The 72,089-nt window shown below is 44.5% G+C and overlaps 1 protein-coding gene across 1 annotated transcript; it reads right to left on the reverse strand.

Moving 5' to 3' along the window:
- Positions 1-2,777: 2,777 nt before the first annotated feature.
- LOC112903678 (keratin, type I cytoskeletal 9-like) lies at positions 2,778-30,778 on the reverse strand. The gene is made up of 5 exons (XM_025972904.1): positions 30,536-30,778; positions 30,066-30,209; positions 3,282-3,455; positions 2,933-3,203; positions 2,778-2,788 (listed from the first exon to the last, which is right to left on the reverse strand). Exons 1-5 carry the CDS (start codon positions 30,776-30,778, stop codon positions 2,778-2,780), a joined length of 843 nt encoding a protein of 280 aa, XP_025828689.1.
- Between the last annotated feature and the right edge of the window lie 41,311 nt (positions 30,779-72,089).

Raw genomic sequence — 72,089 nt, forward strand, 5'->3', positions numbered from 1 at the left:
TTGTAGAGTAAATAAAGTAGGGTTTATGTCCGGGGCTTGCCTTCTTGAGCAGGGTTGAGAGTAGAAGGATCGAGGTTTTCCGAACTCTGGTTCGGATCTTCAGTTAGATCCTCGACGGTGTCTCCGGGATTTCCAGGAATTTCCTCGGCTTGATCCGCGATCAGCTCGTAGTCACCGTCAACGAGGGTAATCGGTTCTACATGATATGCAAGGCAAATATCACTAAGAAATGTGCATTCTTTTATTTGAGTCACATCAAAGATTATGCTTTCAAAGATTAACACTTTGAAAAAGGCCAAAACAAGGAAAATTTTAGCCTAAATTTATAATTGATGCTTAACTTAACCACATCATTGATTTAATTCAAGATAAACATCAAAGCATATATTAGAGTTAAATTCAAATTTGAATTTAAACTTTTAAGTAAAGAAGGTTATAAAATTTGGAACACTTAAAAAGAAATAGATCACCTCCTAATTTATAACTAAAGGATCTAATTAGTTAAAGTTAAAAGGTATGTTTAGCTGATACTAATTTAAAATAATTTAAAAGGATTTAAATTGTAGTATAAACTTGGTTTTGAATGTTTTGCATCATTTTAGATATCATGTATAGAAATTACATATCACAATTACAAACAATCAAAACAACATGTAAGAATTAATGATATTACATTTCCTTGTTTCAAATCTAAATTAGATTCAAAAATATTTGGTTTCATATCAAATCCTTTTAACAAAAGAAGTAGAGTTCATAATCTAGTTTCCAACAAAACAAGTTTTGCTAATTTTGGAATTTCCTATGATTTGTTATGTATTTTACAAGACAGCACATGCATCTCACATGAAATAATAGACGTCTAAAGGGGGGGGGTCTCGGTAATTTTGCACTGGAACCCCTGGAACAAAAGATCTATTTGCAAAAAGGGCCTTGCCCGACCCTGCGACGGCCGGCACGTCGGGCACGACGGCGTTCCCGCCGGCGGCGAGGATTCCGGCCAAGGGGAGGGGGGTCTAACACCACCTACAAGATCTCGAGAGAGCACAAGACAAGGAAACGCCGGACTGGTAGCAGGAGGACAGAGCGGCCGACGAACAGGGGCGGCGGCCGTGGCGGCGCATCGCCGTTCCCGGCGATGGGACGGCGAACACGGGCCAAGAAGGGGCGCACGAGCACTAGTGGACCACCGGGGAACTATTTGTCTACCTGGACGGGTCGGAGGCCAAGCGAGGAAAGCTGTCGACGACGAGCTCAAATCGGGCGGCGCCGGTGAGCAATGGCTCGGGGCGAGCAAGATTCCGGCAGAGGGGCGGTCGGGGTTGATCTAGCTCGGGCTGAGGAGCAAGAGGAGAGGGTGGGGAGTCTACTGGTGAAAGGAATTGGATCGGGATGAAGTAAGCACTACGAATTTTGGCAAAGAGTGCACGGCGGCGAGCTCGGTTTCTGGTGACCGTGGGGAAGAACACAGGGCAAACCAATCGGGGAAGAGGGGGGGTGTGGTTCGGTTGGTAGTAGCATTAGCTTGCAGAGGAGAGGGAGACGCCTAGGGAAAGAAAGAACTACAGCCGGGCTCCGGATTGCGGCGGCGAGGTGGCGGCCGGCATGCACCCGATGGCACCGTGGCGCCTGCGCAGGAGGACACCGGAGCAGGGGCTACTGCGGTGGGCAAAGGGTAGGCTGACGCGTGGAGAGGGGCAGCATGAGGTGGACGGCGGTGACTGCAAGACGGCGGCCAGGGGAGGCGCTCTGTCGCCGGCGTCTGTGCGGGAGCAGAGGAGCAGAAGGGGTGCAGAGGAAGAAGAAAGGAAAAAGAAATCCAGGGACTCGTTTGCAAATTTTAAAAGTTACAGGGGCCCTACAGAAAAGTACTTTTCCCCACTAATCTAGGGGTTTTCTGAGAAAAAGTCCAACATGAAAATTGTAGAGTTTTTCAAGCTCTACACTTTTGCTTTAAAGCTCAGATTCAGAAACTTAAAGTTTGCCACATTACTAAATGAATTTTGAATCAAGGTAAAATTAATTTACCCCTGTCCTTACCAAACCAAGTTTTAACCAAATTTTTGACATATTTGCAATATTCTTAGGATGTCATGATGACAAATAATTTTAATTTAATTTTTTTAGTTAATTTTTTTTACAGATAGGTCCTTAAGTAAACATAAAAGTTACTTTTACTTCTCAACTTTTACATAAAGGACCCTATCTCCTGTATTTGTTTACACATAAGCCCTTACCCTTACTCAAGGGCTTATATAGCCATATCAATGCACACACTTTAAACACAAAAGACTTATAACACATGAAAATTTTCAGATACGCCCTTAACATCTATGTCTATTACATCCAGGGTTTAATTTGTATGAATCTTATTACCTGGATGTCACAGTGTCCGCGCCCAACTCTGCCTGTGGTGTTGGCCCTCCGCAAGATGCTTCTGCTAGCGTGTCACTCTGAGCCCGAGCTGGATCCCACGTGGGTCACGCTTTGGTGTATTACCATAGCTATTTTATTACTAGTTATCGTCTGTATCGAGTGCCCGCCTCCTCGGAGGTTTGTACGGTAATGTACCATCTGATGTAATAAATGTGTATCAGCCTCCTGGGACTGATTTGTATATCACATTTAAGTCACCTCGGATGAGGGGACGCTTCAGTAACCTTATTTGATCCTGTGTATCGGTGGTTTATCGGGACGTTACCCGACAGGCCAAGGGGTTATACCGTTTGAAGCACGTTGAAGCCCTCGGGAATGGACTCGCGTACTTGAGCCAGTATAATTCAGGTTGGTTCTGCCACAAATTCGGAATAAGGATTATGTACTAAAACATAGAAAAAATATACTAACCCATCTCCATTCGGTGTGATCACGCACTTTTCTTCTTCTCGTGGAGGTTTAGGCGGCAGAATCCAACCAATCTTCGACCGCCGCCTACGTGTCCGACCCTGCCCTCCAGATCCTCCAGCTTCTGACCCTCCAGCCCCAGCCCCAGCCTCTCCAGCTCCTGCCCCTTCATCACCAGCTACTGTCCCCGCATCACCAGCACTAGTCTCTCCAGCTCTTGACCCTCCAACTCTTGACCCTTGACCTGCCGACCCTCCACCTGCAGATCCTTCAGACCATCTATCCCAACCACCTAAGTCATTCTCCCGGCCCACCTCATCCGACTCCTTGCTACTTGTCTCCTCGTCCATCTCCTCTTCACTCTACAAAATACATAAAATATTTCAGTAATTATATTGAATCTCAAAATTAGAATAAACATATAAACATTACATATATACCTCATCTCTCTGGAACGCAATCTGCCCCTGCATCTCTGGACGTAAGTGTTCCAGCAATTGTCTACGCCTTGAAGCTCTCACAGAAGTGCCCGCAAACAGATCGTCATCTTGTCTCTTTGATAGCTTAGTGCTTTTCACGAAACTCTTTGCTAGGTTTTTATCCTTTTTGACATCCTGTTAAAAAAAGAAGTTAGTACATCAATACAAGTATAATTAATAGTACATATAAAATAAAGGAAACATAAGGTATTTACTTATCAATCATATTGAAAATTAGGATCAAGTTGTTTTGTACGCTTCGAAGGACGCCAAGTAACTTTTTTCTTCCTTGGCACTCGTTTTCTTTTTGGAGGAACTACTACATCATTTTGATCTCCCACTAATGCATCTGACAACAACTCTGTATCTATGTTGAAAGAGCTCGGGAGTTCATCTTCTTGATAAATTTCTTCAAACCCTTCTTGCAAATTTCTTTGATAATACACCTGATCGTCAGCGATGTGTATCCGTTCACGAGGATTGACCTTGTACACTACCCACCAGTCTTTTGGATCCCTGCATGGGTACAACATATAATACACCTGATCGACTTGGTGAGCGAGCACAAATTCGTTGCACGCACGTGTTCTGTTCTCATGTCGTACTTCTACCATACCGAATTGATTTTCTCGAGTGCCGTGATAGGGATCAAACCAATCACATTGGAAGAACACTACTTGAAGATTGTTCGGTCCCGTGAAGTCGTAAACAAGTATGTCCTTAACAATTCCATAATAATTAATCCTCCTTTCTTGATCATCCTTTGTCGTACAAACAACTCCAGTATTTGTTGTGGCTACTAAAGGATGAGTAGATTCAAATTTTGTCGAACGAAACCAAAACCCATTGATATCATACCGACCATAGCTTCTAACAGTTACTATACCAAGTGACATCTGACATAAATCCTTGTGTATGTGGGGCATTCTGTCGCACTGTCAATTATATGACTCAATTAGATATTTGAAACATAGTAAGAAAATATCACAGAAAATTATAAATTCTTACATAATCCCAGAACCAATTAAGAAAATTTGGCTTCCCATCTCTACCATATCGAAGCATGTTTTCATGTTGCTTCGAAGAAAATTTACGCCTAGATGACCAAGTTTGCAATTCAAATTCCCTGTTTGTCAAGTAAACGGATGAGATATCGGCCACGATAACTAACAACATAAATTAAGTAAAAAATTAATCTTACTTGAAATATGGAGCCATCTCATCAATATTAGCGTACATGTAGAGCAAAGCAGACAAATTTTGCTCATGATCAGGGTCACATCTTGTAGAGGCTCCAACGGTCTTTCCCTTGCACTCGAAAATTGAAAGATCACTGCATCGAACTTCTTCATCTACATGGTAACGCAACTTAGGTGCATTCACATTGTGTTCCTCTGCAAAGTATACACTTGTGAAGGATGATATCTCTTTGTACTGAAATTCTTCCGCAATGCATCCTTCAACTCTTCCTTTATTGCCAACCATTGCACTAAGCTTTTTTAACGCTCTTTCAATATGATACATCCACCTATACTGGACCGGACCAGCTATCTTAGCTTCATATGGAAGGTGGACAAGTAGATGTTGCATTGGATTGAAAAAGCCTGGAGGAAAAACTTTTTCCAACTTGCATAAAAGTATCTCTTTCTACAACTTCTCCATCATCTCTTTCTTGATTTCTTTAGCACAAAGTTGCAGATAGAAGTAGCTTAAATCAGCCAACACTTTCCACACATCATCATGTACAAATCCGCGAAACATAACAGGAAGAAGTCTCTCCATAATTATATGGTAATCATGACTCTTCAACCCATTTATTTTTCCGGTCTTCAAATTCACAGCCCTCCTAAAACCTGCCGCATAACCATCGGGGAACTTCAAATTCTTCAACCACTTCATTACCTCTTTTTTCTGTTTGGATTTCAGACAAAAAGCAGCCCGTGGCTTACCACCACTTTTAGTCAACTCTAGGGACGGTCGATTACAAATCTGTGCCAAGTCCTTTCTGGCCTTTACATTGTCTTTCGTTCTATCAGTGAATCCATGCACGTACTTATAATGCTTTCACCAACATTACATTTCTGGTGCATCAAATCGATATTGTGCATTAGAATCAGCGATTTGACATAAGGAAGGTCCCATAATCCACATATATGAGTCCAGTTGTGCTCAGTTCCAAAACCAACATATCCATTTCCATCTGTATTCATCTTTAAATCTTTCAACATAGCTAGAATCTCTATTCCACTCATACGCTTCGGTGGCCCCTTCATGACAATAGTATCCTTCCTGAAAGCGTTCCTCTGAAATCTGAATGGATGATTCTCTGGCAAAAAGCGTGTGTGGCAATCAAAGTAACATATCTTACCACCGAACTCAAGGCGGAAACAGTCTGTATCTTTACCACAGATCGGACAGGTTAAAAGTCCGTGACAGCTCCAGCCAGCAAATATACCATATGCCGGGAAATCATGGATCAACCATAGAAATGCAGCTCGAAGGGTAAATCTTTGTTCCTTGTAACAGTCATATGCCTCAACACCTTGCCACAACTTATCTAGATCATCAATTAAAGGTTGCATCATCACATGAAGTCGTGTTCCAGGATGTTCCGGACCAAGAATTACAAGACACAAGAACATATAATCATATTTCATGCAAAGATGTGGTGGAAGGTTGTACGGAATAGCAAATACCGACCAACAAGAATATGATGATGAAGTCATATTAAAAGGTGAGAAACCATCTATCGCCAAACCAAGCCGAACATTTCTCGCATCACTAGCAAAATTTGGATCAAAATCATCTAAAGCTTTCCATGCATCAGTATCAGACGGGTGCACAATCAACTCTGGGTTTGCACGCACCCTCTCTTTGTGCCATCTCATGTGCTTAGCAGTATTCTTTGATAAAAATAATCGCTTCAACCGAGGCATAAGAGGCATGTAGCGAAGTTGCTTTTGTGCTATCTCTGTAGTCACCTTTTCACCATTTTCATTTACAACCTCCACGAACCTCGATTCTTGACACTTTTGACACTTCTTCAAATCTATATCATTTTTCCAAAAAAGCATACAGTTATTTGGACAAACATCAATCTTTTTGTAGTCCATACCAAGCCCAGACAACAATTTCCTTGACTGGTAGACATCTTTAGGCATCTTGTCATTTGCCGGAAGTATATCACCAATCAAATTCAAGATCATATTGTAACAATTGTGAGATAATGTGAATTTGGACTTAATAGCCATGAGTCGAGTCACGAAAGCAAGGACAGTCACTTTTGTGTGCTCATGCAACGGCTCTTCTGAAGCTTTATGGAGCTCGAAAAAATTTTTATCCTCCGACGTGGGTGGATCCTCAGTCTCGGATGGGAGCTCCATATCTTCCCCTAAATCACGAAGCATCTCATCCATTCTATCATACTCTCCATTATCATTACTTAGAACTTGTGGTGATGTCGCCACTTCTAATGGTATTGGGACTTCTGGTGCATTCTGAGGACGTAAAGCTTCACCGTGATACACCCACACCTCATAGTTAGGCATAAAACCATACTTTTATCAGATGTGAGGACAAAACTTTCCTAGTCTGACAATGGCAAATACGACAACGGCTACATGGGCATCTCACATCATTTCCATTCTTTGAGATAGCAAAAGCACGCTTAACAAATTCCTCCGTATTAGCTATCCATTTATCTGACAAATTAGGCCAACCTTCGTACATCCATCGTCGATCCTCACCCATACTTTAAGTTAAATAATTGTAAAGTTAGAATATAGTTATCTTGAGCGATTAATTTTAAATTAGATATATCATAATTATAAAGCGGCGGGGACGGGCAGCGGCGCGGCCGAGCGGCGGCGGGAACGGGCGGCGGTGCGGCCTGGGAGGCGGCAGGGACGGGCGGCAGCGCGGCACGGACGGCGGCGAGGACGGGCGGCGGCGGGAACAGGCGGCAGGGACGGGCGGCGGCGCAGCACGGACGGCGGCATGGACGGGCGGCGGCGCGGCCGGGGCCCGGGGCGAAGGACGGGGGGCGGCGCGGACGGGGCCCGGGGCGGACGGCGGCGCGGACGGGCGGCGGCACGGGAGGCCGTGCGGCCGCTCGGCCCGGGGGCAGAGGCGGCGGTGCGGACGGGGCCCGGGGCGGACGGCGGCGCGGCCGGTCGGCGGTGGGGACAGGCGGCGGCGCGGCGGGCGGGGCGAGCTGGGGCCGGCAGCGGCGCGGCGGCCGGAGATCGCGAGAGATTTGGGGGAAAATAGATAGACTGGAGATAACGCGAGCCCGGCCGGGGGGGTAACGGCGGGCCACTCAACTTCCGACGGCCCGCCCTAGGATGTCGGAAGTTACTTAACTTCGGACGGCTCTATCTATGGCCGTCGGAATTTAAATAACTTCCGACGGCTCTCTATCCGGCCGTCGAAAGTTTATTTTGGCCGTCGGAAGTTTGCTGTTTTCCTGTAGTGCTTATGGCCTAGCCGTTGATGTCAGCTGATATGGACGGTTGCATGTAGCCCCGCCCCTGCTGCAACACATGGGCAATCTCATTCGAGGCCATGGTGAGCTGCATCAACGCCGGCATGCCGCGGGGAGGGTGCTGCAGGCGGCCGAGCGCAGAGGATGCGGAGAGAGGGAGGGCTGTCAGTCGGCCGGCCTGACAGATGGGCAGGGAGAGGCGGGCCATGGAGCGCGGAGAGAGGCGGGCGGACGAGGAGAGACGGAGGGAGGGAGTTGTGCGAGGGAGAGAAGTGCGGCTGGGCGGCGGGGAGAAGTGCGCCGAGGAGTAACGAGGAGGATGCAGAGAGAGAGAGCGAGGGCCTTTGGCCTTTTGGCTGGATGGGGAGATGGAGGAGCTAACGGAGGAAGGGGTGGGCAGGTGCATGTAACGAGCTGGCGGATATGGAAGGTGAGAAAAATTAGTTTTTGGTAGAATTATTTTCTAATTATCAATTTTTATGGGTCTGCACCCTATCTTAACTTATCGAAACTGGATAGGTGGGTCCAATACGAGAGGTACGGTAGGCCCAATCTAGACAAAAAGTATTTTCGAAAGTTTTGGTTCTTTATATTTAAAAAATATATTGAGTCGATTTAGTTGCAGTCAATAAGAAGAATAAAGAATTACTGCATTTCGTAACTGATTTTATATTTTTATATTTTTTATTACTATATTTAGATCTTCTTTATATCTTGTTTATTTAATTAATCCATGATATCTATTAGCGCGAACTCCAATTTGATCGCCTTCCATACTTCACAAGTTGTAGCTAGTTCAGGACACCATTTGCAAGCTGTTTTAATAATTTCATTACCTTCACGAGCAAGATCGCGCCGTTCGTTACGAGCTTATACATAGGATCCTAAAGCCACACGACTAGTTGTTGCATCAGGTGCATTTCTCAAAGGATGTCATAAAGTTCCTCTACCTAATTGACTGTGAGATGATGGACGAACCTTATATATAATGTTTTACATGTTCATTATTTCTATAAAAGAAGCTTTTATTGATATGAAGACAATTATATACATCTATCGTAACATCACTCTCAGCCTCCACATAACAAGACTAAAGTGGCGTTTGGATCCACCAAAGACTTATAATCTACTAAGAATAATCATTACTCAATCCAAACAACTAGGATGTAGAAAGGAATCACAATAATCGTGCAAATGCGTCCAACCTTGCTATTTGAAGATTATGAGTCGGGAGTGTTGCAGAACTGTCGGTGTTTTACCGCCACGCCCACCGAGGGATACCCCCGAGGTGATGAGTTTGTAGGTAGGGTGTCGCTGAGATCAGGAACTTGAAGGTGCAAGGAACATAAAGTTTAGACAGGTTTGGACCACCGAGAGCTTAATACCCTACATCCTGTATAGTTTGTATTGCCTTTGGTGGTGATCGGGTAATCTCCTGTTTGGAAGGGGTCCCTGTCCACCCTTATATAGTCTGGGGGGATAGTTTTACATGGAGGTTATAGTCGGGTACAAGCCCAGGAGTCCTACCTGAGTACTTTTCGGGTAGTTTCCTACTATGTCCGACTAATTTTACTACTGTATGAGTAGTACTATTACACTACGAGTAGTTACAACAGATGTAGGGCGTAGGCCATGTCCCATCCCTTATCCTAGGAAAAGTACGCTATGTGTACAGTCCTGTGGGTTCGGGTCTGACAAGCCCCCGAGTTCTTCGTAGTCAAGTACTGCAGGCGTCCGAGTACTTCTGAAGGCGTCTTCGAGTTCTCCCGAACTTCATCTTGAAGGTATCTTCCGAGTACTTTCTTGGCTGCATCGAGACTGTGAGGTGCTCATGCCCCGAGTAGTTGTCAAGTCTTCTTTTATATGGTTAACAATCATCTTTCCGAGATAAATCTTTAAAAGCATCTTGAATTGGGAACTTCCGAATAGTTTTACAGCATCCAGCGTTAAAGCATGAGAGCTATCACTGAAAGCATGTTGAGTGTCTTGTCACATCCAGCCCTCGAGCCAGGGAGCTAGATGAGTAGCATAGTATATACCTGGCAGGCGGTGGCGCTAGTCCCCGAGCCTAGGCAGCGGCCAAGGTGCCGCTGGATCTTGAATCAATCAATAAAGCCATCTGGCCGGAGTCGAATCTGACTAAATTTGTAGGCGAGACGAGTAGTTGAAGTAGTCAAATAGGTGTAGAACTAGTCGTAAACTAGTAAACCCCTTGCCATGGGAGCGAGGCCCCTTCAGTAACATAGGATACTAGTCGGAAGCTAGCGATCTTTTACTCGAAGTATGGCAGCGAGACACCTTCAGCAAACTTGCGCGTAATAGCAGTCGTAAATGAGTAAAATGTAGTTATACTGGAAGTATGAGCGCGAGGCCCCTTCAGTAACATAGGATACTAGTTGAAATCTAGTAATATGTTACTTGAAGTATGGGAGCGAGGCCTCTTCAGCAAACTTGCACGTAATACGAGTCATAAACCAGTAAAATGGAGTTATACTGGAAGTATGAGCGCGATGCCCCTTCAGTAACATAGGATACTAGTCAGAAACTAGTAATCTATTATTGGAAGTATGGGAGCGAGACCCCTTCAGCAAACTTGGATGTAATACCAGTCGAAAACTAGAAAAATGGAGTTATACTGGAAGTATGGGAGCGAAGCCCCTTTAGTAACATAGAATACTAGTTGGAAACTAGTAATCTGTTACTGGAAGTATGGGAGCGAGGCTCCTTCACCAAACTTGCACATAATACCAGTCGAAAACTAGTAAAACGGAGTTATACTGAAAATATGGGAGTGAAGCCCCTTTAGTAATATAAGATATTAGTCGGAAACTGGTAATCTGTTATTGGAAGTATGAGAGCGATGCCCTTTCAGCAAACTTGCACGTAATACCAGTCGAAAACGAGTAAAACAGAGTTATACTGGAAGTATGGGAGCGGAGCCTCTTTAGTAACATAGCATACTAGTCGGAAACTAGTAATCTATTATTGGAACTATGGAAGCGAGACCCCATCAGTAAACTTGAACAGATACCGGTTGTAAACCAGTAAACGGAGTTGTACTGGAGGTATGTGAGCGAGGTCCCTTTAGTAACATAGAATACTAATCGAAAACTAGTAATCTATGCATTACTGGAACTATAGGAGTGAGGCCCCTTCAGTAAACTTGCACGGATATTAGTCGTGAACCAGTAAACGGAATTGTACTGAAAGTATGGGAGCGAAGCCCCTTCAGTAACATAGCATACTAGTTGGAAACTAGTAATCTATTACTGGAACTGTGGGAGAGAGGCCTTCAGTAAACTTGCACGGATACCAATCGTAAACCATTAAATGGAGTTGTACTCGAAGTATGGGAGCGAAGCCCCTTCAATAACATAGCATACTAGTCGGAAACTAGTAGTCTGTTACTGGAACTATGGGAGCAAGACCCCTTCAGTAAACTTGCATGAATACCAGTCGTGAACATGTAAATGGAGTTATACTAGAAGTATGGGAGCGAAGCCCCTTCAGTAACATAGCATACTACTCGTAAACTAGTAATCAGAGAGTTACTAGAACTATGGGAGCAACGTCCCTTCAGTAAATTTGCACGGATACAAGTTATAAACCAGTATGGGAGCGATGCTTTAGAATCAAATAAAACTAATGCAGGGGCTGAGTTGACTAGATACATACCGAACACAACGTTCTGAGCCTCCCGAGCGGTCTCCGCGGCAACATGATTCACACGCCCACGGACGTAGTTCTGCTGACCCTTGTTGTTCTGCAGCGTCTGGTTATTGTTTCTGGGCTATTGCTGCTGTGGAGTCTGCCTCTGTCCACCGTTGTTGAACTAGCCTAGAGTGTTCTGGGCGTTCCTCTTGGGACAACCATTGGCATAGTGTCCCACCTCACCACATCTGAAGGACGTATTACCACCGGTGGGAGCACGGGTATTGTTCCTCATAAGTGTTCCAGTAGGGGTGTTCTGGCGATTCTGTGGAAAGTTGGGACGCTGCGCTGACTGACCAGCACGCTGAGCTTGCTGCTGCTGGTTCTGTTGGTTGGGGCGCTGGTATTGATTCTGCCCGTAGTTGACACCCTATCCTCCAGTGTGAAAAGGTGTTCCTTGCGGGGGCGCGAAATGAGGGCGTGAGTTGTTGCTGAACTACCTTGACGACTCAAACTTTCTCTTCTGCTCACCCATCTCCTTGCGAGCATGCTCCACCATGATGGCACTGTCCACCATCTTCTGAAAATTTTCAAAAGTGTGCACCATCAGCTGATACTTGATAGGACCAATCAGATCATCCTTGAAGTGATCCTGCTTCTCTGCATCATCTACTACATCTGCGGGAGTGTAGTGAGATAGCTGGATGAACTTGTCCCGGTACTCACTCACAGACATTGCTCCCGTTTCAGCACAAGGAACTCTTGCTTCTTGAGCTTCATCAAACCTTTGGGTATGTGTTGCTCCCTGAACTTGTTCCTGAACTCCTGCCAGGTGATGGTGTTGGGGGTGACATGAGCTGCGGTGTAAGCATCCCACCAATCTACGGTGGTTCCTTCCAGTCTGCCCGAAGCATAAAGAACCTTCTCCCTATCAGTACGCTGGATGATGTTCAATATCTTTTCCACCATCTTGATCCAGTCATCAACTTGCAGAGGATCAGGTGAGTGAGAAAATAACAGAGGTTTGTGGCTCATGAATTCTCTATGCCTGTCTCTAGCTAGTGGTGGTGGAGCTTGGTTCTTCTGAGCTTTCATATTGGCGACTCTGTTCGCCATGTTGGTTAGCAACTGAGTCTGGGCGGCGAGAAACTGCTCCATGCCTGCGGGTGGCGTTTGGTGCTGTTGACTCTTTTGAGGATCAGGGTTGGTATTGTTGCTTGTCTCTTGTCGTGGCACTACAGGCTGATCAACTCCTGATCCAGACCTGGTGTTCACCATCTGATCGGTTAGAAAAATGAGACTCATGAAATTAATCATGGAAAGAGGATAGGAGCAAGGATAAGATAAAGATAGTAAATAGAATAGATACCCCAAACTATACTAAACTATAATATTCAGGTAATTAGAGATATAGACACTAGGTAATAGTGTGATATATGTATGCATGTTATGGTGTATATTAGTTGTAAAGAGAGAGCTAGGGGTATATTTGTAATTACTGAATTGTATAAGTACTTGGGTGTAATTGGGTAAAAGTACTACTAAGTGTCAAATCTAAATAACTATAGAGAAGAAAAGTACAAAAGTTAAGTTAAAACCTAAGAAAAATAGACTCTATATGAAACTAAGGACCTATGTGTAATTAACACAAATATAAGGGTTTACGTGTGAAATAGTTGGAATATAAAAGTCAAATTCAGCTATACTTAGGGACTAATGTGTAAAAATATAAGTAATCATGACATCCCAGGAAAATTTGTAAACATACCCAAAGTTTGATCAAATTATTTGAATAAAGACAAAAGTAACTCAAATTCTACCTTAATTCATAAACTTAACTTAAGGAGTGGTAAACTTTGATTTTCTGAACTTAAGCCCTAAAACAATGTTGTAGAGTTTGAAAAACTCTACAACTTTCATGTTGAGCATTTTCTCATTTGACCTTTGTAGCAGTGAGAAATCTTAGTTTACCGAGAGGTCCCTGCACTTTTTGAAAATTACCAACAAGCCCTAGGGTAATGTTATTAAGGGAATTAGAGGTGGCTGTAATATAGATATATATAACTCTAACTCCCAGCATTACTTTCCTGCCAAAACTTAAATTCATGCACAACCCGACCTTACTTTCTGTAACGACATCTTCGATCGTGAGGTAAGAAGGTAGCTTGGCCTTCCTGTCGGTGATGCGAACCGAACGCTGTTTCTCAAGCAGTGGCTTACTTGAGATGCTGCCAATGTACCAACTATGGTTGACTACATTGGGAGTATATGGTTCGGCGCAGGGTATGGCGATCGCTGTTCATACCCCCGCATTTTGCGGTACCCCCGTGAATACGTTGTTTCGATAACGTATGTTAACGTTGTCTGTACGGCGGTAATTGTACAGATGCTGTTTCTATAGTGAGCAGTAATGAATGGGGACGCTTTCATGACATGCTCGCATGAAAGGTTCATTGGATATATATATTGTGGCAGAACCAACCTGAATTATACCGGCTCAAGTACGCGAGTCCACCCCAGAGGGCTCCAACGTGCTTCAAACGGTATAATCCCTTGGCCTGTCGGGTAACGTCCTGATAAACCACCGATACACAGGATCAAATAAGGTTACCTCACACGAAGGTGAGTCCAGAGATACAATCACCATCACATTTTACATTACAGAGAATTACATTACAACAGGTTCCAAAAGAAATATGAAGTTTCAAATCTAGAGAAAAGAGTACAAACCATTAAAGCTATGGTTCTTGGCAGCGGAAAACATACGCGACGATTACAACACGTCGTCAAGACGGATGTCATGCTAAGCTCGGGCACGACATCACTCGGTATCATCAATGTTGGCCGAGGACGGATCCCATTCCACGGACCAATCTTCTGGAAGAGCACAGGGCCAAGACAGGGGAAGAGTAGGACCTTCAAAGGCTTTGCCTGAAAAACATAAAACTAGCAAGGCTGAGTATACTAATACTCAGCAAGGCTTACCCGGGATTGGGTATACTTTAGCCCATAACTAGACTCATGAAGGCATTGTAAAGGCTCTGGGTTTATTTTCAGCTGAAAAGCAACAAAGAGTATAAACTATTTTTAAGTTTTAGCTTTCATCTTCTAGTTGAGTATTTATTCTAGATTAGCACCTACACTAAGCAAGCAAGGTAGTGATTATCATCCATCAAGATTATCCATCATTAGTTCCACTTCTTACTCAATGTGGCAGAAGGGATAAGCAATCTCAATCCTCGTGAGAGGCGGACGATTCGAATCGAATTTAACCTTGCAAGGTAAAACTAACTCACACGCTCGGAGTACCGACAGGGTGTTCCGAGCAACCGTTTCCCGCATATTCCGGGTTATGGATCGGGGCCACCACAAGCGACTGCAGGACCGTACGCACACCCAATGTGTACAGGACATACGTCTGTAGCGCGACTACAAAACCCGTATTCCTGTCTGCCTTGCAGAACGTACTCCCACACGTCGGTGCGTGTAAACATAAAATAAAAGTCGAGTGGTGGGAGCGCGTCCATTTGCCGGGCCAATCGGGTACTAGGCTTACCGCTTACCATATTTCGCGGCATGTGGCTAGTACTTTCAAAAACTTAGCCACCACTACCACACATTTCGACCTTAAAGCTTTAATCAAAACAGATAGGGTAAACTTCCAGGTCATGACACGGTACATGACCCTGTCCGTCATCCTTATAGTGGTTGCAGAAATGTAAACATGCAACTCCTAAATCGCGCGAGTGACAGGAAATCACCCGACTTCTACCGGTCCTATTAGCGAAGCATCTAACCGATAAGGACTCAGGAGCATTACATTGGATTCCTAGGATTCATGCATCTAGGGTTTCACTTCAATTCCTAGACTTAATGCAAGATATAATATAGATAGACATAGATTGCAGTGTAAATAAAGTAGTGGGATATGTCCGGGGCTTGCCTTTACTGGTGGGTCTGAAGTCAGTAAGTCAACATCTTCCGAACTTTGGTTCGGGGCTTCAGTTAATCCCTTGGTGACGTTCACTTGATCTTCAGGAACATCCTTCGTAGACTCCGGGGAAATCTCGTAGGTACCGTTGCCGAAGTAGTCGTATCTACATGTAATGCAACATTACATTCAAGCGTGCACACAAAACTATTTTATTTCACAACAAAGTTACAATCCAGCATTTATCTAACACACTATTCACATAACAACCAAAAAGATCTGAACTAAACCTAGACAGAGCTTTAGGGGGCAACTAACTAGAATCGGCTACTCGTTGAAGATTACAACAGAGCCGATTGGAAACAACGAGGGTTTAGCTGATTGATGAGTGTGTCGGTTTCCTAGGTGATCGATGAAATCATCGATTACCTTGGCAGAAGGATGATTTCTAAAGTAGTTGTCTTAACTGAGATGTGCTTAGGTGTTATCTAGGTAACTAAGTGTGGTTGTATCGACTCGATTTCGTCAGCACAACTATTGAGTGACGTACAGCCGATGGGTATGGTTAAGGGTATAGAACCGATAGATATGTAGCCGATTTCTCAGTTGATAAATCGACTGATAGAAGTGTATAGATAAGGGTGGGAAAACTAAGGATCGATCGGCCGTGTTTGACCGATACGGAAAACGACTAGAATCGGCTTGGATCGGCCGATAGCAAGAACCCTAAGATTGTGGGTGTCTTTTCGATACATCGTCTCTGTGCAGTCGATGTAGGACAGAACAAAAGAATTGTATCGGCAATAGCCGATACTAGAAAGATAACAATCGTATCAGTTAACCAGCCGATGGTAGAAGCATACCAAAAGAAATGCATCGGCTGATAACTGTTACACAGAAGTATTCTAAACTCAAAGGAAACGGATGTTTAGCGGTTGGGTTGATAACCTGACACTGAAGCATAGGTGTCGAGACGTATTAGCTAAGCAGCAGATACACATGGACTAACAGGAATCCTTATACGAAAAAGGGTCTTAAGAAGGTTGCAATCAAGACGAGAACAATGTCTTGATGGCAGGGATATGAGCGTTTGTGTGATGTATTAACTAATTACCACACTTTTCCACATGAAACATACATCCTATGATTTATCTTTCAGCTAAAACACATGCATACAATATATGGTACAAACAAAGCATTCATTCCCTAACATTTAACCTAGACCACAGATCAAGATTTTCAATTCAAGAGCATAACACAAACTTGTAAATGTTCCCTGATTTGAAATAAAGAAAGTTTTGAAAATTTTACAAAGGACACCCTAGAACTTTCTAAAATATAGCAATCAAGTCCCTGGTCGAGGAAATCAAAGAACAGGAAGATAACAACGATGTTCCGGCAAAGAAGTCGCCGGCATTAAGAAGATTCAGTAGGTTAGGTCAAACCTTGGTTGTGGAGAAGAACAGACGGAAAGTGAAGTCCCGTGGCGACAAGATCGGCGAAGAGAAAAGCTCGACGATGACGAGACTTCGTGGATGACGAAGAAGCTTGTCGGGAAAGATTGCAGTGGGTAGAGAATGGCCGAAGAGGTAATCCCCGCGGTGACTTGTGGTCTTGCTCGGCGATCGATGAGGAATAGGAGTTGCTGGAGGTCGTGGATCATGGGACGAGATGATCGAGCCGAATTGACTCGCTAGGCCAACTCCTCCGCGAACCTCAAGGTCCTCCTGCTCACGGTTTGAACTTCCTCTGTCCACACACCCTTGGCTCTTGATCTGCTCGCGCGTGGCCTGTTGTCTTGCACATACACGCGCCTGCTGAATCGAGTCGAGCCGGCCACCGGCAAAACACTTCCGCTCGCACTCACGAACACGCCGGTTCAATTCCGCTCAGACCTTCGGGTCGTGTAACTCCGCCGTCCCTTCCACCTACTGCGACGTCATTTGTTTGCCGCTACAATTGCCTCTGCTGCTCTTCTACTCCCTTGTGCGCGCTTCTGCGGCACGCACGTCCGCTCTTCGCTACTCCGCCTGATGCCGGACCTGCTCTCCGTTCCGACCTTGTCGTGTCGCAGGTCCCTTCGCGGCCGCCCTCGCTAAACTACCGTCGTGCGCAGCCTCACTGCCCTCCGTGCGGGTCTGCTTTGAGTGGCTGCACTTCAGTTTCATCTGCGCACGCCTGAGCCGCGCGCGTTCCTTGGTCTGCGTCGCGTCTTGCTTGCACCGCCCGTGTGCCGCGGCCGCCAGCTCCGCAGCTGTTGCCGCAGCTCCTTCTGCGCGCACGCGCTTGCACACTCCAGTCCGCACAGCTGCCCCTCTTTCATGCTATTATCGAACCCGTGGCCCCGGCCTTGCTGCTCTAGCGCTCGTACATGTGCCGGTCCAACTCCTGCACTTGCTCACGCCATTGCTTCACCCCGGCCGAACCACTCGCGCGCGCCGCCAACCACGCCTCCAGCGCCCTCCGCGCCCATTCCGGCGCTGCCGCGCGTCTGCGCCGAGCCGAACCATCTCTGTTCGCGTCGCCCTGCACTGTGCCCAGCACTTCAGCTCCCGCACGTACTACGCCTGAATTGGTGCCTCTCCTCCTGTGCGCACGCTTCCTCCAGCCCACCCCCGGTGTTTTGCTCTGCCAAAGCCATCTCCGTCCGAGCTGAGTTTCGCTCCTGTGTCTGCCGTTAGCGCCTGCCTCCGCTTGGGCGCTCCTCTCTCCGCGCGCCACCCGAGCCAGCGCTGCCTACTGCTCGGCCTCCACGCGCTCCAGAGCTCCACCTGGGCCACCCGCAAAGCGCCTGCGCGCCAACCCCCGCGCCTTCGGCCACCTTGCCTGCGCACGCCCGCGAGCCGTCCACGCTGCACGCCGTTCGCCCGCGCTCGCCTGCGCCTGGGCCGCAACCGCCCGAGCGCCGCCAGCGCTCCCGCCTTGGGCCACCTCCACCCCGCCTGCTGCTCGCCCACCTGCCGCCGCTCGGGCTCCCCTCGCCCAGCGCGCCCCGCGCGCCTGCCGCTCATGCGCCCGCACGCGCGCGCCCCCAGGCCGCTGCCCCCGGAGCCGCCTGGACGCCCTGCACCAGCCGCTGCCTGCCGCGCCCCGTCCTGGCTGCGCCCGAGCCGCCGCACTGGCTCGCGCCCCGCGCTGCGTGACGCTGTCCGCGCGCGCCTGGGCCGCGCGCCCTTGACCGCGCCGCGCCTGGCTCGGCGCCGGCCGCGCGCCCCCACCTGGGCCCGCCAGCACTCCACCGCCTGCGCACTGCCGCATGCGCCCAGCCCTGCCTAGCGCAGCACGCCGCCCGCGCCGCTTCCTGTGCCGCCTGTGCTGATCCGAGTGAAGGAGGAGAGGGAGAGGGAGTGGATGAGGATAGGGATGGTGCTGCCAGTGAGAGGAGGAAAGAAGGAGACGGCAGGAAGAAGATAAGGTGCCAGTGATAAGAAAACAGAGGAGAAAGGGGAATGGATTTTCCCAAGGACCTACACGTAAATACAGAAAACTGTAAGGGCCTATCTGTAAAACAAAATTTCCCGTTGATTTAAAACCCAAATGAAGAAATGCCCAAAACGAAAGTTGGAGAGTTTTTCAAACTCTACAACATTGCTTTAGGACTCAAGTTCAAAAACTCAAAACTTGTATGTTTACACATGAAATTTGGAACAAAAGTTGGATTTGAATTACTTTCGTCCTAAATAGCGTAACTTTATAAAATTCAGGACCTAAATGCAAGCATTTATGACACGTCATAATGACGGGATAGACTCGTCATAATGATTGGATAGACATGTCATGATGACTTGCACTTTTACACTTTAGCCCTGAGTAAACGTGAAAGTTACTTTTGTAAATCAAACATTTGCATAAAAGGACTTGTACTTTTATAAAATCACATAAATACCCTTTTTACTTGTACTTTTAAATTTTCAAAAGTTTCCCATAAACACACATAAGCTTTATACAAACAAACACAAATTTCACACTAACAAAATATTTGCCTAGCATTGCAAATACATGAACTGTCACATATATATATGTATTGTGGTTTTCTGCAGGTACACTAACCACGATTACGAAACTAGGACGGATAGAACTTATCGACTAGTTAATAGAGAGAGATGTATTTATATTGTGCCACCGTAACTAATCACGTAAGACCAAGATTACTTGGCAGTTATTTTTGTTTGTGAGATCGAATAGTGCGTGCATGCATAATACATTAATCAACAAAATGGATCTTTAATTTTGTTGCTTTAAGAAATAGGTAACATGTTGGTATTTCTTAGTTTGGGTAAATAACAATCTTTAGCTGAGTCCCTTAAGTATCCATCTAATTTCTAGCCTTTGCTATTATCAGAAGTAGCTATCTTAATCCATTTACCTTGTGCGCTTTTCGCAGGGTAAATATATCTTACCATTTGCATTGTTGTCGCAGATGGCTGCTCCTTCCAATGCCTTTTGGGATCAGGAGGGGCACTTCCACACTAATGCCCTACACTGGGAAGGGTTTCCTCGTCTATTGTGGGAATCCTTGAGTCTGTTTCATTATACAGAGCCTCCTCAATACGATGGGGTAGAATATCGTGAAGAAGGAGTTCCTCGGTGCCGGGTTAAGATGATAATTCCTCAACGCCCTTTTCGCTCCTCATGGCATCCCATAGAAGTGGAAGTGGTTGGATATCGTCTGGTTGATACCCTTGAAACTGTTGCCTTGGAAGCTATCAAACTTTTCTGCAATCAGCATCCGACAGAAGTTGCCGCATATCCTATTGGTTTATTTCCTACCATAGATCCTGATAATTCGGAATGGAATTTTCGGACAGAGCATCTTGGTCATATGCTAGGAGATCTGGCTGAAGAAACCATCCGTATCATTACCAGGTTCATGGATGTGCAACATCATTACCAGATTCTACTGTGTCACGGTATGAGTCAGTTAACTGGTGTGGCTCAAAGCCACTATCGGAATGCTGACCGTCAAGTGACCCAAATAGTGGAATTACAAGCCTTGGTGACTCAAAAGGATGAAATCATTGCAGCAAGAGATGAGACAATCCTCCATCGAGAAGATCAGATCAATGAGAGTGATCATATTATCACTCAGCGCGACACTGTTATTGAGTTCCTACAGGCACAAGTCCATGATCTGATACTTGAAGCTGATGATGCCCAGGCTCACATTGAGGAACTGCAGCAGCAACCGATACTTCCCGCTGTACCCATAATGCCTGAAGAAGAAGAAGAAGATCTAGAAGAGATTGAGGGTGTTTCAGAGATTGACTCCGAGCATGGGGATCCTGTTCTTAGTCCCTATCACTCTCCCTCTGGCAGTCAGTCGTCTATAGGCAACTTCGACGATTTTTAGTCTAGCAAATCGTCGACTATTTAGATGTAACTTGTGGGGAGTGTAATAACTTAGGTAATATGTAACTTAGCTAGATCTTATGCCATTTGTTGTAACATAGATGGCCTGCGTAGGGATCTTTTGGATGTGTGATGCGGAGAACAATCAGAACAAGTGTTGTAATATAAGTTTCCTATTTTATCATCCTGTTCATTATCCTTATGATTCTGAAATGAGATGATTGAATGGAGTATATGCATTGTTTATCTAAGTCATATATCTTCTGAAATTGGGAGTAAGGCTATATGGTTAATGATGGACATCTCCTTTGTTTCAGATGGTTGGAGCCACGCGTGGAACCCCGGAAGGTTTTCGGGCAGATCAGGCTAGCTGTTCTCAACAAACGCCACCGCCACCTCCTAACCTTGCCGAAGTTATGGCTCGGCAAACTGAGCTGCTCAACTTGCTGGTTCAAGCACAACAGAACCAGCAACATCAACAGTTCCGCGGAGGTCGTGATGACCGCAATCCTCCCGTGGCCAGTTATCAGGACTTCATCAGTACTCAGCCTCCCTTTTTCAGTAAAGTTGAAGAACCCTTGGATGCCGATGCTTGGCTCCATATCATTGAATCGAAGTTCGCTCTATTGATAATACCTTGTGCGGACTCAAGCAAAGCTTCCTTTGCCGCCCAGCAACTCCGAGGTACTGCTCGGATCTGGTGGGACAATTTCTATGCCATGCAACCTGCAGGGCATGTTATCACCTGGGATGAGTTTCGGGCAGCCTTTAGAGCACACTATATTCCTGAGGGATTGCTGGAGCGAAAGCTGAATGAATTCTTGGCACTTACCCAAGGCACCAGTACAGTCCTGCAGTATGCACAGAACTTCAATCATCTGTGTCAATATGCAGGATATCATGCAGATAATGATGCCAAGAAACAAGATCGTTTCCGTCGAGGCCTTAATACCAAGCTCAAGGAACGCCTGAATCTAGTGAGGGCAAATACTTTCAGCGAGCTGGTTAATATGGCCTTAACTCAAGAAGATTGCATCATGGCACATTATGCTGAGAAAAAGAGAAAGAACCCTGCTGGACCCTCGAGTGCTCAATCACCGAGGTATCGGGTTGTTCCCAATACACCGTTCAGAGCACCGCAGTGGAATGCCCCAACTGGTAGATTGGTTTTCAGGCCGCCCCAACAGCAAGGAAGGTACAGACCTCCCGTTCCTCCGCAACAACCGCAACAATCTGGCCCACGGCCAAATATTCAACAAGTGCCACAGAGAAGCAGCAATTATCGCTGTTTCAATTGCGGAAGCGCGGATCATTTCATCAGAGATTGTCCGTGGCCCAAGAAACCTAATCAAGGGCAGCGCTCTACTCAGGGGAACCAGAACAAGGGCAAGAAACCGGTAATGCAAGTCCAGCAAGGGCGGGTTAATTTCACCACTCTGGCAGAACTTCCTGATGGAGCTCCCGTCATGTCGGGTACATTCTCTATTCACCACAAACCAGTTGTTACATTATTTGATTCGGGAGCAACACATAGTTTTATTAGTAACAACTGTGGTACCCGATTAGGACTCGATCTTGGTTCTACCCAGGGGTCATATATAATCTCTACCCCTGGAGGAAAAATCACCTCCAACCAAATGGCTAAAAGTGTACCAATTCAGTTAGGTAGCATAGAAATCAAAACTGATTTGGTTTTACTAAGTTTGGAGGGTATTGATATTATACTTGGGACAGACTGGACGACTAAACATCAAGTGCGGCTAGATATTTCTTCCCGAGTTGTTGAAATTGATTCACCATACTATGGGATCACCACCCTTTATCTGCCTCAGCCAAAATGTTTGCATCCTTGCACCTATGCCATTACAAATATCCAAGTCAAGGATATTCCTATAGTATGTGAATACCCCGATGTCTTTCCAGACGACTTGCCTGGAATGCCACCAGATAGAGACATCGAGTTTATCATTGAACTTCAACCGGGCACTGCTCCTATTTCAAAAAGGCCGTATCGCATGCCTCCAAATGAATTAGCAGAACTAAAAATCCAGCTCCAAGATCTTCTTGATAAGGGTTATATACGTCCAAGTGCTTCACCTTGGGGTTGTTCTGCTCTCTTTGTCAAGAAGAAAGACGATAGCCTAAGGCTATGTGTCGATTACCGTCCACTCAATGCGGTTACTATCAAAAATAAGTACCCTCTGCCCCGCATTGACATTTTGTTCGATCAGCTAGCCGGAGCTAAGGTCTTCTCTAAAATTGACTTACGCTCTGGTTATCATCAGATCAAGATTAGGCCTTGTGACATTCCAAAAACGGCCTTCTCGACCAGATATGGACTTTATGAATATCTGGTTATGTCATTTGGACTCACTAGTGCACCGGCATATTTCATGTATCTCATGAATTCCGTATTTATGCCGGAACTCGATAAATTCGTCGTGGTCTTCATCGATGACATTTTGATATACTCCAAAACCAAAGAAGACCATGCTAATCATTTACGTGTCGTTCTTCAACGACTACGTGATCATCGCCTTTATGCCAAATTCTCGAAGTGTGAATTCTGGCTGGATAGTGTGAAATTTTTAGGACATACTATTTCCAGTGAAGGCATATCGGTTGATCCAACCAAAGTTCAAGAAGTTATGGACTGGAACCCTCCAAGTTCAGTCCATCAAATTCGAAGTTTTCTTGGATTGGCGGGATACTATCGCCGATTCATTCCAGACTTTTCCAAGATAGCTAAACCCATGACTGAGCTATTAAAGAAAGAAGTTAGATTCTGCTGGAATGACAAATGTGAGGAAGCATTCCATACCTTGAGAAAACTCTTGACAACTGCTCCAGTGCTAGCTCAACCAGATAGCACTCAACCTTTTGATGTCTATTGTGATGCTTCCGGAATTGGCCTTGGTTGTGTCCTTATGCAAAACAACCGGGTTATTGCTTATGCATCCCGAGCACTTCGGACTCATGAGCAAAACTATCCAACACATGATCTTGAATTAGCATCAGTTATCCATGCTCTCAAGATCTGGAGACATCATCTTATGGGCGCTAAGTGTAATATCTACACTGACCATAAGAGCCTCAAGTATATTTTCACTCAAGCTGACCTAAATATGAGGCAAAGGCGTTGGTTAGAATTGATTAAAGACTATGACCTTGAGGTACACTACCATCCAGGCAAAGCCAATGTGGTTGCGGATGCACTTAGCCGCAAGTCACATTGTCATTGCTTATCCATATCCACCTTTAGTGACACTCTTTGCCATCAGATGAGGAAACTCAATCTAGAGATTGTTCCTCAAGGTAGTCTGAATCTGCTATCCATTGAGTCTACTCTGCAGGATAGAATCATCATGTCGCAACTACATGATGAGGGAATCAAAATCATCAAATCAAAGCTATCTCTGGGAGAAGCCAAATATAAATGTTTGCACACCGATCATCAAGGAGTCCTATGGTTCAACAATCGCATTGTTGTACCTAAAGATCATCCACTGCGTAAACAAATCTTTGATGAAGCCCATCAATCCAAATTCTCTATTCATCCTGGCAGCACCAAAATGTATCAAGATCTACGACAATATTTTTGGTGGACCAGAATGAAAAGAGAAATTGTCAAATATGTATCTGAGTGTGATACTTGCTAGAGAGTCAAAGCTAGCCACTTAAAAGCATCTGGTACACTTCAGCCATTACCCATTCCGTCATGGAAATGGGAAGACATTAGCATGGATTTTATTGTTGGTCTTACCAACACATCTCAAAAGCATGACTCCATATGGGTAATCATTGATAGACTCACAAAAACAGCTCATTTTCTTCCTGTGCATACCACTTATTCAACTAAGAAGTATGCAGAGATCTATCTTGATCAAATCGTTCGATTACACGGTGTTCCTAAAAGTATCATCTCTGATAGAGGACCCCAGTTCATTGCACACTTCTGGGAACAGTTACAATTAGCTCTTGCATCCAAACTGATACGAAGCTCTGCGTATCATCCTCAAACGGATGGACAGACTGAGCGAGTTAATCAAATTCTTGAAGACATGCTCCGAGCTTGTATTATTCACTATGGTACAAGTTGGGACAAGTGCCTTGCTCTAGCTGAATTCTCTTACAATAACAGTTATCAAGCTAGTCTTCAAATGGCTCCTTTTGAAGCGTTATACGGTCGCAGATGTCGAACTCCTTTAAGTTGGTTTGGGACCGGTGAACGCAAAATCTTCGGACCAGACCTAATCGTTGAAGCCGAAGATAAGGTTAAGGTTATTCAATCTAATCTTAAAACCGCTCAGTCCAGACAGAAAAGCTACACAGATAAGAGGAGGAAACCTCTGCAATTCCAAGTAGGAGATTTTGTCTATCTCCGAGTGTCACCTACCAAAGGTGTTCAACGTTTCGGTATAAAAGGGAAGTTAGCACCTCGATATGTCGGACCCTTCAAAATCCTCAATGTTTGTGGCCCTGTGGCTTACAAAATTGACCTTCCATCTCAATTGGCCGCTATTCACAATGTCTTGCATGTCTCTCAGCTTAAGAAATGTGTCAAAGTACCCACAGAAATCGTGGAGACCTGTGCCATTGAGATTGAACCCGATCTATCTTACGTCGAGCAACCTGTTCGAATTTTAGATACCAAGGAAAGGCTCACCAGAAGAAGGACAATTAAGATGTATAAAATCTTATGGGATCATCACACCGAGGAAGAAGCAACTTGGGAGACAGAATCTTATCTTCAACGAAATTTTCCAAATTTTCTTCAAGCCAATCCTCAAATCTAATCGTCTGATTCTATTCAGCTTCGGAATCTCGGGACGAGATTCTTTTTAGAGGGGAAGGCTGTAATATTCAGGTAATTAGAGATATAGACACTAGGTAATAGTGTGATATATGTATGCATGTTATGGTGTATATTAGTTGTAAAGAGAGAGCTAGGGGTATATTTGTAATTACTGAATTGTATAAGTACTTGAGTGTAATTGGGTAAAAGTACTACTAAGTGTCAAATCTAAATAACTATAGAGAAGAAAAGTACAAAAGTTAAGTTAAAACCTAAGAAAAATAGACTCTATATGAAACTAAGGACCTATGTGTAATTAACACAAATATAAGGGTTTACATGTGAAATGGTTGGAATATAAAAGTCAAATTCAGCTATACTTAGGGACTAATGTGTAAAAATATAAGTAATCATGACATCCCAGGAAAATTTGTAAACATACCCAAAGTTTGATCAAATTATTTGAATAAAGACAAAAGTAACTCAAATTCTACCTTAATTCATAAACTAAACTTAAGGAGTGGTAAACTTTGATTTTCTGAACTTAAGCCCTAAAACAATGTTGTAGAGTTTGAAAAACTCTAGAACTTTCATGTTGAGCATTTTCTCATTTGACCTTTGTAGCAGCGAGAAATCTTAGTGTACCGAGAGGTCCCTGCACTTTTTGAAAATTACAAACAAGCCCTTCTGACACTGCCTGCTTCTTCTTCCTCTGTCATCCCCGCTTCCCCCTCTGCTCAGCTCTGCCACCGCCGCTCACCGCTGGCGCAGGACCCCGAGCTCCAGCTTCTACACGTGCCCACGCGTCGCCCCCTGCCTCCCCCACCTCTGCTCCTCTCCCTCCCTGGCGTCTCCTGCGCTCGCCACGCGCGCGCCACCGCCGCTCGGCTGCCACCGAGCCATCGCCGTGGCAAGCTCCAAACCGACTGCCCGATCCTCGTGTTTGCACGCACTTGAGCACTACAACTATCTCGTGGAGCTATTGGTCGCATTCTTCTTTTCTTTCTCCACTCCGACGCCTCAGAACGCCGCCACCTCTTCCACCCGAACACCGGCGAGCTCGAGCTCACCGTCGCCCCACCCCTCCACAGCTGCTCCACCTGAACTGACCCCAGTTTCAGCTACACATCATCCTTGCACAGCTCCCCGGCCATTCCTTTTCCTCGCTCGGACACCGGAGCGCCGCCGCGCCGTTTCTCCCCGGCCGCCGCCTTCGGTCTCACCGTGGGCAGCACGACTCGAGCCTCCCCACACCCTCATAACCCCTTAGCCAGCACCACATCACCACCACGGAGCTCTACGGCCACTTCGTGGCATCTCTAGTGCCTTGCATCGCCTCCCCGACCGGTATTCTTCCTCGCCGCCGCCGCCACTGTCCTCGTCGATTGCCTCCGACCCGACGCGTATCCTTCCAATTGATTGTACCTACACGTTCCCCATGACGTACTGGTTCTCATGCGCAGGTTCCCTGCCGACGTTCACCGCCGGAGCCTCGCCGTCGACGGTGACCCCTCCGCCGCCACCTCGGGTCCTCGTCGAGATCCATCTTACAGACTACCCCAGCCCTCGACAAGTGGTGCAACAGAACCGCCGTAAGCCCCTGAGCCCTCTCCTCCCCTTGGACCTCGCCGCCGGTGATCGCCATCGCCGGAACACGGCTGCCCTCTTCCTGCTCTGCTTTGATCCCCAGCCCAAGGACCCCGTGTTAGAAGACTTGAAAACCCAGGGGGTTTTATGCAAACCCTTAGACTCAGATGAATAGTACCAAAGGACCCCCTTATGTAAATTATGCTGCCAACTTAGAAATGCTATATCTATTTGAGAAAAATTCATAAAAATGCAAACTAAAATTTGTTGGAATCCTTAGTTAAAGATCTACAACTTTACTTAAGGGATAAACTTCAGTTTCTGAAAGTTTGATGACCTAATTTAAATGATAAGTTTAGTCACTTGTAGACTTAGAAAATGCATAGTAATTCATAGAAAAATGATAAAATTGTGAAACTAGTTGTGTTAGTTTTCTTTTAACATGTAGAATTTAAGAAAAATAATTATTCTATCATTTAAGTGATATTTCTTAGTATATAAGTTTAATTATAATTAATGTATAAGTTAATTTTGTATGATTAATATCATAAATTTAAATGCTCTAAAATCATGAAAGTATTTGCTGGTGTTGTTCTATAATAATGTAGTCTTTTTGTTAAAATTCTAACCCAAGGTTAGGTGGGAAACAACCAAAACAATTGTACTTGTTATTGTAAGTACATAATTTAATATCGAAATGGAATTCATATAAATAAATAGTACAAACAATAGATAGAATAATTTAATTATTAGGCATCACCCCACCTGTTGTCCCATGCCATTACTTAGATACTTAGTAAAGTTAATTTAGACATTTAATGTATCTAGATAAAATAATTAATACTCGATAAATGACTGCCCAGTACAGGGTAGTTAGGTTATTTGTCGAAATGTCCTATTCTTTTATTTGGATTGCAACTTTATTGTGAAATAACATAAAAGTATATGCATTCCATAACTGGTAACTTTGCATCTCATGTAGACTCGTCCACTCTCACCGACGGAGATTACCAGCTAATCCCCGAACCAGAAGGAGTTTGTTTTGAAGACCCCGGGAACCTCGTCGCGGAATTCTCTGAAGCCCCGAACCAAGGTTCGAAAGATATTAATTTGACTAACCCCAGCCCCACCAGCGAAGGCAAGGCCCGGACATAACCCCTACTTTATTTACACTGCAAACTATACTATTTATATATATCTTTATGCATTAAGTTCTTAGGAATTGTTTGGAAACCTTAGTTGCATAATTCCAGGAACCGATGTATTGAACACTAGAATTTGAGTCCGAATAGCTGCTCTGCTTATAGGACCGATAGAAGTCAGGTGATTTCCTGTCACTCGCGCGATATAGGGATTGTAATGTTTACTTTTCTGTATTCACTACAAGGATGACGGACGGGAATTTTGTGGAGTATCATGTTTGAGATGATACCCCGTCTGTGTTGTTGAACTGGATAAGGCCGCAGTGTGTGGTAGCGGTGGTTAAGCGTTTGAAAGTACTAGCCACATGCCGTGAAATATGGTAAGCGGTAAGCCTAGTAACCAATCGGCCCGAGGAGTGGACATACCCCCCACCACATGTATTTGCATCTTTTGGTTACTTGGTTCGACGTGTAGGAATACGTGTTGCTGGGCAACCAGGAGTACGGGTTTTGTAGTCGCGCTACAGACGTACGTCCTGCACTTTGGAAGTGCGTATGGTCCTGCAGTCGCTTGTGGTGGATCTGATCCACGAGTCGGAATGAAAGGTAAACGGTTGCTTCGGAACGACCCTTTGGTGTTCCAAGCGTGTGTGTTAGGTTTACCCTTGCAAGGTTGAATTCGATTCAGAATCATCCGCTTCTCACGATGGTTGAGACTGCTTGATCCCTTTGCCACATAGAGTAACAAGAGCAACTTTGTGATTATCAAAGATGATGTTTGATTAAAGATTCTACCATGTTTGAGTAGTTTTAGGTGCTTATCTAGAATGGTTAATCAACTAGAACTTGAAAGCTAAAAGTTGAAAATAAGGATCTACTCTTTGTTGCTTTTCAGCTGAAAACCCTACCCAAAACCTGAAAAGCCTACATAAGTCTAGATACATGGCTAAGTATACCATGAGCGGGTAAGTCTTGCTGAGTATTAGTATACTCAGCCTTGCTTTTGTTGATTTACTTCAGGTAATCTCCCTGATGAGCCAGCATTCGTTACACCGTGGCCCTACCCCCTGCCTGATGGTTGGTCCGTGGAGTGGGATCCGTCCCCGGCCAACCCATATTCCGCTGAGTGATGTCGTGCCAGGGCTAGCATGATATCTGTAATAACGAAGTGTACAATATTTACGCTTTTAAACTCCGCTGCTTTGACTTAAAACTAAAACCTGTTTTGTAATAATCTCCCTTCACTGGGAACTGATGATGGTTTGTGTACTTTTGTAATATATCTGCCTGTGATGTAAAAATATAATGGCATTTATATCTCTGGACTCACCTTCGTGTGAGGTACCTTGTTGGATCCTGCGTTCGGTGGTTTATCGGGACGTTACCTGACAGGCCAAGGTATTATACCGTTTGAAGCACGAGGTAGCCCTCAAGAGAGGACTCACGTACTTGAGCCGGTATAATTCAGGTTGGTTCTACCACATAAACTATCTATCTTTATTAAAAACTTGATATTATTATGGTCATCACTCCATAATTTTATCACAATCATTACAAAGATCCAAATCAAATTGTTCTCACAAAACCAAGCACATAGGAACATTAATTAAAATTAAACAAACTATAAAGACCGTTCGAACTAGCGATTACATAAAGACTTCATCTCTAACGATAGCGGGTGTGGTAGCCAGGCTCTCCGTAGTGAACGCGCTTGCGGGGAGGTGACTCTGGCAGGTATTCGATGGTCATCACTGTCGTACTCCGGGGGTAACTCCTGATCTCCCCTTAGCTGAGCTTCCAGAATTGCCTTCTCCCTGATCGTCTTCCTCAACTTCCTCTTGACCTCCTGGATCTTTGCTCTGGCAGCATCCAAGTCAGTGCTGAGAGCGGCGACCAACTCCTGCCTGGTGTCCATAAGCAAACTTCCTTCCCTAGGGGTTGGGGCAGGAATCTGCGCATAGGTGGCACCCTTCATGCGGCGTGGGAACTGCTGAAACTCGGTGCCCTGAAGCTCATCCCGATAAGCATGGCAGAGATAGTAGAGAGCTCTTCTGGCAGCTTCACTGGTCCCTGCGTCCAAAGTCCTCCTAGGCACGTCATCAAAGTGCTTGTAGTACTCCATCCGGCTACCATACCTCTCATCCGTAACACTGATCACTACTGCCACTAACCACTCCTCCTCTTGCTGAGCATTCTTATACAGGCAAGCTTCATTACGTTGCATCAGTGGGAAGCTGATTCTCTGCATGGCCCTCCAGAGAAGTGCTGGGAATGGACCTTCGGCAAAGTCCAGGTGATGTATCTACTTCTCGTAATGGGGCTCTGGTGGCTGTGGGTCTGCTGCATCGGCTGGCTTTGGATCATCATCTGGATCCACGTCACCACCATCAGGTGCAACTGGGTCATCATCACCATCTTCAGCATTGTCTCCTCCTGCGGCACCTGAATCGGTACCGTCTCCTCCTGCAGCGTCCTCATTGCTGTCACCTGTAGCGTCAGGTGGTCCTCGGGCAGCTCCATGGGCTCCTCCTCAGTGTCAGTGTCCACCCAGCCTCCTTCATATTAGCCGTAGTAGTCATCATCGTCGTCATCGACCACCGCGAACACAGGCAAGTCCTCCGGCTGCTCGGGCTCTTCCTGATCGGGCACTTCCAGAGGATGATGGATCGGATGAGGCGGTCCACGGGTGCTCTTGCAAACGGTCTGCCTAGTTCTGGCCATATGTAGCAAAGTGAGGACAACGTAAGATAGAGGGTATTTAGAAAATGCTATAGGTGACCTTAAAGCAAGAAAAAAAATTTGGAAAACATCAACACACTTGAGAGGCAAGCATGAAGTCAAGGATGAGATAATAGTGTTATAATCAAGAAATAAGCAATTTTTTAAAAGCAAGCAAGCAGAAGCTAGGTTACTAAGCAAGATGAGACTTAAAATTCGATCATTACTAACTAGGCTAACATCCTACAGTCAACACTGCTCTAATACCACTTCTGTCACACCCGGTTTTGTAAATGGAACCGAATGCATCTTATATGTGCGCCAAGATTAAGTTCCACACATATGATAGACAATACAAGTGTATATCGGAAACAATATCATAACAAAAGAGAGTATCATAGTACTTTATTACATGACCAACAGTCTTAATCTTTAGCGAATAAATAAATATTTATAACTAGCAGCGGACTTCAACTTCACAGGCAGATAACTGTGAGACATATGCCTAGTACTCTTCAAGATCTTCAGGGAACTCCAGACAATTATCTTGGTTTGAGAAAGCGTGAGTACCTTTATGGTTGGTACTCAGCAAGTGGAGCAAATTATATGACATGCAAGGTTTTAATCAAGGAAAAGCTGGCATGGTATGACTGCAATAAGCATTTTTAGTTGATCAAGTATTATTTAGCAAGCATTAACTAAATGTAAGTATATACCAACCCTTAAATAAATAAAAGAGATAAGTAACAACATCATGAATAAAGAACATCAATTTAGATCGTCTTTAAGTTTAATTATCATGTGAGATTCCAAGCCGCTCTTAACCGTGAGCACGGCTGATATATCAGTTTTCACTCAGCAGGGGTTGTACACTTTACCCACAACTCGTGTTGCCCTTGATTCCCAGGTTTGCAAGGCCCTTAAACACTTCCAAGGTGAGTGGCAGGGATTCACTATGAGACCTTTATAAAGATTCCCTAACTTGCAATGGTCCCCTAAGGTTTCAGGCCGCAGTGGTCATAACTCTTGCTAATGAGGCGGTATCTTAGCCAAGGACCATAAACAAAGCCTCCAAGAGGACCGAGCTATGCCCCATCAACGCACTCCCCTGTTGTGTCCTTTCGGTAAGACCATTACAAGCTAAAGTTTCTAATTATTTAGCCAAGACTAGAGCCATGTAGTATTGTGGTTGCACTGCTTTCCTGGGTGGTTCTCCATGTTCCAATTAATGCAGTGATCTTGAAGTTATTACCAATAAAGTATTCCAGAACATGAAGTTAAACAAGTGTAGCATGATTTTCAGGTTATCAAATAAAAGTCTAAGAAATAGCAACTAGCGTAGCTACATATAACAACCCAGGTTTAAATTAAGGAAGTTTAAAAGAAACTAGGCACATCCTTAGTTTGGATCCATCATATTCTAGACACATGCATGCATATAAAGTAAATGTGTGCATTTATAAAGTTATTAGGACCGGAATATGATCAAGGACCAGTTGCCTTCGTCAAAGTACTGCTGCTACTCGGGAACGTCTTCAAAGTCTTGCTTTAGCGGACCCTCGAACTACGTACCGTCTATCGTAACACACAAGTATATACAAACAAGCAAATACAATAAATAAGAAACAGTAATATAAACGGAGCAAAACATCATTATAAAGCTACTGTATACGTCGCAAGGGTCGTGTGAGCGCGAGAATCGATGAAAAGTGGGTAGCTCCAGTAGACCCATAGATCATGGAACAAATAGGGTGGGTAGGCCCAACCACCACACTACACGTATAGATGCGAACCCCCGTCCTTACCGTACGTGCGACTCTCAGAGAAGTTATGGCTAAAATATGATTCGAGGGGATTATTTGTAGAAGATCTGAAACTAGAAGGGCTCTGGGCAAAGAAACCGAGGACTAGAATATTATTAAACCTTAGATCTAGGGTTCAGATTGCAAAACAGAGGGGCTAGGGATGGCGGGTTCTATTTTAGATAAGTACAGGGGCTTAAACATAAGAAAAGGATTTATTCATAAATACTTTTGAACTGCCATGGACTGCGGGTTGATTTCGGTAGAACTCAGGGGCTAAAGTGCAAAATAACCTAGGGTTGACCGGTATCGGTTCATTTGACTCCGGTCTAGATCTAATCTAGACCGTCGGATCTGGATCGGACGGCAGCGAAGCGGCTAAGGCGACGCGGCCGGCGGCTCTAGCGCCGGCGGCGAGGTTTCGCGGCAGCGGGCTGTGGCAGAACCAACCTGAATTATTCCGGCTCAAGTACGTGAGTCCATTCCTGAGGGCTCCAACGTTCTTCAAACGGTATAATCCCTTGGCCTGTCGGGTAACGTCCCGATAAACCACTGAATACGGGATCAATAAGGTTACCTCACACGAAGGTGAGTCCAGAGATACAATCACCATCATATTTACATCACAGGAAATTACAATATAATGGTTCTGGGTTTAATTTCAGCTGAAAAGCAATAAAAGTAGATCCTTAATTTCAACTTTTAGCTTTCAGGTTCTATGTGATTATCCATTCTAGATAAGCTCTTATAACTAAGCAAGCATGGTATATCCTTTAGCCAAACATCATCTTTGATAACCATAAAGTTGCTCTTGTTACTCTATGTGACAAAGGGATCAAGCAGTCTCAATCTTCGTGAGAAGCGGACGATTCTGAATCGAATTTCCAACCTTGCAAGGTAAACCTAACTCACACGCTTGGAACACCAAAGGGTCGTTCCGAAGCAACCGTTTGCCTTTCATTCCGACTCGTGGACAGGTCCACCACAAGCGACTGCAGGACCATACGCACTTCCAAAGTGCAGGACGTACGTCTGTAGCGCGACTACAAAACCCGTACTCCTGGTTGCCCTTGCAACACGTATTCCCACACGTCGAACTTAAGTAACCAGAAGAAGCAAGACGAGTGGTGGGAGGTATGTCCACTCCTCGGGCCGATTGGTTACTAGGCTTGCCGCTTGCCCAAAACTCACGGCATGTGGTTAGTACTTTCAAATGCTTAACCCCGATCACCACACACTGCGACCTTATCAAAATTTTTAACAACACAGACGGGGTATCATTCCCTTCCAAGATACTGCACATAACCCCGTCCGTCATCCTTATAGTGGTAACAGGAATGTAAGCATTACAACTCCTATATCGCGCGAGTGACAGGAAATCACCCGACTTCTACCGGTCCTATTAGCATAGCAGCTAGTCGGACTCAAGTGCTACTACTCAATACATTGGTTCCTAGGGATAATGCAACTAGGGTTTCAAGCAATTCCTAAGAACTTAATGCATAGAATACGTAAATAGATATAGATTGCGGTGTAAATAAAATAGTGGGTTATGTCCGGGGCTTGCCTTTACTGGTGGGGCTGAAGTCAGAAATGTTAATATCTTCCGAACTTTGGTTCGGGGCTTCAGATAATCCTTTGGTGACGTTCATTTGGTCTTCAGAAACATCCTCTGTAGACTCCGGGAAGATCTCGCAGGTACCGTTGCCGAAAGTAATCGTATCTACATGTGATGCAACATTACATTTAAAGTATGCATATGAAACTATCTTACTTTACAATAAAGTTGCAATTCAACACTCACTTAACATATTACTCGTATAACAATCAAAAGATCTGAAACTAACTTAAACAGAGCTTTAGGAGAAGAACTAATTTGGATTGGCTACAGAGCCAATGGGAACAATATGGGTTTAGCCGATTGATGAGTGCATCGGGTTCCTAGATGATCAATGAAAGCATCGATTACCTTGGCTGAAGGATGATTCCTAAAGCAGTTGTCTTATCTGAGATGTGCTTAAGTGTTATCCTAGGTAACTAGACGTGGTTGTGTCGGCTCGATTACGTCAGCACAACAATTGAGTGACGTATAGCTGATTGGAGTGCGGTTGAGGGTATATGACCGATAGATATAGATAGCCGACCTCTCAGTTGATAAATCGGTAGATAGAAGGGTGTGGATAAGGATGGGAACACTAAGGATGGATCGGTCATAACCGATATGGAAAACATCTAGAATCAGCTTAGATCAGCCGATAGCATGAGTTCTAAGATGGTGTGTGCATCTCCGATACATCGTCTAGGTGCAGCCAAGGTAGGACAAAACAACAGGATTGTATCGGCAATAGCTGATACTAGAAAGATAACAACCGTATCAGTTAATCAGCCGATGGTAGAAGCACCGGCTGACAGCTGTTACACAGGGACGTCATAGACTCAAGGAAACGGATGCTTAGTGGTTGGGTTGATAACCTGACACTGAAGCATAGCTGTCGAGGCGTATTAGCTAAGCAGTAGATGCACACGGACTAACAAGGATCTTTATACGAAGAGAACCTTAAGGAAATGGCAATCAAAATGAGGACAGAGTCTGGATGGCAGGAATCTTGAGTACTCGTGTGAAAAGATTAACTAAAGATCACACATCTGTACTTGAGACATACATCTTATGATCTATATTCAGCTATAACACATGCATACAACACAAGGTATAATAAAGCACTCATTTCCTAAGATTTAACCTAGACCACAATTCAAGACTTTCAATCCAAGAGCACAATATAAAACTTGTAGGGTTTGACTTAGGGTTCCAAACAAAACTGATTTTACATTTTTTATGAACTTCCTACGAAAATCTATGAAATGTAGAAGTTCACTGATTTGATATAAAGAAGACTCTGGAAAACTTACAAAAAACACCCTAGAACCTTCTAAAACGAAGCAATTAAGTCCCTGGCCTGGAAAAAACAGATAACAGGAAGTTAACGATGATATTCCGGCAAAGGAATCGCCGGCATTAAGAAGATTCAGTAGGTCAGGGCAAACCTTGGTTGTGGAGAAGAACAGACCGAAAGTGAATTTTCCGTGGGGAATAGGATTGGCGATGAGAAGAGCTCGATGAAAGGGTTCACGAGCTTTCCTGAGGTGTTGTGGTCTTGCTCGGCGATCGACGAGGGAAAGGTGCTGCTGGATGCCGTGGACTCATGGGAGAAGCCGATAGGGCCGGATTGGTTCGCTATGCCGACTCCTTCGCGAACCTCAGGGTTTTCTGGCTCACGGGCTGAGTCTTCTCTGCTCATGCACATGCACTGCAGAAACACATCCGGTATGCCCGTGCAGTCACTTGCAGGGCCGCCGTACCTGGCTGCAGCTCCTGTGAGCAGTCCGCAGGCCGCTTGATCTCATCCGCTGCTTTCCCTTTAACAGCCTCTGACGTCCTCCACGCGCGACTCTACTGCTCCCTGGGCGGGTCCGCCTGCAGCCGCCGTGCAGCTGCTCCTCCGCTTCCTGCTGCCGAACCCGTGTTCGCCCGGCCTTGCCGCGTCACTCCTGCGCTCGCACACGCGTTTCAGCGCTGCTCGCGCCACCTGTCCTCCGGCCGCCCAGCGCTTGCACTCCAGCGCGCTGCGTGCCGCTCGCTCCCGCACGCGCCGCCACGTCGCGCTCTACCAGCTCCCGTACGCCCCCGCGCGCACGCTCGTGCCGCACCTGCGTAGCGCCTGCGCTTACGAGTCTATGCTTCAATGCCACCCGAACCGGCCCCGCACCGGCTCGTTCCCGCGCGCCTCCACACCTGCTCACGCGCCAGGGCCTGTCCGCGCCGTGCGCTCATGCCCAGCGCCTGCACTGCCCGCGCACGCGCCCCGCACGTTCCTGCCTAGCTCAACACCCGCCGCCAGCGCCATGCCCGAGCCGTCCCTGCTCTGCTCACCACCGTGCGCCAGCTCGGGCCACCTGTTCCTGCTCTGGCACTGCCCACACCGCCCCCACACACACCCGCTCGGTCCACCTACGCGACATCTGCTTCGGGCCCACCTGCAGAGCTGCAGCCGCACCGCTGGCCTGCCGCCCGCGCGCCCCGCCTGGGCCGCGCCACCGCCCGTCCCGCGAGCCGACCGAGCCCGCGCCGGGCCATCCCCGAGCGGCCGCGCTCCGGCCTTGCGCGCGTCGCTCGCTCGGCCTCGCGCCGAGCCGCCACCGCCCGTGCGCTGCTCCCGCTAGCCGCGCCGCCTGGGGCCACGCTCGCCCAGAGCCGGGCCGCCCGCCGCCCGGGGCAGGAGCGTGTGGCAGAACCGCTCGAATTATTCCGGCTCAAGTGCGCTATTGATCGCCGTACAACTGCAATCAGCTTAACGCACTTCAAACGAAACAATCCTTTGGTCTGTCGGGTCTCCGCCCGATACAACCACGGTTCAGCAGGATCGAAGCAGGTTTACCTCGCACGAAGGCGAGTTCACATCACAGGATAGCTCATCAACTTTTAATTTACAGCCATACATACATTATTACAAACCGAGTTCAAAGATAAGTAAATTTTATACAAACCATGTTCAAAGATAAGTAAATATTATACAAACCATGTTCAAACCGACAAGCGTAACAGCTTGTCTAAACTCACAGCGGAAGAAAAAGTTTCTACGCGACTACACACGTCGCGAAGGCGAACACCAAGCTTAGCCCAGGGCCTGGTGTCACTCGGAAGGGTCTAGGCCGGCCGGGGACGGGTCCCACTCCACGGACCAGCCAAAAGGAACGGACGTTGGCCACACAAGGTTGTCCGTGGGATTCTCAAAGGTTATACCTGAAACAGACATTAGCAAGGCTGAGTATTCTAATACTCAGCAAAGCTTACCCGGGGCTGGGTATACTTAGCCCGTAACTAGACCCATGCAGGCTTTGTAAGGCTCTGGGTTTATTTTCAGCTGAAAAGTAACAAAGAGTATGTACTATTTTCAAGTTTTAGCTTTCATCTTCTAGTTGAGTAATTATTCTAGATTAGCACCTACACTAAGCAAGCAAGGTAGTGATTATCATTCAACAAGATTATCTATCATTAGTTCCACTTCTTACTCAATGTGGCAGAAGGGATAAGCAGTCTCAATCCTCGTGAGAGGCGGACGATTCGAATCGAATTTAACCTTGCAAGGTAAACCTAACACACACGCTTGGAATACCGACAGGGTGTTCCAAGCAACCGTTTCCCTCATATTCCGGGTTATGGATCGGGGCCACCACAAGCGACTGCAGGACCGTACGCACACCCAATGTGTACAGGACATACGTCTGTAGCGCGACTACAAAACCCGTATTCCTGTCTGCCTTGCAGAACGTACTCCCACACGTCGGTGCGTGTAAACATAAAATAAAAGTCGAGTGGTGGGAGCGCGTCCATTTGCCAGGCCAATCGGGTACTAGGCTTACCGCTTACCATATTTCGCGGTATGTGGCTAGTACTTTCAAAAACTTAGCCACCACTACCACACATTTCGACCTTAAAGCTTTTATCAAAACCGACAGGGTAAACTTCCAGGTCATGATACAACATATGACCCTGTCCGTCATCCTTATAGTGGTTGCAGGAATGTAAACATGCAACTCCTATATCGGGTGAGTGACAGGAAATCACTCGACTTCTACCGGTCCTATTAGCGGGGCAACTATCCGATAAGGACTCGGGAGCATTACATTGGGTTCCTAGAATTCATGCATCTAGGGTTTCACCTCAATTCCTAGACTTAATGCAAGATATAATATAGATAGACATAGATTGCAGTGTAAATAAAGTAATGGGATATGTCCGGGGCTTGCCTTCTAGAGTAGGGTTGAGGGCAGGAGTGTCAGAGATTTCCGAACTCGGGTTCGGAGCTTCAGTTAGTTCCTCGACGACTTGTGCTGGATCTTCGGAAAAGCCTTGGTCTTGTCCTGGCACCAATTCGTAGTCCCCGTCATCAAGTGTCGTTGATTCTATATGAGATGCAATAAAATAAATAAGGTAAAATTTAAATTTGATTTCACATTTCAAATGTTGTAACTCACCCAATTAACACAAACATGCATAAAATAAAGAGGTTTTAGATTTAAAACACTATGTATAAAGATATGGTATAGTTTATTGCAATAAGAACTAAACATTTAATTTAAATTTGAAATGAACTAAAATTTGAATTCAAAACTTTTAATTAAAAGATTATAGAAATTTGATTGTATATTAGACATTATAAAATATCACATTAGTGAATGATAAAAGATTCCAATTAGAGAAAAGTTATATATTGGGTTTATTTCAAATTTGAAAGTTCCAAAATAAAAGAGGTTAAGTTTAAATCAAGGTTAAGTTTGTAACTTGCACAAAGTTATTTAGAGTTCATAGAACATTCATGCCAAATTTCATAAGTAACCAAACATGGAATGACAAGGTTAAGTGTTCATTACCCCTTAAACTTAGATTTAAAATACAGATAGAAATATTTTGTTTCAAACTGAGCTCTATTAACAAAAGTCATAGAGTTTGAAATCTATTTTCTAACAAAACTGGTTTTGTTATTTTTGAATTTTTCTATGAATTACTATGAATTTTACAAGACAGAGAAAGCTCTCACATGAAATAACAGTTATCCTTTACAGAACAGCCCTTAACATTTAGCGGAAAACCCCCTGGAAGAAAAACCTTCCAAGCAATTGGGTCCAGGCCATGGCCGGCGGTGGGGGAGGTACGAGTCCGGCCAAATTCGGCCGTACGGGTCGCCGGCGGTGAGGGGAAAAGAGAGGGGGAGCATGAGGAGGTCCTGCGCTACCTGTGGGTAGTCTCGGGGAGGCTTGGGATGGCCGGAGGCGAGCTGCCCGCGGAGGGCCGGACCGGCGGCCGGAGGCGCACGGCGGCGGGGTGATTCCGGCGGGCGAGGAAGGAAGCGGCTGGGCTGGAGAGCTGCGGTGGGGCACGGGGAAGCTACTGGTGTAGTCGGTTTGGGAAGGAACTGAGCGGAGGGGCGAGTCCCACGGTGACCGGAGCTGGCGGCGCTAATGGGGCGGCGGCGAGGTCTGTGCACGCGCGCGGGGAGGGTCCGGGGCGACTTTTTATAGGCAATTGGAGAGGCAAAAGGGGGCACGGTAAGCTGAGCTCGGGTTTGGGGATGCTAGCGGGGAGGATGGACCTCGGATGCACGGCGGCGGCAGGGAACACTGGTGGCGGTGCGGCAGTGCCGCAGGCGCCGTGGCGCGCCGGCAGTGCGCCAGCAGGGGGGATGGAGCGGTGGCCGAGCAGAGGGGCGACGCGTGGACGGGGAAGAGCAGGGGGGTGGCCGGCGGTGACCAGGGGCGGCGCATTACGCCGGCGGCAGAAGAACCAGGGGAGGCAGAGCAGGGGGAGCAGAGGCGCCTGAGGAAGAAAGGGGATGAACTGATTTGTGGACTGATGTGTAAATTCAGAGAAAGGCAGGGACCTTACTGTAAAGGACTTGCAACTTTTAAACCAATGCTCAAATGAAGATGGTCCAAAAAGCAAAAGTGCATGGTTTTTCAAACTCTACAACTTCTCTTTAAGGTTCATCTGTATTTGAGCAATAGTTTTGGAGATAATATAGACTTAGTAATAATTTCATATTTTATGTAAATCCATAAGTAAAGTTACTTTTACACATATACCCTATGGTAATTTCATATATATTTTTGAAATTTAACCACAGATATCACTTTTGCAAACTAACCCTTATGCTTTTTAAACCCTTACCCCATCTCCATCCATTTTGCATAAAAGGACCTTTAGTTAATATTAATTACATAAACATCCCTTCTTCCATAGCATTGCATACATAAAATACGCATTTACCACACTTAAAACATACAAGCATACCAAAACTCTAATGTGTGACCAAGCTAATTACCTGAGTGTCACAGCCTTCCCCCCCTAAAAAGAATCTCGTCCCGAGATTCCGAAGTAGAATAGGACAGAAAGATTAAGCTCGAAGATTGGTTTGGAAGAAATCGGGAAAGTTGTGTTGAAGATAAGATTCGGTTTCCCATGTTGCCTCTTCCTCTATGTGATGGTTCCATCGAATCTTGTACATTTTGGTGGTCTCTCTTCTAGTACTTCTCTCTTTAGTGTCAAGGATTCTGATGGGATGTTCTGTATAGGTCAGATCTGGTTCGATTTCGATAGCTTGGGAATCGATGATCTCGGTGGGAATTTTAATACACTTTCTGAGTTGGGATACATGAAAGATGTTATGGATGGCCGCTAATTGAGGTGGAAGTTGGAGACGGTAAGCTACAGGTCCACAGATTTCAAGAATTTCAAAGGGTCCGATGTATCGAGGAGCAAGTTTTCCTTTTACACCGAATCTTTGAATCCCTCGGGTAGGAGATACTCGAAGATATACGAAGTCTCCGACGTGAAACTGTAATGGTCTTCTTCGTATATCCGCGTAGCTTTTCTGTCGAGATTGGGCGGCCTTTAGATTGCCCTGGATAAGCCTGACCTTATCTTCTGCTTCCATAACTAGATCGGGTCCAAAAATTTTACGCTCGCCGGTTTGTGACCAACTCAAAGGAGTTCGGCATCGGCGACCGTATAATACTTCAAAGGGGGCCATCTTAATACTTGTCTGATAGCTATTATTGTAAGAAAATTCTGCTAATGACAAGTACTTATCCCAATTCTTGTCGAATTGGAGTACACAAGCTCTGAGCATATCTTCTAAAATCTGGTTTATTCGCTCAGTTTGCCCATCCGTCTGGGGATGATAGGCGGAGCTTCGAATTAATTTAGTCCCAAGAGCATCATGGAGCTGCTCCCAGAACCTAGCAACAAATTGTGCTCCACGATCTGAAATGATCGTTTTAGGTACTCCATGGAGTCGAATAATTTGATCTAGATAAATCTCGGCATACCTTTTGGCATTATATGTGGTATGCACGGGAAGGAAATGTGCAGTCTTGGTTAATCGATCAACGATTACCCAAATAGAGTCATGCCTCCGAGAAGTGTTGGGCAAGCCAATAATAAAGTCCATACTGATATCCTCCCACTTCCATAAGGGAATAGTTAGGGGTTGAAGGATACCAGCAGTCTTCAAATGACTGGCTTTGACTCTTTGGCAGATATCACATTCCGACACATATTTGGCAATTTCTCACCTCATACGAGTCCACCAAAAGTTCTGTTTCAGATCCTGATACATCTTCGTACTGCCGGGATGTATAGAGAATTTGGACAAGTGGGCCTCGTCCATGATTTGCCTGCGGAGCTTATGGTCCCTGGGTACAACAATACGTTCGTTGAACCATAAAACCCCTTTAAGATCAACTCGGAAGCATTTATACTTCCCTTCTCCTTGTTTTATCTTCTGTTTAATGATTCTGATCCCTTTATTACGCTGTTGCGCTAGAACAATACTATCTCTAAGTGTGGCTTCAACCGAAAGATGGTTTAAGTCACCTTGGGAAACGATCTCTAGATTGAGCTTTCTCATTTCCCAACAGAGAGTCTCGTTGAACGCTTCAACGGACAAGCAGGAGCAATGTGCCTTGCGACTGAGGGCGTCGGCAACAACGTTAGCCCTGCCGGGATGATAGTGTACCTCTAAATCATAATCTTTGATTAGTTCTAGCCAGCGTCTTTGCCTCATATTCAAATCTGCCTGGGTAAAGATGTACTTGAGGCTTTTATGATCAGTGTAGATATGACATTTCGTACCCATCAGATGGTGTCTCCAGATCTTTAGGGCATGAATAACTGCTGCGAGTTCGAAATCATGGGTGGGATAATTTTGTTCATGAACCCTAAGTGCTCGTGATGCATATGCAATTACTCGGTTGTCTTGCATAAGTACACAACCAAGTCCAGTTCCCGATGCATCACAGTAGATGTTAAAAGGTTTTGAGACATCTGGTTGAGCTAAGACTGGAGCAGTCGTAAGGTGATTTCTGAGAATATGAAATGCATCTTCGCATTTTTGATCCCAGGAAAATTTTACACCTTTCTTTAGTAGTTCGGTCATAGGTTTGGCTATTCTGGAAAAATCAGGAATGAAGCGACGATAATAGCCAGCTAGACCGAGAAAACTACAAATCTGATGGACGGAAGTCGGAGGTTTCCAATCCATCACTTCTTGTACTTTACTGGGATCGACGGATATTCCGTCACTAGAAATGGTATGGCCCAGGAATTTGACTGTTTCAAGCCAAAACTCACATTTAGAGAATTTGGCGTACAAGTGATGGTCTCTTAATCGCTGAAGGATGATATGAAGATGTTTAGCATGATCTTCTGGAGTTTTAGAATAGATCAAGATATCATCAATGAAGACCACAACAAACTTGTCAAGCTCTTGCATGAAAACAGAATTCATTAGGTACATGAAATAGGCTGGGGCATTAGTGAGACCAAATGACATGACAAGATACTCATATAGACCATATCGAGTGGAGAAGGCTGTTTTTGGAATATCACTGGGTCGAATCTTAATTTGATGATAGCCGGAACGAAGATCTATTTTAGAAAACACCTTGGCTCCGGCTAATTGATCAAAGAGGATATCAATGCGGGGTAGGGGATACTTATTTTTGATAGTCACCGCATTGAGAGGACGGTAATCGACACATAGCCTCAAGCTATTGTCTTTCTTTTTTACAAATAAGGCTGGACAACCCCATGGTGATGCACTTGGACGAATAAAACCTTTGTCTAAGAGATCTTGGAGTTGGGTTTTTAACTCGGCTAACTCATTAGGAGGCATTCGGTAAGGTCTCTTAGAGATAGGGGCTGTACCAGGTTGGAGTTCTATAATGAACTCGATATCTCTGTCTGGGGGCATTCCGGGTAAGTCATCCGGAAATACATCTAGATATTCACAGACGACTGGAATATCTTTTAGCTTGACCCCAGATACGGCATAGGTGTAAGAGTTGAACGACTTCGATGGTGGGAGATAAAGAAGAGTAGGTTCGTTCTCTAATGAACCTATCTCCACCATGTGGGAAGGGATATCTATGGATATATGGTACTGGGTCATCCAATTCATTCCTAAAAGAACATCCGTTCCTTTTAGGTCTAACAATAATAAATCTGCCCTCATCAGATGGTTGCCCATTTGAATTGGTACGCCTCTACAGACGTGATTGGCAGAGATATTACCACCAGGAGTTGTTATCACATATATCCCATTAACAGGACAAGTTTCCAAGCCTATCTTAGTCCCTAATTTTGTATTGATAAAACTATGGGTGGCACCAGTATCAAAAAGAACAGTAACGGGGTAATGGTTGATAGAAAATGTACCCGTCAGTATTGGTGCCCCTTCAGGGAGTTCGGAGAGTGTAGTGAGATTCACCCTCCCTTGTCGGACCTGCACCACTTGCCTCTTACCCTTGCCCTTGTAGTTTGGATTAGATGTTTGCCCTTGGAATGATTTCCTAGGTTGAGGGCAATCCTTAATGAAATGGGACGGGCTTCCACAATTGAAACAACGATTATTGTTGTTTCCTGGAGTAGCTGGCGGAAAGCTCGGCCGCAGACCTTGTTGGGGTTGTTGTTGAGTTTGGGGCAGAGGTGGTCGGTTGAATTGTGCTTGCTGGGGAGGTCGAGCTACCCATCTGCCAGGTAAATTGCCTCGAGGCGGAGCTCGAGGAGCGTTGCTTGGAACCAACCGATACCGTGGCGACTGTGGAGTTGCAGGCCCTGTGGGTGCTTTTCGTTTCTTTTCCGCTCTATGGGCGGCGATGCAATCTTCCTGAGTAATGGCCATGTTGACCAACTCATTGAAATCGTTGGCCTTCACTAAATTCAACCATTCTTTGAGCTTGGTGTTTAGGCCTCGACGGAAGCGATCACATTTGCGGGCATCAGTGTCCGCATGTGATCCCGCATACTGGCACAAGTGATTGAAAACTTGCGCATACTGGGTGACAGTGCGGGTACCTTGAGTCAAATTCAAAAATTCATTGAGCTTCCGCTCAATGAGTCCTGCTGGTATATGATGTGCTCGAAAGGCAGTCCGAAACTCATCCCAAATGACCACGTGTTCGGCGGGTTGCATTGCATGAAACTGATCCCACCAAAGACGTGCATGGCCTCGGAGTTGCTGGGCTGCGAAGAGCACCTTGTTCTCCTCTGAACATGGAGCTGACAGTAAAGCGAACTTAGACTCGATAGTCCGCAACCAGGCATCTGCATCCAAAGGCTCATCGGTCTTATGGAATAAAGGAGGCTGGGTGCTGAGAAAGTCCTGATAAGTGGCCGATAGAGGTTCTCCTCGGCCTCGAGGTTGCTGCTGAAAATGGCCCATCTGAGCTTGCACAAGTTGATTAAGAAGCTCAGTCTGCCGGGCCATAACCTCGGCCAAGTTTGGAGGTGGCGGTGGTGGTTGTTGAGAACTACCAGGTTGACCTGCCCGGAATCCTTCCGGGGTTCCACGAGTAGCTCCAACCATCTGAAATAAAGGAGACATCCATTATCAACCATAATCTTGCTCCAATTTCAGATAATAGGCAATTATCAGATGGAAATGTAATACATATATTTCATTCAATCCATTTGTAACAGATGCACCGATATTGAATAGGATAACCAAAACTCAGGATTTGGATTGCCACATAGATATTAATATCCTTACATCTTACATCCACACACTCAAACTGTTACAAACTCTTACCTAAAAGTACATGCCACACATACAACAAGTGGCTTTATAACTAGGTAAACTACACACCACCTAGGTTACTTCCAGCTACAACAAGGAGAGTGACGTGCTAAAAGTCATCAAGGTTTCCCACTGATGACTGGCTACCAGAAGAGGAATGATGGGGACTGATGACAGGGTCTCCATGCTCAGAATCAAGTTCTGAGACTCCTTCAATCTCCTCTGGATCTTCTTCTTCAGCTTCAGGTGCTGCAGGTGCAACGGGAGGAATCGGGGGCTGCTGCAATTCTTCAATCTGAGCTTGAGCATCATCCACTGCAAGGATCAGATCTTGAACTTGTGCCTGTAGAAATTCAATAACAGTATCCCGCTGAGTGATTATGTGATCACTCTCGTTGATCTGATCTTCACGATGATGGATGGTCTCGTTTTGAGTAGCGATTATTCCATTCTTCTCAATTACCACTGCTTGAAGTTGATCTGCCTGGGTGAAGTATCTGGCAGCGTCCCCGTGGAAACTTCGCGCAGCAGTAATCAGATGGCCTATCTCACGGCGTAACAGCATGTGATAGTGGTATTGCACGCCCGTATAACGCCTCATTCCTTGCACTACTTCTTCTGGTGGACCTTCCAGTCTATGACTTTCAGGAATTGTTCCGAGGTCTCGCTCCGCTTCACCAGGATCTGTGGTGGCAAACAAACCAATAGGTTGTCCTACAACTTCCTCGGGGTGTTGACTGCAAAAAGCATAAATGGCTTCTAGGGCCGCTGCTTCAATAGTGTCCACAATTCTGTAGCCCATCGTGCTGATCTCAATAGGCTGCCATTGTGAACGGAAAGGATGCTGAGGTATAATCATCCTGACATGGGCCCTATGGATTCCGTCTTCCACATGTTCAACAGCGTCATACTGAGGGGGTTCTGTATAATGGAAAGCCTGCAAAGATTCCCATAGCAAGCGGGGAAAACCCTCCCAGTGAAGGGCATTAGTGTGGAGATGCCCTTCCGGATCCCAGAAAACATTGGAAGGTGCTGCCATCTGCGACCAGGATGCAAATGGTAAAACTTGTTATCTTGTTAGGAGAGTACAAGATAAACAGATCAAGATAACCAATTCTGTTAATAGCAAAGGCTGGAAATCAGATGGCAAGCTAAGATCCCATATAAGATACCCAACTTAAAGCTGTCCTTAACTCATCATTAACACATTCCAAATACAAGCAACATGTCCATCATATATGAAATTCTTTTATTGACAAAAGATGCATACACGCGCTACTCGTCCTCACAACCAAAACAACTGCCGAATATGCTCGGACTTACGTAGTTAGTTTCGGTGGCATAACCATACGGCACTCCCTATATATAACTAATCGATAAACCCTACGCATCCTAATAGCGTAAGCGTGGTCAGTGTACCTGCAGAAGAATACATAGATATATATATATATATCTCATGAACCTTTCATGGCAGCACGACATGAAAGCGTCCCCAAACATTACTGTTCACTATAGAAACAGCATCTGTACAATTACCGCCGTACAGACAACGTTAGCATACGTTATCGAAACAACGTATTCACGGGGGGTACCGCAAAATGTGGGGGTATGAACAGCGATCGCCATACCCTGCGCCGAACCATATACTCCCAATATAATCAACCTAAGTTGGTATATTGGCAGCATCTCAAGTAGGCCACTGCTTGAGAAACAGCGTTCGGTTCGCATCACCGACGGGAAGGCCAAGCTCCCTCAGTTGGCTGAGGATCCTTACCTTCTTACCTCCGTTCGTAGATGTCGTTACAGGAAGTAAGGTTGAATTGTGCAGGAATTTAAGTTTTGACGGAAAGTAGTGCTGCAAGTTAGATTTATATATATATATACCCTAATTGCCACCTGATATTACCCATATAAACCCCTAGGGCTTTACGTTCTAAGCACAACCTTAACGGATCCAACGTACTTTATAAACTCATTTGTTGGCAAACTTTTATCCAGAAAACACCTTTTAAGAGCTATTCTAGATGTAAAGATAAACCTACAGCTCTGATACCAGCTGTGGCAGAACCGCTCGAATTATTCCGGCTCAAGTGCGCTATTGATCGCCGTACAACTGCAATCAGCTTAACGCACTTCAAACGAAACAATCCTTTGGTCTGTCGGGTCTCCGCCCGATACAACCACGGTTCAGCAGGATCGAAGCAGGTTTACCTCGCACGAAGGCGAGTTCACATCACAGGATAGCTCATCAACTTTTAATTTACAGCCATACATACATTATTACAAACCGAGTTCAAAGATAAGTAAATTTTATACAAACCATGTTCAAAGATAAGTAAATATTATACAAACCATGTTCAAACCGACAAGCGTAACAGCTTGTCTAAACTCACAGCGGAAGAAAAAGTTTCTACGCGACTACACACGTCGCGAAGGTGAACACCAAGCTTAGCCCAGGGCCTGGTGTCACTCTGAAGGGTCTGTGCCGGCCGGGGACGGGTCCCACTCTGTAATATCCAGGTAGTAGATAGTTAAATGTTAAGTTTGGATATAATATATGTAAGCAGAATATAGTATATACAACCTGTACAACGCAGTAAGGGTATATTTGTAAATTATGAATTTTATATGCAAGTGTGTGAAAATGTGCATAAGTGTAAAAATTTTAGTTGGCTATCAAAAAGAAAAAAAAAAAGAGCAAAAGATAAGTAAACACTAAGGGAAATAGGCTTAATATGAGATTAAGGACCTTTATGTAATTATTATAAACATATCAGGATTTACATGTGAAATGGTAAAAGGTAAAAGTAAAACTCAGTTTTACCTAAGGACTAAAGTGTAAAAAGAGCTAGTCATGATTACTGCAGAAAGAATTACAAAAAGGACCCCAAACATTAGGGCATTTTGTTTTAATTAACACATAAAGGTTAAAATTTGAATTGTGCTCAAATTCTCCAAATAAAACTGTACCCTTTAAGATTTCAAACCCAAGCCTTAAAGCAAAGATGTAGAGTTTGAAAAACTCTACAACTTTCATGTTGAGCACTTTTCCATTTGACCTTTGTAGCAGTAGGAAAATTTTAGATTACAGAGGAGTCCCTGGAAATTTCAAAAATTGCAAATCAGTCCGGCTGACACCTGCTGCTTCTTCTTCCTCTGCCTGGCGCCGCTTTTCCTCTGCTCTGCGCCTGCCGTCGCCGCTCACCGTCGGCGTGGTTCCCCCGAGCACCACCTCCTGCTAAATTTATCTCCACGCGTCGCCCCTCGCTCTTTCCACTTCTGCTCCCCTTCCTTTCTGGCGTTCCCTGCGCTTGCCACGCGCACGACGTCGCCGTTCGGCCGCCACCGAGCTGCCGCCGTGGCGAGCTCCAAGCAAGTACCCAATCCCTGTGTTTGCGGGCGCATTAGTACCACTAGGACCTCCTCGACCTATTCCTGCCATCAATTCGTCACTTCCTCGCTCCTATCCCCCAGAACGCCGTCGCCATTGCCTCTGTGACACCGGCGAGCTCGGCGCCACCGCGGGCCCGCTCCTGCAACCCTCCTCCGCCCGAACCACCACTCCGGGAAGCTGCCTCTTAGTCCCCTGAAGCTTTTGGACCAAACCCGTGCCACCTTACTTGCCCGGAGCGCCGCCGTCGAGCTTTGCCCCGCCGCCGGCCATCTGTTCTCCGCGGGCAAACTTCTACACGCCCCTAGAAGCCAAATTGAACCCCTCCCGAGGTAGCCCCCGATCCCCTCTCGCTAATCCCCCTCTTCTTCCCCACCATTGCGACCCGAGCATCCCGGATTTGGCCGGTCAAATGCCGCCGCCCCTCTTTGACTGCGGCCAGGGACTCCAATGGAGAAGACAGTAAAGTTCCAGGGGGTTTTGTGCTAAAGCTAAGGGCTGTTTTGTAAATCTTACTTGAGATCTTTGCTGTGAACTTTAAAAATGCATAGAAAACAGTAGAAAAATCAGAAAAATGTGAAATTGGTTGGGTTAGAAACCTTATAATAAGCTCTGTAACTTTTATTTTATCACCATGCCATGAAAGTACATAGTTTGTTCTGTATTTTAAATGCTAGTTAAAACATGCATTAATTAAATCTTGTGATCCATAGCTTTGTTGCTGTTAGTTTTTAGAGCATGTGTTGTAGGTAATGTAAGTAGCTTTGTGTAAATTTTTGAGACCTAGATCAGCTCTCTAGCTAGAGTAATTGGTTACTTTTGTTATAAGTTAGTAAAAGCTTGACAATTTAATTTCAGAAGTATCTATGCATATTTAGGGATGAAATTTTTACTATAGTCTGGTCTTTATGAGTGTGATATAACATAAAAATTTGAGAAGCAGAAACCTAATATAACTTAAGTTATAAGTTTTAAACTTAGATTGCAAGATAAGTCATAAATAATCATTGGAATGCATGAAAATTTATGGAACTTTTCTAGAATACTAGAATTAAGTAGTTTATGATGTTCTTAAATTGTGAACCCTAATTGTTGTATAAAAACCCTAGTTTTAGTATAAAATTCCAATTACAATTATATCTTGAAATTTTAATGTTAACCTTAATTAGTTTTGTGGCTTAAAACCTTTAGAGTAAAATTACAATAAAACCCACCCATGATAATTTTCATAAATATTAATTATTTATCTTAATTTAATATTTGGTTAATTAATTCAAGTTACCCATAATTAAGTAATAACCTAAAGTTAATTACAAAGTTTAACAATAAGATAAATAGGAATTACTAAGTATGTGTAATGTACTTAGGGTAATTAGATACACTACCTAATAAAAAATTAAATTGGATATTTAGGGTAACCCACCCCGGTTGCCTAACGAGACTAGTTAGTTTAATTAGTACTCGATAAATGACTGCCCAGTACGGGGTAGTTAGATTATCGTCGTAATGTAATTTTCTTTAAGTTGGATTGCAACTTTATTGTGAATTAAATATAAAATACATGTATTCCATAATCTATAACTCTGCATTTCATATAGACTCGACCACGCTCGCTGACGGGGATTATCAGCTGATCCCGGAACAAGAAGGAAATTATTCTGAAGACCCCGGGACTCTTATTGTGGATTTCTCTGAAGCCCCGAACCAAGGTTCGGAAGAAACTAGTTTGACTAACCCCAACCCCACCAGCGAAGGCAAGCCCCGGACATAACCCCTACTTTATTACACTGCAACCTATACTATTTATGTATATCTTTATGCATTAAGTTCTTAGGAGTTGTTTGTAAACCTTAGTTGCATAATTCTAGGAACCTATGTATTGAACACTAGAAGTTGAGTCCGAATAGCTGCTCTGCTTATAGGACCGGTAGAAGTCGAGTGATTTCCTGTCACTCGCGCGATATATAGGAGTTGTAATGTTTACATTCCTGTTATCACTATAAGGATGACGGACGGGAGTTTTATGAGGTATCATGGTCAAGATGATACCCCGTCTGTTTTGATGAATTTGATAAGGTCGCAGTGTGTGGTAGCGGTGGTTAAGCATTTGAAAGTACTAGCCACATGCCGTGAAATATGGTAAGCGGTAAGCTTAGTAACCGATCGGCCCGAGGAGTGGACATACCCCCCCACCACATGTATTTGCTTCTTTTGGTTACTTTGTTCGACGTGCAGGCACATGTGTTGCTGGGCAACCAGGAGTACGGGTTTTGTAGTCGCGCTACAGACGTACGTCCTACACTTTTGTAGTGTGTATGACCTGCAGTCGCTTGTGGTGGCACTGATCCACGAGTCGGAATGAAAGGCAAACGGTTGCTTCGGAACTACCCTGTGGTGTTCCAAGCGTGTGAGTTAGGTTTACCTTGCAAGGGTTGAATCTCGATTCAGAATCGTCCGCCTCTCACGATGTATGAGACTGCTTATCCCCTTTATCACATAGAGTAACAAGAGTAATCATGTGATTATTAAAGATGATGTTTGAGAAAAGATTCTACCATGTTTGGATAGTTGTAGGTGCTTACTTAGAATGGTTAATTCAACTAGAACTTGAAAGCTAAAAATTGAAAATAAGGATCTACTCTTTGTTGCTTTTCAGCTGAAAACCCTACCCAAAGCTAAAAGCCAGCATGAGTCTAGTTATGGGCTAAGATATACCCAATTCCGGGTAAGTCTTGCTGAGTATTAGTATACTCAGACTTGCTTCCATTTATTTCCTCCAGGTAATCCTTCTGAGGAGCCCGCGTTCATTACACCGTGGCCTTACCCTTTGCCTGATGGTTGGTCCGTGGAATGGGATCCGTCCCCGGCCAACATAGACCCCGCCGAGTGATATTATGCCAGGGCTAGCATAATATCTGTAATGACGCCATGTATAATAACTCCGCTTTTCAAATTCCGCTGCTTTAATCAGAAACTCGAACTTGTGATGTAATAAACTCTCTTCTGTAAGAACAAATGTTATTTTGTATATTTTTGTAATATAACTACCTGTGGTGTAAATTATTTTGGCATTGTATCTCTGGACTCACCTTCGTGTGAGGTACCTTGTTAGATCCTGCGTTCGGTGGTTCATCGGGACGTTACCCGACAGACCAATAGTTTTATACCGTTTGAAGTGCGAGGTAGCCCTGCATTAAGGACTCGCGCACTTGAGCCGGTATAATTCAGGTTGGTTCTGCCACAGCTGGTATCAGAGCTAACAAGAGTACTCTGGAGATATAATTAGCCTTAAAAAGTAATTTTTAGTATAAAAATTGATTAATCAAGTATTTGCGAACTACGGTGGTTCGTTAAGGATTATGTATAGTACGTAAGCCCTAGGGTAATGTTATTAGGGGAATTACAGGTGGCTGTAATATATATATATAATTCTGACTTCCAGCATTACTTTTCTGTTGAAACTTAAATTTATGCACAACCCAACCTTACTTTCTGTAACGACATCTTCGATCGGGAGGTAAGAAGGTAAGAATCCTCAGCCAACTGAGGGAGCTTGGCCTTCCTGTCGGTGATGCGAACCGAACGCTGATTCTCAAGCAGTGGCCTACTTGAGATGCTGCCAATGTACCAACTCGGTTGACTACATTGGGAGTATATGGTTCGGCGCAGGGTATGGCGATCGCTGTTCATACCCCCGCATTTTTGCGGTATCCCCGTGAATACGTTATCCAATAACGTATGTTAACGTTGTCTGTACGGCGGTAATTGTACAGATACTGTTTCTATAGTGAGCAGTAATGAATGGGGATGCTTTCATGACATGCTGGCATGAAAGGTTCATTGGATATATATGCATTGTGGTTTTCTGCAGGTACACTAACCACGATTCCGAAACTAGGACGGATAGGGCTTATCGACTAGTTAATAGTGAGAGACGTATTTATATTGTGCCACCGTAACTAACCACGAAAGACCAAGATTACTTGGCAGTTAATTTTTGTTTGTGAGATCGGTTAGTACGTGCATGCATAATCCATTAATCAACTAAATTGAATGCTTGTTTAATGCTTCCTAAAGAAAATGGGCAACATGTTGGTTTTTCTTAGTTGGGTAAGTAAGAATCTTAGTTGGGTATCTTAGGCATCCATCTGATTTCCAGCCTTTGCTGTTATCAGAATCAGCTATCTTAATCCATTTTACCTTGTAAGCTTTCTCAACAGGGTAAAAATATCTTACCATTTGCATTGTTGTCGCAGATGGCTGCTCCTACTATACCTTTTGGGATCAGGAGGGGCACTTTCACACCAATGGTTTACATTGGGAGGGATTTCCTCGTCTTTTGTGGGAATCCTTGAGTATGTTTCATTATACAGAGCCTCTCTGTATGATGGGGTAGAGTATCTTGAAGAAGGAGTTTCCCGCTGCAGGGTTAAGATGATGATTCCTCAACACCCTTTCCGCTCCTTATGGCCTCCCATAGAAGTAGAAGTGGTTGGATATCGTCTAGTGGATACTCTTGAAACTGCTGCTTAGAAGGAATCAAACTCTTCTGCAATCAACATCCGATTGAAGTTGCTGCATATCCTATTGGGTTATTCCTACCATAGACCCGGTAATTCGGACTGGGATTTTCGGACAACATCATGGTCATTTGCTAGGAGATCTAGCTGAAGAAACCGTCCGTATGGTTACCAGGTTCATGGGTGTGCAATATCGTTACAAATCTACTGCGTCATGGGGTGAGTCAGATAACTGGTGTGGCTCAAAGCCACTATCGGAACGCTGATCACCAAGTAACCCAAATAGAAGAATTGCAAGCTTTGGTGACTCAGAAGGATGAAATTATTGCAGCAAGAGATGAGACGATCCTCCATCGTGAAGATCAGATCAATGAGAGTGATCATATTATCACTCAGCGTGACACTGTTATTGAGTTCTACAGGCACAAATTCATGATCTGATACTTGTGGCTGATGATGCCCAAGTCACATTGAGGAATTGCAGCAGCAACCGATGCTTCCCGCTATACCCATAGTACCTGAAGAAGAAGAAGAAGACCCAGAGAGATTGAGGGTATCTCAGAGATTGATTCTGAGCATGGGGATCCTGTTCTTAGTCCCCATCATTCTCTTTCTGGTAGTCAGTCTTCTGTAGGAAATTTCGACGATTTTTAGTAAAATCGTCAACTTTCGAGATGTAATCTAAGGGAATGTAATAGTTTAAGTAGTCAAACTTCACGCCATTTGATGTAACATAGATGGCCTATGTAGTAAACTTTCGACATGCGATATGAGAACTATCTGAGTTAGCAATGTAATATAATTTCCGGTTTCATCATCTTGTTCATTATCTTTAAATTTTGAGATGAGATGATTTGCGGAATATATGCATTGATATTGTCTTCTGAAATTGGGAGTAAGATATATGGTTAATAATGGACATCTCCTTATTTCAGATGGTTGGAGCTACACGAGGAACCCCGGAGGGTTTAGGGCTGATCAGCCAGTGGTTCTCAGCAACCCCACCACCTCCTCCCAACCTTGCCGAAGTCATGGCTCGGCAAACGGAATTACTTAATATGTTGGTTCAAGCCCAACTAATCAGCAACAACAATTCCGAGGAGGCCGGGATGATCGTAATCTCCTGTGGCTAGCTACCAGGATTTCCTCAGTACTCAACCGCCTTTCTTCAGTAAGGCGAGGAACCATTGGATGCCGATGCCTGGCTCCATATATTGAATCAAGTTCGCTCTCTGACCATACCATGTGCGGATTCTAGCAAGCTTCTTTGCTGCTCAACAACTTCGTGGTGCTGCTAGAATCTGGTGGGACAATTTTTATGCCATGCAACCTGCAGGGCATGTCATCACATGGGATGAATTCCGGGTCGCTTCAGAGCGCATTATATTCCCGCAGGATTATTGGAACGAAAACTCAACGAGTTTCTGGCTCTTACCAAGGTGCCAACACAGTTTTGCAATATGCACAGAATTTCAATCATCTGTGCCAGTATGCGGGTATCAGCAGATAATGATACCAAGAAACAAGACCGTTTCCGTCGGGCCTGAACACCAAACTCAAGGAACGCCTGAACCTTGTAAGGCAAATACTTTCAGTGAGTTGGTTAATATGGCCTTAACTCAAGAAGATGTATTGTGGCACATTCTGCCGAGAAGAAGCGGAAGAACCTGCTGGACCTCGAGTGTCAACCACCGAGGTATCGGGTGTTCCCAATACGCCCCCAGAGCACCACAACGCAATGCCCTACGGGAAGATTGGTTTTTAGGCCGCCTCAGCAGCAAGGAAGGTTCAGACCTCCTGTGCCCCCGCAACCAGCACAACAATCTGGCCAACGGCCAAATATTCCGCAAGTGCCACAGAAGGCAGCAACTATCGCTGCTACAATTGCGGAAGTGCGGACCATTTCATCCGAGATTGCCGCGGCCTAAGAAGCTTAATCAAGGGCAGAGCTCCACCCAGGGAAACCAGAATAAGGGAAAGAAGCCGGTGATGCAAGTTCGTCAAGGACGGATTAACTTCACCACTTTGCAGAACTTCCAGATGGAGCTCCTGTCATGTCGGGTACATTTTCTATTACCATAAACCAGTTGTTACTTTATTTGATCTGGGGCAACACATAGCTTTATTAGTAACAACTGTGGTACCCGACTAGGACTTGAACTTGTCCTATCCAGGGATCATATATGATCACTACCCCTGGAGGAAATACTACTTCCAACCGAATAAGTAGATATGTGCCGATTCAGTTGGTAGTATAGAAATAAAAACTCATTTGGTGTTAATAAGTTTGGAGGGTATCGATATTATACTTGGGACAGACTGGATGACTCAACATCAAGTCCGGTTAAATATCTGTTCCCGGGTGGTTGAAATCAATTCACCATACTATGGGAGTACCACTCTTTATCTGCCCCAGCCAGAGTATCTGCACCCCTGCACATATGCTATCACCGATATCAAAGTTAAGGATATTCCGATAGTATGTGAATTTCCAGATGTCTTTCCAGACGATTTGCCTGGAATGCCACCAGATAGAGACATCGAGTTCATTATTGAACTCAACCTGGCACTGCTCCAATTTCAAAAAGGGCGTATCGTATGCCTCCAAACGAATTGGCAGAACTGAAAATTCAGTTGCAAGATCTTCTTGATAAGGTTATATCCGCCCCAGTGCTTCACCTTGGGGTTGTTCTGCTCTCTTTGTCAAGAAGAAAGACGATAGCCTGAGATTATGTGTCGACTACCGTCCACTCAATGCGGTTACCATCAAAAATAAGTATCCTCTTCCCCGCATTGATATTTGTTTGATCAACTAGCTGGAGCAAAGGTCTTTTCTAAAATTGATTTACGCTCCGGTTATCATCAGATCAAGATCAGGCCTAGTGACATTCCAAAAACGGCCTTCTCAACCAGATATGGACTTTATGAATATCTGGTCATGTCATTTGGACTTACAAATGCGCCGGCATATTTCATGTATCTCATGAATTCTGTATTTATGCCGGAGCTTGATAAATTTGTTGTGGTCTTCATCGATGATATTCTGATCTACTCCAGGACCAAAGAAGACCATGCTAATCATTTGCGTGTCGTTCTTCAACGACTACGTGATCATCGCCTTTATGCCAAATTTTCAAAATGTGAATTTTGGCTGGATAGTGTGAAATTTTTGGGACATACTATCTCTAGTCAAGGCATATCGGTTGATCCAACTAAAGTTCAAGAAGTTATGGACTGGAATCCTCCCACTTCAGTCCCTCAAATACGAAGTTTCCTTGGATTGGCAGGATATTATCGCCGATTCATTCCAGACTTCTCCAAGATAGCCAAACCCATGACTGAGCTACTTAAGAAAGAAGTTAAGTTCCGTTGGGATGATAAGTGTGAGGAAGCATTTCACACTTTGAGAAAACTTCTGACGACTGCTCCAGTACTAGCTCAGCCAGATAGTAACCAGCCTTTTGATGTCTATTGCGACGCTTCTGGAATTGGCCTTGGTTGCGTTCTTATGCAAAACAACCGGGTTATTGCTTATGCATCCCGAGCACTTCGGACTCATGAGCAAAATTATCCAACACATGATCTTGAATTGGCAGCAGTTATTCATGCTCTCAAGATCTGGAGACATCATCTTATGGGCGCTAAATGTAACATTTACACTGACCATAAGAGCCTCAAGTATATTTTCACTCAGGCTGATTTAAATATGAGGCAAAGGCGTTGGTTGGAGTTAATCAAAGATTATGACCTGGAGGTACACTATCATCCGGGCAAAGCTAATGTGGTTGCGGATGCACTTAGCCGCAAGTCACATTGTCACTGTTTGACTATCTCCACTTTTAATGACACTCTTTGCCATCAAATGCGGAGACTCAATCTGGAGATTATTCCCCAAGGTAGTTTAGACTTGATCTCCATTGAGTCTACTTTGCGAGATAAGATCGTCATGTCGCAGCTACATGATGAGGGTGTCAATATTATTAAATCCAAGCTATCCCAGGGAGAAGCTAAGTATTGGTGTTTTCACACTGATCGTCAAGGAGTCCTATGGTTCAACGATCGACTTGTTGTGCCTAAGGATCATCAACTTCGTAAGCAAATCCTCGACGAAGCACATTTGTCCAAATTCTCTATTCATCCTGGTAGCACCAAGATGTATCACGATCTCCGGCAACATTTTTGGTGGACCAGAATGAAGAGAGAAATTGCCAAATATGTGTCTGAGTGCGATACATGCCAGAGAGTCAAAGCCAGTCATCTCAAGGCCTCTGGTACACTTCAGCCGTTACCCATACCGTCATGGAAATGGGAAGACATTAGCATGGATTTCATTGTTGGTCTTCCCAACACATCTCAAAAACATGACTCCATATGGGTAATCATTGATAGACTCACAAAAACAGCTCATTTTCTTCCGGTGCATACCACTTACTCTGCTAAGAAGTATGCCGAAGTCTATCTGGAACAAATCGTTCGATTGCATGGGGTTCCGAAAACTATCATATCTGATCGTGGGCCCCAGTTTATTGCACGGTTTTGGGAGCAGCTACAATCAGCTCTAGGAACTAAATTGATTCGAAGCTCTGCATATCACCCCCAGACTGATGGGCAGACTGAGCGAGTTAACCAAATTCTCGAAGACATGCTCCGAGCTTGTATTATTCATTATGGTACAAGTTGGGACAAGTGTCTTGGTCTAGCTGAATTTGCTTACAACAACAGTTACCAAGCTAGTCTTCAAATGGCTCCTTTCGAAGCGTTATATGGTCGTAGATGTAGAACTCCTTTGAGTTGGTCTGAGACTGGTGAACGCAAAATCTTCGGACCAGATCTAGTCATTGAAGCCGAAGATAAGATTAAGGTTATTCAATCTAATCTTAAAACCGCTCAGTCCAGACAAAAGAGTTATGCAGATAAGAGGAGGAAACCTCTGCAATTCCAGATAGGAGATTTTGTCTATCTCCGAGTATCACCTACCAAAGGCGTCCAACGCTTTGGCATAAAGGGGAAGTTAGCACCTCGGTATGTCGGACCCTTTGAAATTCTTGATGTTTGCGGCCCAGTGGCTTACAAACTTCGTCTTCCATCTCAATGGGCAGCTATTCACGATGTCTTTCACATCTCTCAACTCAAGAAGTGTGTCAAAGTACCCACAGAAATCGTTGAGACAAGTACCCTTGAGATAGAACCTGATTTGTCGTACATCGAACAACCTCTTCAAATTTTGGATACTAAGGAAAGATTCACCAGAAGAAGGGCAGTTAAGATGTACAAGATCTTATGGAATCATCACACCGAAGAAGAAGCGACTTGGGAGACTGAGTCCTATCTTCAACGGAATTTTCCAGACTTCCTGCAAGCCAATCCCCAAATCTAAATTATCCATTTCTGCTCAGCTTCGGAATCTCGGGACGAGATTCTTTTAAGGAGGGAAGGCTGTAATATCCAGGTAGTAGATAGTTAAATGTTAAGTTTGGATATAATATATGTAAGCAGAATATAGTATATACAACCTGTACAACGCAGTAAGGGTATATTTGTAAATTATGAATTTTATATGCAAGTGTGTGAAAATGTGCATAAGTGTAAAAAATTTTAGTTGGCTATCAAAAAGAAAAAGAGCAAAAGATAAGTAAACACTAAGGGAAATAGGCTTAATATGAGATTAAGGACCTTTATGTAATTATTATAAACATATCAGGATTTACATGTGAAATGGTAAAAGATAAAAGTAAAACTCAGTTTTACCTAAGGACTAAAGTGTAAAAAGAGCTAGTCATGATTACTGCAGAAAGAATTACAAAAAGGACCCCAAACATTAGGGCATTTTGTTTTAATTAACACATAAAGGTTAAAATTTGAATTGTGTTCAAATTCTCCAAATAAAACTGTACCCTTTAAGATTTCAAACCCAAGCCTTAAAGCAAAGATGTAGAGTTTGAAAAACTCTACAACTTTCATGTTGAGCACTTTTCCATTTGACCTTTGTAGCAGTAGGAAAATTTTAGATTACAGAGGAGTCCCTGGAAATTTCAAAAATTGCAAATCAGTCCGGCTGACACCTGCTGCTTCTTCTTCCTCTGCCTGGCGCCGCTTTTCCTCTGCTCTGCGCCTGCCGTCGCCGCTCACCGTCGGCGTGGTTCCCCCGAGCACCACCTCCTGCTAAATTTATCTCCACGCGTCGCCCCTCGCTCTTTCCACTTCTGCTCCCCTTCCTTTCTGGCGTTCCCTGCGCTTGCCACGCGCACGACGTCGCCGTTCGGCCGCCACCGAGCTGCCGCCGTGGCGAGCTCCAAGCAAGTACCCAATCCCTGTGTTTGCGGGCGCATTAGTACCACTAGGACCTCCTCGACCTATTCCTGCCATCAATTCGTCACTTCCTCGCTCCTATCCCCCAGAACGCCGTCGCCATTGCCTCTGTGACACCGGCGAGCTCGGCGCCACCGCGGGCCCGCTCCTGCAACCCTCCTCCGCCCGAACCACCACTCCGGGAAGCTGCCTCTTAGTCCCCTGAAGCTTTTGGACCAAACCCGTGCCGCCCTACTTGCCCGGAGCGCCGCCGTCGAGCTTTGCCCCGCCGCCGGCCATCTGTTCTCCGCGGGCAAACTTCTACACGCCCCTAGAAGCCAAATTGAACCCCTCCCGAGGTAGCCCCCGATCCCCTCTCGCTAATCCCCCTCTTCTTCCCCACCATTGCGACCCGAGCATCCCGGATTTGGCCGGTCAAATGCCGCCGCCCCTCTTTGACTGCGGCCAGGGACTCCAATGGAGAAGACAGTAAAGTTCCAGGGGGTTTTGTGCTAAAGCTAAGGGCTGTTTTGTAAATCTTATTTGAGATCTTTGCTGTGAACTTTGAAAATGCATAGAAAACAGTAGAAAAATCAGAAAAATGTGAAATTGGTTGGGTTAGAAACCTTATGATAAGCTCTGCAACTTTTATTTTATCACCATATTATGAAAGTACATGGTTTGTTCTGTATTTTAAATGCTAGTTAAAACATGCATTAATTAAATCTTGTGATCCATAGCTTTGTTGCTGTTAGTTTTTAGAGCATGTGTTGTAGGTAATGTAAGTAGCTTTGTATAAATTTTTGAGACCTAGATCAGCTCTCTAGCTAGAGTAATTGGTTACTTTTGTTATAAGTTAGTAAAAGCTTGACAATTTAATTTCAGAAGTATCTATGCATATTTAGGGATGAAATTTTTACTATGGTCTGGTCTTTATGAGTGTGATATAACATAAAAACTTGAGAAGCAGAAACCTAATATAACTTAAGTTATAAGTTTTAAACTTAGATTGCAAGATGAGTCTTAAATAATAATTGGAATGCATGAAAATTTATGGAACTTTTCTAAAATACTAGACTTAAGTAGTTTATGATGTTCTTAAATTGTGAACCCTAATTGTTGTAGAAAAACCCTAGTCTTAATATAAAACTCCAATTATATCTTAATATTTCAATGTTAATCTTAATTAGTTTTGTGACTTAGAACCTTTAGAGTAAAATTACAATAAAACCTAACCATGATAATTTTCATAAATATTAATTATTTATCTTAATTTAAGATTTGGTAAATAATTCAAGTTAGCCATAATTAAGTAATAACCTAAAGTTAATTACAAAGTTTAACAATAAGATAAATAGGAATTACTAAGTATGTGTAATGTACTTAGGGTAATCAGATACACTACCTAATAAAAAATTAAATTGGATGTTTAGGGTAACCCACCCCGGCTGCCTAACGAGACTAATTAGCTTAATTAGTACTCGATAAATGACTGCCCAGTACGGGGTAGTAAGATTGTCATCGTAATGTAATTTTCTTTAAGTTAGATTGCAACTTTATTGTGAGTTAAATATAAAATAAATGTATTCCATGATTTATAACTCTGCATCTCATATAGACTCGACCACGCTCGCTGACGGGAATTATCAACTAATCCCGGAACAAGAAGAAGTTTATTCGGAAGACCCCGGGACTCTTGTTACGGATTTCTCTGAAGCCCCGAACCAAGGTTCGGAAGAAAATATTTTGACTAACCCCAACCCCACCAGCGAAGGCAAGCCCCGGACATATCCCCTACCTTATTACACTGCAACTTATATTACTTATATATCTCTTTATGCATTAGGTTCTTAGGAGTTGTTTGGAAACTTAGTTGCATTGTTCTAGGAACCAATGTATTGAGCATTAGAACTGAGTCCGACTAGCTGCTCTGCTTATAGGACCGGTAGAAGTCGAGTGATTTCCTGTCACTCGCGCGACTTAGGAATTGTAATGATTTACATTCCTGTTATCACTATAAGGATGCCGGACGGGAGTTTTATGAGGTATCATGGTCAAGATGATACCCCGTCTGTGTTGATGAATTTGTTAAGGTTGCAGTGTGTGGTAGCGGTGGCTAAGCGTTTGAAAGTACTAGCCACATGCCGTGAAATATGGTAAGCGGTAAGCCTAGTAACCAATCGGCCCGAGGAGTGGACATACCCCCCCACCACATGTATTGCTTCTTTTGGTTACTTTGTTCGACGTGTAGGCATATGTGTTGCCGGGCAACCAGGAGTACGGGTTTTGTAGTCGCGCTACAGACGTACGTCCTGCACTTTTGTAGTGCATATGACCTGCAGTCGCTTGTGGTGGCACTGATCCACGAGTCGGAATGAAAGGCAAACGGTTGCTTCGGAACTACCCTGTGGTGTTCCAAGCGTGTGAGTTAGGTTTACCTTGCAAGGGTTGAATCTCGATTCAGAATCGTCCGCCTCTCACGATGTATGAGACTGCTTATCCCCTTTATCACATAGAGTAACAAGAGTAATCATGTGATTATTAAAGATGATGTTTGAGTAAAGATTCTACCATGTTTGGATAGCTATAGGTGCTTACCTAGAATGGTTAATTCAACTAGAACCTGAAAGCTAAAAATTGAAAATAAGGATCTACTCTTTGTTGCTTTTCAGCTGAAAACCCTACCCAAAGCTAAAAGCCAGCATGAGTCTAGTTATGGGCTAAGATATACCCAATTCCGGGTAAGTCTTGCTGAGTATTAGTATACTCAGCCTTGCTTTGTTGATTACTTCAGGTAACCCTTCTGAGGAGCCCGCGTTCATTACACCGTGGCCTTACCCTTTGCCTGATGGTTGGTCCGTGGAATGGGATCCGTCCCCGGCCAACACAGACCCCGCCGAGTGATATTATGCCAGGGCTAGCATAATATCTGTAATGACGCCATGTATAATAACTCCGCTTTTCAAATTCCGCTGCTTTAATCAGAAACTCGAACTTGTGATGTAATAAACTCTCTTCTGTAAGAACAAATGTTATTTTGTATATTTTTGTAATATAACTGCCTGTGGTGTAAATTATTTTGGGCATTGTATCTCTGGACTCACCTTCGTGTGAGGTACCTTGTTGGATCCTGCGTTCGGTGGTTCATCGGGACGTTACCCGACAGACCAATAGTTTTATACCGTTTGAAGTGCGAGGTAGCCCTTCATTGAGGACTCGCGCACTTGAGTCGGTATAATTCAGGTTGGTTCTGCCACACTACCCCTTGCCTGATGGTTGGTCCGTGGAGTGGGATCCGTCCCCGGCCACCACCGATTCCGCCGAATGATATTATGTCAGGGCTAGCATAATATCTGTATTAACGACGTGTACAATGTCTACGTTTTCCAAAACTCCGCTGCTTGACTGAAAACTTAAACCTGTCTTGTAATAATCTCTCCTCAGTGGGAGCTAATGATACTTTGTATATTTTTGTAATATAACTGCCTGTGGTGTAAAATATTTTTGGCATTGTATCTCTGGACTCACCTTCGTGTGAGGTACCCTGTTGGATCCTGCGTTCGGTGGTTTATCGGGACGTTACCCGACAGACCAATAGTTTTATACCGTTTGAAGTACGAGGTAGCCCTCCGGTGAGGACTCGCGTACTTGAGCCGGTATAATTCAGGTTGGTTCTGCCACAACTAGCCTTAATCCTTTGGCAGATATCACACTCCGAGACATATTTTGCAATCTCTCGCTTCATACGAGTCCACAAAAAGTTCTGTTTCAAATCTTGGTACATCTTGGTACTACCAGGGTGCATAGAGAATTTGGACAGATGGGCCTCGTCCAGTATTTGCTTACGAAGCTTATGGTCTTTAGGTACAACGATACGCTCGTTGAACCATAGAACCCCTTCGTAATCTACTCGAAAGCACTTGTACTTTTCTTCTCTATGTGCTAACTTCTGTTTGATGATTCTGACTCCTTTGTCATGCTGTTGTGCCAGGACAATGTTATCCCTAAGCGTAGCTTCAACTGAGAGATAGTTCAAGCTACCTTGAGAAATGATCTCTAGATTGAGCTTCCTCATCTCCCAACAAAGTGTCTCATTGAAAGTCTCTACTGACAAGCAAGAGTAATGTGCCTTGTGGCTAAGTGCATCCGCAATGACGTTGGCCTTGCCTGGATGATAGTGTACTTCTAGATCATAATCCTTAATAAGCTCTAGCCAGCGTTATTGCCTCATGTTTAGATCTGCTTGCGTGAAGATGTACTTGAGGCTTTTATGGTCAGTATAGATATGACATTTTGTACCCATCAGATGATGTCTCCATATCTTAAGTGCATGGATAACAGCTGCGAGTTCAAGATCATGAGTAGGATAGTTCTGTTCATGAGTCCTGAGTGCTCGCGATGCATAAGCAATCACTCGGTTGTCTTGCATAAGCACACAACCAAGTCCGATTCCTGAAGCATCACAATAGATGTTAAAAGGTTTGGAAACATCCGGTTGAGCCAGGACTGGGGTAGTAGTAAGATGTGCTCTGAGAGTGTGGAATGCATCCTCACACTTCTAATCCTAGGAGAATTTAACTCCTTTCTTTAGTAATTCTGTCATAGGCTTGGCTATTCTTGAGAAGTCAGGAATGAAACGACGATAATAGACAACTAGACCAAGAAAGCCGCGGATCTGAAGGACTGATGTAGGAGGTTTCCAGTCCAGTACTTCTTGGACTTTACTTGGATCAACGGATATACCATCACTGGAGATGGTGTAACCCAGAAATTTAACAGTATTCAGCCAAAATTCGCATTTGGAGAATTTGGCGTACAAGTGGTGGTCTCTCAATCTCTGAAGAACAACATGGAGATGTTTCGCATGATCTTCCGGATTTTTTGGAATAAATAAGAATGTCATCAATGAAGACCACTACGAATTTGTCGAGTTCTTGCATGAAGAAAGAGTTCATGAGATACATGAAGTATGCTGGTGCATTGGTAAGACCGAACGACATGACCAGATATTCATAGAGTCCATATCTGGTAGAAAAGGCTATTTTTGGAATGCCACTAGACATGATCTTGATCTGATGATATCTAGAGCGGAGGTCAATCTTAGAAAATACCTGGGCTCCGGCTAACTGATCGAACAAAATATCAATACGAGGCAGAGGATACTTATTTTTTATGGTTACAGCATTGAGAGGATGATAATCTACACATAGCCTTAAGCTATTATCCTTTTTCTTCACGAATAGGGCTGGACAGCCCCATGGTGAAGCACTCGGACGAATAAAACCCTTATCAAGAAGGTCCTGGAGTTGGATTTTTAATTCTGCTAGCTCATTGGGTGGCATACGATAGGGCCTTTTAGAGATGGGGGTTGTGCCGGGTTGTAGTTCTATGATAAACTCAATATCCCTGTTCGGGGGCATTCTAGGCAAATCATCTGGAAAAACATCTAGGTATTCGCAAACAATAGGGATGTCCTTTAACTTGATCCCTTCTATAGCATAGGCATAAGAGTTGATACACTCCCATTGTGGAAGATAGAGAATAGTAGTTTCATGATTAGGTGAATCTATCTCCACAGCTCGGGAAGAGATACCCAATGACACTCGGTGCCTAGTCGGGCCTAGGAGGACATCCATTCCTTCTAGGTCCAATAATAGTAAATCTGTTTTTATCAAATTGCTACCCAACTAAATTGGTACCTTTCTATAAATTTGATTTGATGCAATTTTACCGCCAGGAGTCGCTATCATATAGGCTCCTTTAGTAGGATAGAAATTCAGGCCTACTTTTGTCCCACATTTTGAACTAATAAAATTATGGGTTGCACCAGAATCAAAAAGTATAATCACGGGTTGATGGTTTATAGAGAAAGTACCCGTCATTATTGGCGCACCCTCGGGGAGTTCGGAGAGAGTTGTGAAGTTCACCCTCCCCTGTCGGACTTGTACCACCTGTTTTTGCTCTTGCCCTTGTTGTTCGGGTTGGATGTTTGCCCTTGGAAAGATTTCCTGGGTTGAGGACAATCCTTGATGAAATGGGACGGGCTGCCGCAATTGAAACAACGATTGTTGTTGTTTCCTTGATTGGACGGTGGAAAGCTCGGCCTCGGGCTTTGCTGTTGCTGCTGCTGGGGTTGTGGTGTCGGCGGCCAATTGAATCGAGCCTGCTGGGGAGGCCTGGCTACCCATCTGCCTGGTAGATTGTTTCGGAATGGGGCTCGGGTAGCGGTGTTCTGGACCAACCGATACCTTGGTGGTTGCACATTTGAGGGTCCCGTGGGTTCTTCCGTTTCTTTTCTGCCCAGTAGGCTGAGATGCAATCCTCTTGAGTAATGGCCATATTGACCAGTTCTGTGGCAGAACCAACCTGAATTATACCGGCTCAAGTACGCGAGTCCACTTCCGAGGGCTCCAACGTGCTTCAAACGGTATAATCCCTTGGCCTGTCGGGTAACGTCCCGATAAACCACCGATACACAGGATCAAATAAGGTTACCTCACACGAAGGTGAGTCCAGAGATACAATCACCATCACATTTTACATAACAGGGAATTACATTACAAGAGTTTATAAAAGTAGTACAAAGTTTCAAACTTAGAGAAAACAATACAACTGTTTAAGCTATGATCTTTAGCAGCGGAAAAACATACGCGATGATCTACAGCACGTCGACAAGACGGATGTCATGCTAAGCCCGGGCACGACATCACTCGATATCACCAGTGCTGGCCGAGGACGAATCCCATTCCACGGACCAATCTTCTGGAAGAGCACAGGGCCAAGGCAAGGGAAGAGTAGGGTCTTCAAGATATTACCTGCAAAACATATATCTAGCAAGGCTGAGTATACTAATACTCAGCAAGGCTTACCCGGAATTGGGTATACTTAGCCCATAACTAGACTCATGAAGGCTTATAACAGCTCTAGGTTTAGAATTAGCTGAAAAGCAACTAAGAGTAGATCCTTATTTTCAGTTTTTAGCTTTCAAGTTCTATGTGATTATCCATTCTAGATAAGCACCTATAACTAAGCAAGCAAGGTAGAGCTCTTAATCTCAACCATCAGTATTACTTATCATATAGTTGCTCTTCTTACTCTGTGTGATAAAGGGATTAAGTAGTCTCAATCATCGTGAGAGGCGGACGATTCGAATCGAATTTAACCTTGCAAGGTAAACCTAACACACACGCTTGGAACACCACAGGGTCATTCCGAAGCAACCGTTTGCTTTTCATTCCGACTCGTGGACAGGTCCACCACAAGCGACTGCAGGAACATACGCACATCACTCGTGCAGGACATACGTCTGTAGCGCGACTACAAAACCCGTATTCCTGGTTGCCCTCGCAACACGTATTTCCTCAGTCGAACATAAGTAACCAGAAGAAGCAAATCGAGTGGTGGGAGGTATGTCCACTCCTCGGGCCGATTGGCTACTAGGCTTACCGCTTACCCATAACTCACGGCATGTGGTTAGTACTTTCAAACGCTTAACCCCGATCGGCACACACCGCGACCTTATCAAATTCAACAACACAGACGGGGTATCATCTCAACCATGACACCTCACAAAACTCCCGTCCGGCATCCTTATAGTGATAACAGGAATGTAAACATTACAACTCCTATATCGCGCGAGTGACAGGAAATCACCCGACTTCTACCGGCCTTATTAGCATAGCAGCTAGCCGGACTCAAATACTAGTATTCAATACATCGGTTCCTAGGAAAATGCAACTAGGGTTTCAAGCAATACCTAAGAACTTAATGCATAGAATATGTAAATAGATATAAAGTGCAGTGTAATTAAAATAGTAGGTTATGTCCGGGGCTTGCCTTTATTGGTGGGTCTGAAGTCAGTAAGTCAATATCTTCCGAACTTTGGTTCGGGGCTTCAGATAATCCCGCGACGAAGTTCCTGGGGTCTTCAGAATAACTTCCTTCTGGTTCCGGGATTAGTTGGTAATTTCCGTCGGCGAGAGTGGTCGAGTCTATATGATATGCAAGATGGAGTTCAATGAATGCATACACTTTTATTTCAATTCACAATATAGTTGCAATCCAAATAAAAGAACATTACATTTCGACAAACAACCTAACTACCCTGTGCTGGGCAGTCATTTATCGAGTATTAACTAAACTAACTAGTCTCGTTAGGCAACAGGGGGTTTACCCTAAACATCTATACTAACTTCATTAAGTAGCATGTTCAGTTATTTAATTAGTTGGTGTATAGATCTTGACCTTAACCGATGAGGATGCATCAGGTTTAGCCGATAGACGTGCTTTGGTCGGGCCTAACAGAGACGAGTCTACTGTGCGATCTTACTGATCCAAGGTTGTGTATTTTGGTCTGGGTAGCCGATTGACAGGTGCACTGGTTTTCTAATTGATCGATGAAAACATCGATTACTTTAGCAAAGGGGTGTTTCCTAAAGTAATTGTGTCTTAACTAAGATGTGCTTAAGTGTTATCCTAGGTAACTAGGTGTGGTTGCATCGGCTGGATTACGTCAACACAACAATTGAGTGCTGTACAGCCGATGGGATTATCTAAGTTAGACCTATTTCAAAAATTAAGTGTAACAGAACACTAATATTAAACTAGATTGATGAGACCATAAGTGCGGAGTTAGACTAAGGAGGATGTGGTCGAGGTATGTAACCGGTAAGCATATAGCCGATCTCTCAGCCGATAAATCGGCTGATAACAGTGTGTGGATAAAGATGGAAAAACTAAAGATTGACCGGCCATAATTGACTGCTATGGGCAACAACTGGAATTGGCTTAGATCAAAGGGTAACAGAATTCTAAGATCGTGTGTGCATCTCCGATACGTTGACTATGTGCAGCCGATACGTTATTTAAATCGGAGGGTTAGTTGATCACTGTGCGCATCGGCATAGCCAAAATGTATTCTTAACAAACTAGTCAACCTGTGAACATCAGCATGCTAGCCGATCAGGGTATGTAACTAGTTGATTGTGTATTAGTAAACTAGTCGACAGTGTGAACATCGGTCGAGCTAATATGTGCACATGCGTTAGATTTTGTGAATCGGCATAAGTAGCCGATTCCTTATGCTGTACTGGCTGTGCTTAGCCGATAAATACGTTCTCTATTGAATGTACCTATCCGACTCTTGACTAAAGTGTTAACCGAAGTAATTAGTGTTTGATTGGTTCGATTTTACCAACAAAACAACCGATTGACGTATAGCCAACGCGGTTGTCTAGATTGAACTGGGTCAATTAGGGCACTAACATTGGATCGGACCGATAGGGTGGTTAATATCGGCCGAGGGGCTTTTGCCGGCAGGGAAGAAGTCAAAAGGCTCATGGTCGATAGGGTTACACCTATCGAAAATCGGCTGAACTAGTAGCCGATTGCTAAGCCTAGTTACAAAGGTATATTAACTAAGTAGTCGATACACGAGGTAAACTAGGACCTTTACATAGGAAAGGGGCTCTAACAATATTGCAATCAAGACTGAAGTAAAGGCATGAGCATCCATATGAATAAAAGGTTAATCAATCATCACAAAAAGTCTGCCATAGGGGCAGCAAATACATCAGCCATGGTGCACAATTTATCTTTAGTCAATCTATGGCAAGAACTTTGGCTACCAATAGCTAATAAGTTTAGCGTCATATAAACAGTAGGCTAAAAACAATTCAAACATTTCACGTCGAATTAGACCTTATTTAAAGTTGCACAACAAGTCTAATTAAGATTTAAACAAGCGACACAAGAAAACACATTGTAATAATAAGCAAACATGACTGAACATAGCTTAGCTATTCCTTCTATAAACAAATTGAATTAATTAACTTAAAAGAATTTAAGTTACAAAACAAAATTAGGTTTGAAAATTCCACATCAATTCATACTTAACCTATAAAAATTGTATAACAAAAATCATGATCTACATAGTTAATACGTAGGAGCTATGAATTTTACACTCTCTCTTATCTTAGATTTAATATAGATTCTAAACTATTTGGTTTCATATCAAACTCACTTAATAGAAGTTGTAGATCTCAAAATCTAGTTTCTAACAAAACTGGTTTTGCAATTTTTAGAATTTCCTACACTTCTCTATTGAATTTACAAGTTAAGAATATCACTCACATGAAATAATGAACACCCATCCACTTCTATTCTTAATACAGTACAAACTATCTATTTTCACAGCATGGTCATAAAACAAAAGTGATAGAATTTGAAATGAAGATTCAAGTACAACTGGTTTTATATTTTTTTAAATTTTCTACGATTTTCTAGGGATTTTCAAAGTTCAGCACATCACTTCACATAAAACAATAAACACCTTTACACACAGGTCCTCGAACTACACTGTTTACATGAGTCTAGGCTTTGCAGAAAACACCCTGACCTTGTCTTAATTGTTGCACGAGGTCCTTCCTGTGAGCTTGAAACAGAGGAGGCGCCGTGGGGGCTCAGTTTTGGTGGAAGCAAGCCATGCCGGCAGCCGGGGAAGGACGAGTAGTATACCACGAATTCATTTTGGGGATCAAAGGGTGAGGAGGAAGGCCAACAGGAGGTCCTCGACGGTGGGGGGGGAAAAAAATTCAGAGAAGCAGAGCAGCTCCGGTCGTGCGTACGCCTAGCTGCCACGCCGGCTTGCCTGTGCCTCCTGCGCGTGGGCCGCTCGCCAGCCGCGCGGCCGCCTGCCGTCGCCTGCCCGGGGCCGCGCAGCGCCCGAGCCGCGCGCCGCACCAGCGCCCGCAAGCCACCGAGCGCCAGCCGCCTGCTCCCGCCTGCTCCCGCGCCTCCTGGGCCCGCTCGCCTGGCGGCTGCCGCCCCTCCGCCTGCCTCCAGCGCAGCGCCGACCGCCAGCACCTGCCGCGGCCCACGCCCGCCGAGCCGCCGCGCAGCTGCGCCGTGCGCGCCCCGCGTGGGGCCGCCTGCGCTGGCGCCCGCGGCTGCCTGGGCCGGCCCGCGCGTGCGCCTGCTGCGGCCGGCCGCCCGCGCTAGCGCTGCTCCCGCGCCTGGGCCCGGCCGAGCTGCACGCGCCCGAGTCTCGCCGCAGCCGCCGCCTGGAACCACTCTGCATCGCCGGCGCCCAGCTCCTGCGACCCGAGCCTGTGAACCGCTGCCTGGTGGAGGAATGGGAGAGAGGAGGGAAAGATGGAATTGGACAGAGCTGCCGCCTGTGGGGAAGAGATAAGGGCGCCAGAGGAGAAGGAGCTGGGGGTAGCGACGCGTGGAAAATTCTGCAGCAGGATGTGGCAAGGGTGGGACAGCGGTGAACTGCAGCAGCAGGAGGTGTCAACGGTGGCCGGACGGCGGCGGTTGCAGAGCAGAGAACACAGCAAAAACAGAGCAGCGCCAAAGGAGGAAGAGAAAGGGGATTTTCCCAGGGACCTGTTTGTAATTTTAGAAAATTGCAGGGACCTCTCGGTAAAGACTATTTTAACCGCTGTTCTAGGGCTCAAACAAAAATGTAACCAAAATGAAAGTTGTACAACTTTTCGAACTCTACAACTTTGTTTTAGGGGTTGAATTCCAAAACTCACAATATGAAGTTTTATTTTAAGACTTGGACTAAATTTGAATTTTATAACATCTTTGTTATTGTTAGTATAAATTATATATAACCTTGGGCCTGTTCGCAATTTGCTAAGTAAGTCATGATTGCTTACATTATTACCTTTTTACTTCTAGTAATTTTGGAAAGTTACTTTTGTAAACCACCTATTTTGCAATAAAGGACTTGTACTTTTAATAAATTACACAAATATCCCTATTTCCACAACTTTACTCAAATTTTTACACAATTTAACTCCTACATTTCTAATGCAACTGTTGGGTAAATATATATTTTTACAAGACATAGAGTAAAAATATATTTGCCAAACTACCCTTTACTTATTTTGAGGTTACCACTTATCAATTTACATTTGACAAAAACAACCCTAGTTTTTCCATAATTACGAAAATACCTTCTTTACTTAAGATTTTCAAGAACTTCACACAAATACACAAAAGTTTTACACTAACAAGCATACACTTCACACTATCAAAATATAAGTCTAGGATTACAAATACACAAACTGTCACAGCCTTCCCCCCTAAAAAGAATCTCGTCCCGAGATTCGGACGAAAGACTCTTAAGGGAAGAGAAGCATATCACCCATTAAATACGGCAGGAAACAAACACACCAGAGAAGTAAAAGTCGTTGGAGTTTGATGAGATAAGTGTAACAAGAGCATGGATAGATCGTATACGGATGAGTTTGACAAGAGAAGAGAGAGAAAGGTGATCAAGTTCTCATAGAATTGAGATCGCATTCATGAGGACGATAAATGTCGGTGACATTCTTTACAAATCTAATGGATAGCAATTGAAGATAGTACAAGAGATGGATAAATGATGGTTGAAATATTTCTGCTCAGAGTTTATTATCTGAATGATTTAAATGATATTGATTGTAAAATATGCCTATTTATACC

This window comes from Panicum hallii, chromosome 8 (assembly GCF_002211085.1).
Source record: "Panicum hallii strain FIL2 chromosome 8, PHallii_v3.1, whole genome shotgun sequence".
Lineage (NCBI taxonomy): Eukaryota > Viridiplantae > Streptophyta > Magnoliopsida > Poales > Poaceae > Panicum > Panicum hallii.

Excerpts from the sequence above, each read along its gene's own strand:
- LOC112903678 (XM_025972904.1), bottom strand. The coding sequence starts at position 30,778 with ATGGAGCTGCCCGAGGACCACCTGACGCTACAGGTGACAGCAATGAGG. Across the intron at positions 30,210-30,535 it reads TCACCTGGACTTTGCCGAAG|ATTCCTGCCCCAACCCCTAG; the intron begins GTCCATTCCCAG and ends ACCTATGCGCAG. Across the intron at positions 3,204-3,281 it reads TTGCGTTCCAGAGAGATGAG|AGTGAAGAGGAGATGGACGA; the intron begins GTATATATGTAA and ends TGTATTTTGTAG.